Source organism: Prosopis cineraria, unplaced genomic scaffold (assembly GCF_029017545.1).
Source record: "Prosopis cineraria cultivar Desert tree isolate PC_DT_omini unplaced genomic scaffold, ASM2901754v1 PC2, whole genome shotgun sequence".
In the NCBI taxonomy this organism is placed as follows: Eukaryota; Viridiplantae; Streptophyta; class Magnoliopsida; order Fabales; family Fabaceae; genus Prosopis; species Prosopis cineraria.
The window spans coordinates 16243732-16315514 of NW_026555333.1; the positions used below are offsets into that span (position 1 = coordinate 16243732).

At 32.1% G+C, this 71783-nt stretch overlaps 6 protein-coding genes across 11 annotated transcripts; 4 read left to right on the plus strand and 2 right to left on the minus strand.

Moving 5' to 3' along the window:
* The first annotated feature begins 7744 nt into the window (after window positions 1-7744).
* On the plus strand, window positions 7745-11506 carry LOC129303890 (protein REVEILLE 1). Of its 2 annotated transcripts, none has more exons than XM_054943460.1 (6): window positions 7745-8516; window positions 9047-9181; window positions 9275-9386; window positions 9526-9587; window positions 9766-10179; window positions 10449-11506. In XM_054943460.1, the coding sequence occupies exons 1-6, from the start codon at window positions 8490-8492 to the stop codon at window positions 11025-11027; spliced, it is 1329 nt and encodes a 442-aa protein (XP_054799435.1). In that variant the 5' UTR covers window positions 7745-8489; the 3' UTR covers window positions 11028-11506. The 2 variants fall into 2 exon arrangements, with proteins under 2 accessions (XP_054799435.1, XP_054799433.1); XM_054943458.1 differs by having other exon boundaries at window positions 7747-8516; window positions 10431-11506.
* Window positions 11507-16090: 4584 nt separating this feature from the next.
* On the minus strand, window positions 16091-17098 carry LOC129302571 (uncharacterized). The gene is made up of 2 exons (XM_054941502.1): window positions 16647-17098; window positions 16091-16558 (listed from the first exon to the last, which is right to left on the minus strand). Exons 1-2 carry the CDS (start codon window positions 17064-17066, stop codon window positions 16091-16093), a joined length of 888 nt encoding a protein of 295 aa, XP_054797477.1. The 5' UTR covers window positions 17067-17098.
* Window positions 17099-19084: 1986 nt separating this feature from the next.
* Window positions 19085-22887, plus strand: LOC129298227 (expansin-A13). The gene is made up of 2 exons (XM_054936614.1): window positions 19085-19676; window positions 22362-22887. The coding sequence occupies exons 1-2, from the start codon at window positions 19168-19170 to the stop codon at window positions 22669-22671; spliced, it is 819 nt and encodes a 272-aa protein (XP_054792589.1). The 5' UTR covers window positions 19085-19167; the 3' UTR covers window positions 22672-22887.
* Window positions 22888-24840: 1953 nt separating this feature from the next.
* On the minus strand, window positions 24841-26762 carry LOC129302314 (protein ALTERED XYLOGLUCAN 9). The gene has a single exon (XM_054941091.1). It carries the CDS (start codon window positions 26255-26257, stop codon window positions 25163-25165), a length of 1095 nt encoding a protein of 364 aa, XP_054797066.1. The 5' UTR covers window positions 26258-26762; the 3' UTR covers window positions 24841-25162.
* Window positions 26763-33456: 6694 nt separating this feature from the next.
* Window positions 33457-41506, plus strand: LOC129302316 (autophagy protein 5). Of its 4 annotated transcripts, none has more exons than XM_054941095.1 (10): window positions 33457-33831; window positions 34678-34923; window positions 35630-35689; window positions 36322-36446; window positions 37452-37518; window positions 37860-37949; window positions 38903-38990; window positions 39475-39645; window positions 40278-40409; window positions 40971-41506. In XM_054941095.1, exons 4-10 carry the CDS (start codon window positions 36412-36414, stop codon window positions 41273-41275), a joined length of 888 nt encoding a protein of 295 aa, XP_054797070.1. In that variant the 5' UTR covers window positions 33457-33831; window positions 34678-34923; window positions 35630-35689; window positions 36322-36411; the 3' UTR covers window positions 41276-41506. The 4 variants fall into 4 exon arrangements, with proteins under 4 accessions (XP_054797070.1, XP_054797069.1, XP_054797067.1 ...); XM_054941094.1 differs by having other exon boundaries at window positions 35633-35689; XM_054941092.1 differs by lacking the exon at window positions 35630-35689.
* Window positions 41507-58898: 17392 nt separating this feature from the next.
* Window positions 58899-67254, plus strand: LOC129301174 (PH, RCC1 and FYVE domains-containing protein 1). 2 transcript variants are annotated; one of them, XM_054939751.1, is made up of 9 exons: window positions 58899-59398; window positions 60326-60412; window positions 61908-61997; window positions 62117-62203; window positions 62299-62493; window positions 63183-65252; window positions 65399-65545; window positions 65989-66356; window positions 66903-67254. In XM_054939751.1, exons 1-9 carry the CDS (start codon window positions 59333-59335, stop codon window positions 67021-67023), a joined length of 3231 nt encoding a protein of 1076 aa, XP_054795726.1. In that variant the 5' UTR covers window positions 58899-59332; the 3' UTR covers window positions 67024-67254. The 2 variants fall into 2 exon arrangements, with proteins under 2 accessions (XP_054795726.1, XP_054795734.1); XM_054939759.1 differs by having other exon boundaries at window positions 58900-59398; window positions 65998-66356.
* Window positions 67255-71783: the final 4529 nt, after the last annotated feature.

A 71783-nucleotide genomic window follows, 5' to 3' on the forward strand; every position in this document is an offset into this window, starting at 1 on the left:
TTTAGAGAGAAAATTTCATTTTTAATTTTACCCATCGATTTTCAAATTTTATATTTGTAGTATAATTATATTTTGATTATGAATTTTTATTAAACAAGTAGTATATTTCATTTTTAATTAACTAGACAAATACTAATTCTAAATTTTTAATTAAGTTCCTTATATTTGATTGTAGTTTTAAAATTTTAAAATTATTATATATTTAATAATTTAATAAATAAAACTATAAATTAGATAAAATAATTTATGGTCAGTATTGAATAAAATAATTTGTAATTATGTTTTCATTCAATCAATAATATATTATAGCAATGATCATATATGTAATATGTTAAAATATTTTATTATACGTAAATATTTTTATAAATAATAAGGTTATTATTGTTCATATAAAATTAATAGCTTTAATTTCTCTTCTTCCTGTTTTCTTTTGTTCAACCAAGCACAATAAAAAAAAAATTACATTCCTATACTTTTCTCTTCTCTTTATTTCTCTTATTCTTATTTTTTTCTTGAGAGTCAAGCACAACATAAAACTTATTAATTCTATATAAAAATTTAATAAATTTTTATCTTTATTTTTATTAAATATACATATATTAATAACACTTTCTATCTCCAACATTTAACATTTTAATGGGAAATAAAAAAGAAAATTTGTAACAAATAATTCATAAATAAGATCAATAAATTATTCTCTCTCTGGTATAAATAGGGCCGGTGAGAGTATTTTATCTTTATACTTATATTTTTTGAATATATATTATTTAAGGGCGGCAAAACAAATATTGGAGAAAAGAGAACAACACGGGGAACGGGGTGGCATGGTGAATGTGATTGTGCAAGCAAGGATGGTGACATTTACGAGTGCTTGGTAATCGGTGCTTGGGCAGGAAAAGGCATGCGAGTAGGATTATCATTTTAGGCGAAATCTTCATCCTTATTTGGAGGTTCCAAACAGTGTCCTAACTTTGCATTCAATTAGTCCATCTTGTTCGCTTCGAATATAGCAGTTGCACGTGCTACCGATGGTTGGTTGAATGTTCATTATTCCCAATTTCAGTGTGGCTCTCTATAAGCAACCACTCGATTTTTTTTCCTTACACGTGTGGTGTTAGGTTCTAAATCTATGTCGCAACATGATGGTGCTATTAGAATAAAAATAGAAAGACAGGCTAATGTGTTAATTTTAGTCGAACGTTTTTTTTTAAATAATAATAAAATCTTATCAAAATATATAAATAACATTAAATTCATCGAAATGTCATTATTTTTTAAATATTCAGGTATTTTTTGATATTAATAATTTTAAATTAAATAATTAAATTTTTATTTATTTTAAATAAAAATGATGAGTCTGGCTCCATACTTCCAATCATGACTATGTTTAAATAATTACAACTTTTATTTTATGAATCATAAAGATTAAACAAAAAATTACAACTTCTCATATATTTTTTTTATAATTGATAAATAAGTTTTGAAAATAATTAGTCCCAATTTTTTTATCATGTGAATAGTAAGGATTGAATAAAAAATCACAATTTTTTATATAAAACTATTTTTTTATTTTAAACAAGGGTCAATCAGTCATTCAATCTAAAATTATTAATGCTAGAAATATATTTAGAAATTTTAAAAGAATTATAATATTTTGAGAGATTTAATTATTATTTTTATATTTTAGTAAAATTTTATTATTATTTTTCTTTTTTTCTTCTTGTAACTACATTTTGAATTTAAGATCTCAACATCATGCTTGGAAGCGCGCCATTCATTGATAAAGCCAAGTATCAGCGTGTTTGGATAGTCTCCTTTTACTCCTCAAAATCAATCATTCATTCGAAATTATAAAGCCCAGCCCGATTTTTCACTCGTTGCTCTTGACCTCCAAAATTTGGAATATGAATATCACGAGAATAAAACAGAATATATGAAGATGAAAAAGACAAAGAGCAATATATAAAGAATTTATCACTGTTCAACCCAGTTTATTTAGCTTACGGCCAATTTTCAGGAATCTCATGAGGTTTTTTACTATAAACCATAAGTTCGATCTGAAAACTTATGAAGTAACAGTACAATCTCAAACTTAATGCCTATATCACTCTTCTTTATCAAAAAAAAAAAAACCCACAAATTTGATCTGAAAACTTGTGAAGCCATTTACAATTTTTTAAACACACAAGTCTATATTCATTTTCCTCATAGAGGTAATTTTAATATCCACTAAAGATATCTTGATTTTAAGTCTACTCAAATAAATAATAGAGAATTTTTTATCATAACATGACCCTGATATAAACTTACTTATTAAGTAGATGATAACATTGAAGTATAATAATATTAAAAATAAATATAAATAATAGTTAAAAGTATTGAATATCACAACTTGCATTACTCACTCCACTTATTGATTCTTTATAAATGAGTCATTTTATGGTTAAAGTTGAGAATATATCCATTCAACTTACGTAATTAGTAGTTGGAGTTTCCTTTTATATTTCTTTGAGAACGAGGTGATAAAAAAAAATGCTTTAAAGTGGAGTTGTGTGTCTTCAATCACTTAAAAAAGTAATAACTATGTGGGATGCTAGCTTTAATTGAAGTAATCAGAGGATAAAAGCTCAATTCAAAATCATGGTCAAATATTTGTTGTACTTTTTTAAGAAAGTGTGAAAAACCATAAATGCCCCTAACCTGTTTAATATTTATGGAGAGAAATGGAGGAGTCTCATCTTTGCTTCTCTAAAAAATTTCAATAACATCCCCAATTATTGTTCATAAGAGAGTTACTTTTTGAAATAAATTTCTAATATATATAGATTCTGGCAAAAAAAAAGTATCATTACGTAAATTTAATTTAAATTTTTGGTTATAATGTCATTCCTCCTAAAAATAAGTTGTATCTTTTCCTAAGGTATGGATAATGTGAATAGTCTCTTCCTGTAAAGTTGTAAACATATGTAACCTACTTTTAATTTGAGAATATTTGTATGCTTTGTCTATTTATATCGTGACCTGCCACGTTATGGTACACTTGGCGCTACGTAAAATGTCCATTTTTCTAAACCAAAGAAAAAGAAAATTCCACAAAAAATGTATGTGGCTAGAAAATTTAGCGGATTTTATTTTTCTTTTTTGGAAAAGGAAGGAAAACGAGTGGTCTGGAACTAGCCATAGCGTTGTTTCTCTCGTACACGTGGCGGCGTTATTATGGTGGGGGCGGCAAGTGGCGATGACGTGGCGAAAAGCGCAACAAGAAACTCTCGTTGTATTTTAGAGCCACCAGATATTTTATCCTTCTCTCCTCGTCACACATGGAGCTATTTTTAATTCTTTTTTTTTTTTTATCCGCCCATTTATCTAAAATATCTTGTATCTTTTTCCTCACTTGTTGGCTGTTGCTTTCCTGCGCTGCCTCTCTTCGTGGTTGTTTCACCACTCGCTCTCTGATGATGATGTAAACACTTGTCCTCCTGTACCTTTTTTTTTAAAAAAAAAAAATCTCTTGCACAAAATTTCAGCTTGATTTATGGGATATTGGCGTGGATAATTCTAATATTTTTCTTTGGATTGAGGAAAGAGGACAATTCAAATTCAAATACTTTTTTTTACCAGAAATTCAAACACTTGAAAACATCAAATCTTTGAGCTTTGCTTAAAATTCACAATACTTAAGAGATAAAATAAAAATTATTATTATTTTTTTATGTACAATACTCCTTTAATTTTATTTATAAGACCAAAAAATATTTGTTTTAATAAGAAAATATTTATTTTAATTTTATTCATAGGATATCTCAATGGTTATTGTGTTTATTTTTAGTCTTTTGCCCTATTAAATGATGAGAATATTATTAAATGTTAATGTATTTTATTTTAAATTATACATATTTTATAAGAATAAAGTTAAAAACTTATTAAATTTTTAAATAGAGTTATATAGTTTAAGGTTTTTTTTATTCTGATTAAACGTGTTAAAACTTGAAAATGATTTATAAATAGAATTTAAAGGAGTATAAGTTTGAAGCTTAAATTTTTATTTACATTCTACCTCGCTTATAAAAATTATTATTTATTAAAAAAATTATTCCAATTAATAAATATTTATCTAATAACTCATAAGGTTATGGGTTTAAAACCCATTATTAATATTAATATGATGATCTTATTAATAAGCAATCCATAATTTTTTGTAAGCATTTTTACTGTTTTTTATAAAAAAAAATTTGGAGCCATATTTTGGCCTTAATAAATTTCTAGGATCCAATTTACCTAAGCATTTTTTATTTATTTATAAGCATAATCAAATAATAAGGATTCAATTGTTCTTTTTTCGGAGGGATTTAATTCTTTTTAAATAAAGTAATGTGAGAACAATGTTAATGTATATTATGATTTCTTAATCTAGAAGTTTCAATCAAGACAGTGCATTGGTAAAAAAAAAAAAATCAAAATAGTGCGGATACAAAAATAATTTACCAATATCAAATGGTAAATGGATGGACAAAAAATTAGAAATGAGAGAACAAACTTTGAAAACGACGCGCGCATATAGTAAACGTTTATGTTATGCTCAGTAAGTGAGGACAATCCTCATCATTAGGTGTAACTCGATCTTGACGGTGAATTGATGATAATTTAGACCATAACAACATAATGCAATAGAATGAGACTTTCACAAATATAATCCATATTATAAAATAAAATTAAATAAATAACTTAATATTTATTATATTTTATATTATAATTAATTTATTATATTTATTAATGATAAATTGTTGTATATTAATGATAAGCCTTTTATAAATTTTTAAAATTTCAATGATAAAACTCTTATAAATATTTAAATTTTTAATAACAAACTCTTTATATATCAATGATAAACTTTTTTTATATCAATGTGAATCTTTTGTACTCTCAAATTTTTAAAAATTTGATCTATATTTTTTTAGATACAAGAGTATTTTTTGGTCAATGAACAAATTTATCCTAAAATATATATGTGATGTAATGACGTTTGGATTGGGCCCGAATTATTTATATATATACCATGGACATTTTATTGGCAGAATAAATGAAATTATAAAAATACACTTAGTATATCATGAAACTAATAAATATAAATAGTATTTTATACTTGGGATGATAAAACTTTATTCCACCACAAATTTGTCTGACATATGATCCCTTAGATTTAATTTTTATTGATTTAGCATTTAATTCAATTATCATTTTAATCTTTTTTGCTTAAAGAAAAGATAACACCATTAAAATTTGATGACTTGAATAATATAATATTGAAGGTAGTCATTCAATTAAGAGTTAATATGTAATTTAAATTTAAACTATAGGTCTAAAAATGATTTAAACTCTAAACTTTTAAAAAATATATTTTGAATCTTAAACAATTAAAGTTGGGGCAATTTTACCTCCACCATTAAATTTAAATAAATATCCATTAAAATGAAGTTTAATGTGTATTTTTTATCAAATGAGAATAGGAGAGAGAGGAAGAGTGAAATGTTGTAAAAATCACATATCAGGCCCCACTTTTTTAAAAAACTAATTGATGTTTGTTGAAATTTAATGATGGGGTGAAATTGCCCAAACTTTAATTACTCAAAGTTTATAATGTACTTTTTAAAAGTTTAAGATTTAAATCGTCCCTAAATCTATAGTTTAAAGTTTAAATTATATATTAACTTTTTAATTAATGAGGAGAAGTGTAATAATTTGGGTTAAAAAAACATACTCAAAATTTTTAAAAAAATAAAAGAATAAAACATCGCAAAAAGGGGTTAGATTGATAATTTTTATTTAGTTACATATAGCCAACAAGTTGTCACAAACTTTATACATTACATTATTAGATTGATAATTTTTATTTAGTTACATAAATCTAACAAGTTGTCGCAAACTTTATACATTACATTAATTTGAGTTAACTTATATTTTAAAATTAAAAAACTAGCATAATTATCTAAGAAAATGTGAGAGATTAAATTAATAAAAGTTATAAATTTAAAAGAACAACCTTTTTTTTGGACAACTTAAAAGGACATTTGATCGCTCTTGCAAATGTACAAAATCACATTAATAAATTATTCAGAGTATTTCAGGTGTCAAATCCACAGGGAAGTTATACTTTTACTAATTTAAATAATTAATAGTTCGAGAAAAATAGATAAAATGGATAATTTTGATAAAAATATATGGAATAAAAATAAATTAAAAAAATAATGATGATAAAAACGTAATCACTTGAAGTGTTGGGATTTAGGATTTACCTTATAGATTACTAGTTTCTATCCTTTGAGTTGACTCATATCAATTATAGTGACAACTATTCCTAAAGTGTTCTAATATTCTCTCGAATTATTAGTCCCTTTTTAATTAGTGTTGAATTCGTTCCCACGATACCCAAGCAACTAATTAAACCGTGAAGCTATAGTTTAAGTCACCATAAATTTTTAGAACTATCCCTAGTCTAGTTATTTATGTTTATTTTTCTAAATCTAGGTTCTCTCTTCACCTCCCAGTCCATCAAGACTACCCATTGACTTAATTAAATGGTGGCCAGTCATTAAATCAATATGAAGAACAAGAGAAATAAATATAATTAAAAAAAGCAAAAATATTCATAAATATAAATGTAAAGAGTCAAAACAAAGGAAATAAAAAACTAACTCTTCAATTGGGCTACATCCTTATCCCAATTGGGTAATTTAAAAACACATAATAAAATCAAATAAAACTGTTCTAAAATCTCCAATCATGAAAAATGATTACAGAGAAAATTAAGGAGTAGAAAAGAAATAATTATAATTTGTGAAACTCCTCAATGATTTCACTTTCAACTTTCAGAATGCTTCTACGAGCTTCAAATATCTCAAAGAGAATTTTTGAGGTATTTAGATAAGTGATTGGATGCATTCCCTCTTGATGGAGGGAGTATTTATAGTTAAAGTGGAGGCTTATTCTTTTATTCCTTGTCGATGTGGGACTTTAATATATATATATATATTTCTCTTTTCCTTCTTTCCTTCCATTTGATTTATTCTTTTTCTCTGTAAAATATAAAGATAAAAGGATATAGATGAAAAGATATGAGTGAATTTTGTATTAAAATTTTTTTTATCTTATAATTAAGTGATGAAAAAAAAATATAAATATTAATTAAATAAATATAAAATCTTAATAAATATAGTTAAATTTAAATTAAAATTTATATTTATTTAATTATAAAATATGTACTTATCGACATCGTTAAATTAAAAGCGCCAAAAGTTACATTATCTTGTACATTTGATGTATTTGTGCTCATGCATTTGGGAGTGGATAAAGATAGGGCAACGACTGAATTGGGAAATCATGGACGACACACGTGGCACATTCAGAAGCGAGTGTAGAGGTGAGACCACAGTTCTGCGAGTATGAATTGTGTCTGAATAATCCACAATGCGCTGGTATTTTATTTGCCCACCAAATTAAAAAAAAAAATCGCAGAGAGGGGAGAGGACAAAAATAAAATAAAATAAAATAAAAGCGCGAAGGGAAAGAGACGCTACGCTCAAATGCCACGTCTCGAGGCGCTCTTTCAACTTGAGCCACAAGATTCAATCGCGTTCTCGAGATTTCGACGGCGAAAGTTTTCTTCTCAAGACGAAAATAAAAAATACGAGAAATTCAAATCTGACGTGGCATCTCCTCCTCGCTTCCTTATTTTTTTCACCACGATCTCCGTTTCACTTGTCCATAGTCCTCCTCTTCTGTGTGCCTTCCCTCTGTTCTTCTTCTTCTTGCGCCTGTAATTCGAAGATTTGATCTCTCTGTCTTTCTATTTCTTCCTTATTCTGACCATTTGAGCTCGTTAGGGAGTTTAAAGGCTTGTTATTCTGGAGCGAATTACAGAGGTTGAAAGATTCAAGATCTCCGATCGTCAGAAGGATAGTGGCGGGTTCCTCTGTTGATTCTTATTTGGTTCATATGTTGTTAAATTTTTTCTCGCGAACTGTTCGAGCTGTTTTTTCGGTTGGTTTGGTGTGTTGATCGGGGTTTAATCCTTTCACTGGGTCATTGATGCCGTTGCTACGCTGTATCTGAATTCATAGCAGATTTTTCTTGCTTGTTTTTATTCTGGAAAGAAGATTTTGATGGATTTTTGGCGTTCTTGTGACAACATGCTTTCGATTTGTTTGGATGAAGCCATGGAATGTGTGCAGGGGATTCATCTGGCTGATTAGCAGTTCTGAGCTGGGAGCAGTTTAAAATTTGCACGATAATTTTCGAACAGTTAACGCGTCCACTTCCATATGGAATTATTGACTGTCCATTTCCCTTCGTAGTATTTTCATTTGGGTAATTGAAATTAAAAAGGTTGATTCCTATCGGGTCTTGTGATTCTGTGGATAAGGGAAGATAATAAAATATTACGGTGGAGTGGAGTGTTTGGCACTGTTTGACACGGGAAAACATCTTAACCGATGGTGTCTGCAGCTATCGCCATTCATGTATGTATTATATTTGTTCTGCTCTGCTTTATTTTGTCAGAGTCTCTATGTGGTTGTTATTTTTGTGTTTGTGGGATATGTAATATGATCACACCTTTTGGGCAGGACATAATTTCGTACTGTTTTTTTTGGAAGGGGAGGAAAAAGGAGGGAACGGTGAACTTAGCTAATATGACCAGCTTTACCTTTTTTAATGACAATATTTCAGAAATGGGGCAGTTTAAAAAAAGGGTTAGCTTCATTCATGGAGTTTGCTGGGGATTGTTGGCTCTTTCCTATTTTTTAATCTCTGCTGAAGTGAAAACTCCGTGTATACAGACTTTCCCATTATTGTTTCCTACGGGTTTTCAATGTAGGATTTGTGATTTTTCATAGGATTTTACTGCATATCTTGATGTGAAGTGAATGATTTACTTGAATTTTTTTTTATCTCTAATCATTATAAGGAAGCCTAAAAAGCTACTTCTAGATTAGGAATATCATTCGACCATAATTAAATTGCAAGTTTTTTCTCTTGAACTTGGATGCAGGATCAAAATGGAGTTACCAGATCTCGGGGTAGTATTCCAGTAGGAAATGGAGTATCTTTGAGCTCTGGACTACATTCTGTTGCACGGATTCATCTAAATAATCAGTTTTCTTGTGGGAATGACTGTGCTCCAAAGGTGAAACCCGGTGTCTTTGCGTAGCATATGCAAGTATTTGATTGCACATCTATGACGAATCTATCTAAAGAAATTTTATGCCTACCTCATCAGGTAAGGAAACCGTATACTATCAGGAAACAAAGAGAGAGATGGACAGATGAAGAGCATCTGAAGTTTCTTGAAGCTTTAAAGATGTATGGTCGGGCTTGGCGAAAGATTGAAGGTATCATTAGAATTATAGTTTTTACATCTTAAGGCAAGTATGTTATCTGGTTTTCCAGTGATATATAAACATAAATGAATGAATATTTGAAGTTTGTTGAGCTTGGTCTAAGTCTTGGAATCCTTTATTTTGACCTCAGAACATGTTGGCACAAAAACTACAGTTCAGATTCGAAGTCATGCTCAGAAGTTTTTTTCTAAGGTTTATTGCTCTATTTCAGTTCCCGTTCTTTAAATAATTTCTATATGCCTTAGGCCATATATTAATGTAACTAAAACTTTTGATGACCAAAGGGTGTGCGAAGTGCAAACTTCCTTGAAGTTGACGGGTTGATTAAACTTGTTCAGTCTCTGATACCCTAGTTTTGTCTTTGTGATAGGTTCTTCGTGATCCTTGTGGGAGCAGCACAAGCTCGATGGAGCCCATTGAAATTCCACCCCCACGACCAAAACGAAAGCCAATGCATCCTTACCCTCGTAAACTGGTGGAGCTCCCTAACAAAGAAGCTTCCAAACCAAAACAGCTGATTATGTCTAATCCTCTGAAATCATCAGATTTTAACCAGGAAAACCAATCCCCCAAGTCAGTGTTATCGGCAGTTGGTTCAGACACCCTTGGTTCCTCTGATTCAGACACACCAAATGGAAGCTCATCCCCAATTTCATCAATTAGTGCTGTTCATGCTAACAACTTTGTAGTTGCTGAACCTGAAATCCTACAATTAGAGGAGGATGGGTGTCCACCATCAGCTGGACTAAATGATGATTCAACTCTTGATGAGCTACCAAATAAGGTATAATTACTTGTTTATTTTGATTTGTGGAATACATATCATCACTTGTATAGTTTATAGCTTAATAAGAGTAAAATATCTAAGACGGACTCAGCTTAAAAGATTGGGGGACCAAGTATTTTAGGGCTTAGGCACATATATGTTTCTTTATGATTATTTCGGTCTATCTTTTGTAAGCTAGGTCTATTGATGCATTTCACATTAAAAATTCTGTATGACTTGATATTATTTTGCCTGATTTTAATGTCTAGAAACACGAACTTCTCCAGAAAGAAGGAATCTCTGCCAAAGAAGGTACAACAGAAGAATCATCTGCTCGGGTTCTGAAGCTTTTTGGGACAACTTTGTTAGTAACTGATAACCGCGGGACATCCTCTCAAACAATGGAAACATGCAAGTTGATTCACTCAAACTTCTTGCCAGTGAAATCTTCTGGCCCAGATGTGGAATGTGATATTAATACTTTACCTAATGGAACACATGGTGTTGTTTATAACATGCAGCTTCAGAGTGGAAATTCAGGGCTTGCAGAGTGTCCTTCTGCTTCTTTTGTTCCTTGTTGGAATCTTCCTCACATAAGGTTGCTGCACAAGAAGCAGCCTGAAGGAAAACAACTAGACTCCAATCTTACGGAAATGGAACGGGTAGAAGTTAAGAATGAAGGATCTTTGACTAACTCAAACACTAGCTCTTCTGTAAATGAGGGTAAACAATCAGATATGCAAGCCAAAAGAGATACTTCAGCTATATTTGATTTTGGTGGGAGACAGACGAACTGGGGGAAAGGGTTTGTGCCATATAAGAGGTGCATTGCAGAGAGGGAAAGCCAGGCCTCATCAGTGACATAAGAGGAGAGGAAAGAATAACGAATTCGCCTTTCCTTGTAATGAATTTCCAATAACGGATTATTCTTCGCAGTTGTTCCCATTTTCAGCTCTTTCAGCTGGTATGGATAAGGAAGTAAAGGGACCTAAGAATTGTGGAAATTATGGAACAAGAATCCTCTAAATTCACCTGTAACTTTAAGGAGGAAGAGGAGAGGTGGGGCTTGTCTATGTAATATGTTGGACTCACTAATATGTCATACGGGTTTCCCATGTCTTATTCTTCATTCCTTGTTTCTCTCTGAACTTAAGGAGTGACTTTGAGGATGTGTTTCAAAATTTTTACATTTTCCCATACGTGCTAAGTTTAGTTACTTTGCTTTTGTTTATTTACTTTCAGGTGTTTCAAGGAAAAATCCACAAAATATTTTCCTTTTCCTCCCTCTCATGCTCCCTCTGTGTGTTTGTGAACTTGATTTGATTTAGTGAGAGTTAAATGTGAATTCTAGAAACCAGTAGGTATTAGCTTAGTAAATATATTCATATTCATTGTGATGGGGGGATCAGGTGTTTGGGATTCTACGTGTTCTTTTCCCTTAGGCAAGTGTAAATTATATAGCTCTTTCTTTAGACTTTCACGCTAGTGAGATGTTCATTTAGTTTCATACTTCGCTTCCCTTTAAGACATGACATTTCTTCTTTTCGTGGCAGCATACGTACATGAAAAATGGGCAAGTAGGGACGTAGGTTGTGAGTGAGTGATAAAAATCTCATCTTTTAAGTGGTGGTTGAAAGTTTGAGAGAGAAATAAGTCTTGTTAGTCAACGAGCCTAAGCTTCCTTATATGCTAAGTTTATAACTTGCGCACTGACTGTTCTAATAAGAAAAATTGGGTGCTGATTGTTCTGTTATTCAAAAAGGTCTAGTTCGAGTTTTCATTACTACCACGAGGACCTCTTGTCCGTGGCGTAATCAATACTAGTGAGGCTTAAATTTTGGCACTACTTACAGATCAAAATGAGTGGATGTTTGTATATGTGTTTATAAATATACTCCCTCGTGTCATATTTAGTAAAGATATGGATTTTTTTTTTTAATCTCAGTTATAAAACATAACATGAATTTTTTATTATAATTTTTCTTCTTTTACCTTACTAAATGTTCGTGTATATTATTAAAATTTTCCTAAACTTCTTACTTATTTCTTTATAAATAGAGATGGAGTTAAAAAGTCTTGATTCTGATAAAATATATTAAAAATAACTTATCAATAACAATAAATGTTCTAAATATATATAGTACAAAGGTTTACTAGAGTCATGTTGTCCTTGAATCTAATCCTTCGCCCACATTATGAAATGTAGTAAAGTATTTACTATTTGCAATTAGCCAAATGCTATGAGGAACAGGGTATTGAGTATTTGAGCCCATGGGATTAATTATAAATTATAAATTAAAGCTAAAATATCTTACATTCTTTGTTTTATATATCAGATATTTTTATTTTTTAACTAAATTTCACATACTAATAAAAGTTTGTTTTAGTTGAAAACTCATAAATAATAACATTTTTTAGTTTTGTCCTAATAAATGTCACAATTAATATTGTGGTTGTGAGTAAAATACATAGTTAATATCTCTTTACCTTTTTAAGATAAGAGTAAAATTATTCAATTATTTAAAATTATTATAATATTTTTTATATTTGGGGATGAAATAAGCTTCTTTTTTTGCCATGACAAAATAAAATTTTAAAAAACACTTTACATGTATGGATGGAGGGAGTAAAATTAAAAAAAAATACAATCAAGTTCTAGATAAAAAATTATTTCTTCAAAATATTTACAAGCCAAATTCTATATTAACATGTTAAATTTTAACATTTATAAATGAACAAGACTTGTAAATAATTAGTTTTCGTATTTAAAATCTGTATGCAATTCTCCATAAAATTTAAATAAAAAACCTATGTTCTTTAACAATTTTTGAGTAATAAAAAATTATTATGAAATTTTGAGTCTGAGTGTTGTACATATAATAACATTAAATAAAAAAAAAATCCTCACACGAGATGTTTTAACTTTTAAGTGATGGAGTAAAAAAAATTTATTTAATTTTCAATTGATATTAATACCATTAACTACAGCCGGCAATTTGGGTTAAATCCGACGAATCAGTCGAAAAAAAGTTATAACCAAATTTAATTATGTGAGCTTTTTTAAAAAGGTAAAATACTTTGGCCCTGTTTGGTACGCATGTTTCAATTTTGAGGGATTGGGATTGAGATTGGGTATAAAGTTTTAAAATTATGTTTGGTACATAGGAATATTTTCAAGAAATACCTTATTTCATTTTATTTTTTAATTAAATATAAATTATAAAAAGACAAAAATACCCTTTAAAATAATAAAAATAGAAAATAAAAACCCAATAAAAACGTCATCGCCCCTTCATCTTGTCATTTTTTCTTCTCGCTGGTGAACTTCTGCAACGATGAACTCAGAGATCTCCGGCTTTTGTTTTCGATCGTTGAGCTCCATATTGCGAAAGGTTTCGTTCGTGCCGTTCTGATTTCTCTCAGCTCCATCAACTCGTAAGTGCCTCTAAGACAAAAATTTCAGGTATGCTTTGAAGCCTTCGAACGAAGCCTTTGATTTACTTTGCTTTCCCTTCGGAGCGTGTCAGGTATTGCCATTTTGTTTTTGCAAAAGAATTAAGCAATAACTCTGAATTTAGATGACTTTAACTCCCAGATTGCATCTTTCATTGATTCGGGAAAAAAATTGCAGAAAGGGGAAGTTTTCCCCAGCTAAGCTTAAAGGAAAACGTGTAATTGAACCTGGGGCTGGTTGTGGAGTTTCTGGATTTGGTGGGTTTTTAATATTATAATCAAGGAATTAAAAATTTGTTCTTGAATTAATTCAGGCTACCTACTTGCATCCCTTGGCTCAAATTATTCTGGCTGCCCTACTTTGGTTGAATGGTGATATCTGATATGATTCGATTCGTGCTTCTTTTGCACTTTGCAGGCATGGCTTTGCTGGGGTGTGATGTTATAGTGACAGACCAAAAAGAGGTCTTGCCAATACTTCAGAGAAATGTTGAGCGCAATATTTAAAGGGTCATGCAGAAAAATCCTGGTATGGTTTGAAACTGTTGAACCATCTACATTGCCATATGCGACGGGGATGTTTTTGTGAAACTTAGGAGTTGAATATCTTTTTGAACTTGTAAAACATGTTTCATTTTGAAAGGGGATGCTTTTCATGCATGTACATGGTCTTAGCAGTGCTTATGTTTATTATTATTGAAGAATAGTGCTTCAACTCTTATGATAGTTTTCCAGTTATCTTGCTCCATTTTCATCAGTCTTGTATCAAGATTTAGAATTGGATTAAAAGTAGAAATTGGAGTTTTTTTTCCTTATGATTGTTCTGAGAGCCCTAAATTAGTCCATACTATGCATATCCTTTGCCATTGCACTAGAAAGCAAAAGATGATATTTCTTCATTAAACATAATTGAGAGGTGAGGTTTTCTCCCAAAATTTACTTTATATATTATATTTTTTAGCATTGCATTCCTCGATCAATTTTGAAACTATTTCAGCTGGTGTTGCTTGTCATTCAATTGTTGTGGTCCTTGTAGGATGGTTAATGGACTTCTTAAAATTGCACAGGGTGTCCCACCTAGTGTAGCAACTTCACTTTTGCCCCCTCAAGAGGCAACGCTGAAATTTGAGGCCATGAAATGCTTGGTTGCTGTTTTAAAATCAATGGGAGACTGGATGAACAGACAATTGTGCATTCCAGATCCTCATTCAACCAAGAAGACTAAAGCCACTGATAGCAACCATGAAGCCGGAGGTCTTCTGTTGGTAATGGAGAAGAACTTGTTGATGGATTAGATTCTCATTTTGAAATCTCTAATAAAGGTTTTGATGCTTCAACCATTGAGCAACACCAGGCTTACAAGTTGTGAAGCTGCTACAGGCACAATCTCACTTTGATGCAGTTGGTGCCACAGCAGTAGCTGTTGCAGCTCACAGACATTCTGGTGCTGTTCAGTATGGATTGTTATAGGTTAAGGACTTGTGTGAAAAGTGCTATGATTTTTATGTCAGGAATTGGACTGTAGGAAGCTGATTAAATCAGTAAACAAGTTTAGTTTTTTCCTCCTCCTCTTCTTTTTCTTTTCCTTTTTGGTTCTTCAAGTTATAGTTCTTGTAAAAATGTACATGTACATTTAATTAATTAATAAGAAGTCTATTGTTCCTCTTCTTCTCAATCTTGACTTGATGATTTTCCATTATTTTGAGGACACCAACACAGACATAAATGCACATGCGTGTGCATGCATACACATACATATGATTGTGTAGATGGAACCCAAGATATCACCTTAGTTCAGTTTTATGGCTAGAAATTATCATTGTATTTCTGCTCATCTGCAACTCTGGACAAATTCAAATATTCAAAAGCCTGTTCTTGTATTTCTAGCAATTTATGAGCAATAAGCCTTGGTACGTTCTCATGAATACCCCTTTATTTATGCTCGTATTTTTGCTTTAGTTGCTACATTCTCCTCCATGGTAACTGTTATTTTTCTAATTTATTATAGTCCAATTTCTTTCTTTTGGTCTTCTTACTTATTTATTGTACAGCTAAGCAGTAGTGTTCTAGAACATTTCCTTTATGCAGCAGTGAAGGCAATCACAATAGATGTGTGAGCGCATTTGTCCTTTGGTAGCTTATATTTTTCTTATAAGTTGCCTTTACTTAAACTTCTAATTGTAATAGGCCTCTGCCTGTGAAAGTTGGTGCCTGTCGTGCACTTTGCCAGCTTATATTTTTTAGAAGCTATTATCTGTTGTGTTTTCTTATTGATGTTGGCATGTTATGTTAATTATTTTTTATGACTCATTTAAGCTCCATATATTCTGTATGGTCTAAGTTCACATTTTCAGACCTTGGCAACATCGTTTACCATGATTATAGATGGTTTTGAGATTCTCCTAACTATGGTCTAAGTTCACATTTTCAGACCTTGACGAATTAAGTTGTGGAGGAGGCAACAAGCAATTATAACTCAGTTTTGTGTTTGAATGGGATAAAATGATGCACTTCTTAGTATAGCCCACCTTAACTTCAAAATACCAAAGCACCGCTCAATTACATTTCGTGCAGAAGAGTGTCTCATATTAAAGCACTCTTGTGCACTTCTAGAATGTCGCCCTTCTCTCCATTCACTTAAATGGTATCTTTGCCCTCTATACGGTGCAAGAAATCCCTCACAGTTGGTGTACCCAGCATCAACCAAGTAATAGTGACCTTGTGGAACTCTTAAGCCATTCCTTCTACTTATGGCATCACGAAGAACCCGTCCATCTGCTGCAGACCCTTCCCACCTAGGCAAAACATATATAAAGAAACCATCTTGTGAGCAAACACCCAACACATTTGTAGTTATCTCTCCTTTCCTATTTCGGTATCTTGCCTTGTCGAGAGAAGGAACTCTTAACTTGATGTGAGTTCCATCCAAGGCGCCTAAACAACTCTATAAAATAGAAAAGTAGAAAAAAGTTAATATAAATTGTTCACACAACTTTCAAAAATAATGATAAATACATAACATGTATATTTACCTTAAACCACTTCCACCTTTCGTCGTTAGAGTCATCGGCCACTGGCTCTGGTTTCTTCAACAACATATCTCCAAGTCTCATCATATTAGTAAGTACTGAGTTGAAATGCCTACTAATAGTTTCTCCCGATCTACCAAAGTTATGTTGTATTACTCTATTCTTCACATGATGTGCTAGTATGTGTAAAAACATGGCAACTTGTTCATCTACAAGCATGTTCTTACTAGGTTTAAGACCACCCACATCCGTTAGCATAGAACACAACTTATCAAATGTTGATCTATGCATTCTAAGTAAGTTGTAACATGCTACATCACTGCTGGACATCATTCTCTTTAGGTAAGATCTCTTAGCAATAAAATCCATTTTGTAAGGTATATGTCTGATTCTTTGTCTCCTAAGCATGATAGTCATACACATACAAATACAAAACGCATACACTGCCTCAGTCATGCTCATCCAGAAGAGAAACAAACGTAATAGTATTCTCTTTTCCTCAGATAGTGCCATAACTGTGTACCAATTATACAGATACATAAAAGATTAATATTTAACATATATAATTAAATAAAAGTAATTAGTGGTTAACAATAAATCACAGTGATAACTTTCTTCAAAAAAATATAATAAATGTATTTTAGCTGCTGAAAATGAATAGTAAATAGTACTACATAACTACAAAATATATTACTGATGATATGATAGTGTTATCAAATGAGTATGTAATGGTTTAGATTATTTGCAGACCTTTTATTGACATCTCTTTCTTGCAATATCCTTATATTTTGTAGTTTTGTTGATATGCATATGTTTTGCAATGGTTGATCTGCATGTTTCCTTGTGGCAATGCTATTTTGCATTTTGGAGTTTGAGATATTATATCACTTTTTGCATTGAAAGACTTACCAAATCGATAGTAAAATACTGTCCTTTGGATATTCACATCATAATTGGCAAACAAGTCACTGATTTTGAGGCTTTCTGGTTTAATAAAAAAAAATATATGTTTTCAAATTCCACCTTTTTTTTGTTCTTTCAGTTTGACAGTTCTTTGTTTGGCTCTCTCTAATTTCCTTTTTGTCATTATATAGTTTTGATTTGGATAGTCAATTATCTAAGTATTGTTTAAATAACTTGCATCTGGAGCCATTTTAGGGCAGTTAAACAGAGCATATGTGATACAAGAGATTTAATTTTCAAACGAAGAAAACATTGTCACACTCTACTTAAAGCACAGAAGGAATATCGTGTTTCGACTCTTCCTAAAGGCTTCTATGACTCTTTACTGCCTTGTAAGTTAGAAAATGAAGATATCAATGTCCCTTGAAGCTACAAAAGCTCCTAGAAAGTTACAACTTACAATTACAAAGAAGGGAAAGGGCCAAAAATTAGTAAGTGCAGCGGTGGCTAATGGAGCAGAAAGTATTCGTCAGATTTAATCAAAGGAAAAGTAGCTACGAAGAAGATGGAAAAAGAAGATATCTCAAATAAAATGAAGAATAGCAAACAAAGACAAGCTGGAAAAACGGAAAATAAATAAAAAACAGAGACATCAATAGCTAACCGAGCAAAAAAGATGAAGAAACAAAATATGGAAAAGGAAAAGCCAGATACGAAGAAGATGGAAGAAGAAGATCGACGAAGGGGAAGGATGGAGCAACAGTACCTGAAGGCGCGGCAAAGGAGATGGCGACAGGGCAAATCAATGGACGAGTCTCTTGCGACGGCAATGGAGATGCATTCTGACTTGAGGTTTGCGATGCTGATGGCTTTTATCAGGGCAAAAACTCAACAGGGGCACTCTTGTCCAAAAAATATTATAACCATGGATAATATTGTCATAAAATATTGCAAACCTAGGTTTAATTTTTCAGTACCAGGTATGAGGTGGGTTTGTGTAATCCCATCTAAGTGGGTTTCAACAAACCCAAGTAAGAGCCAATGCTTTGCATCAAACACATTAAATTGAGCCTTATTCAATGCCAATGCCAAACCCAACCCTTTAATGTTGCATACCAAACATGGCCTTTAAGTTCAGCTCAAATTAGTCCAATTTGAATAAACTTGATTGCTAAAATTTTCAACTCTATATGTATATAGAGTTGACAATTTTAACCAAATATGACAGGTCATTCCAAATCTAATTAGAAAAAGTTAGGATCAAATTTAATTATATAAATTTTTTTAATAGAGTAAGATATTTTAAGCTTGATTTGGATAAATCTAATATGCGTGAAATACTGATTCTATCATCAACATTAATTAATGACAAAGTATTTTTTAAAAGAAATAAATGAAAATAAAAAATGTAAATAATAAAGTTTATTTCTACTTTCTAGTTTCAACCATAGAAAAGAGCGTGCACCACTTGTCGTCTTCCGTTAAAGAATTAGACAATCCATTATCATGCTCACAGCTTTCTCTTCTTTTAACTAGTTCGCTCCATCTCTCTTTTTCCTTTATTGCCTTCCCCTTCTCTCTCTCTCTCTCTCTCTCTCTCTCTCACGTCTCAGGGAAGTCCATGGAAATCTCACTTGCTCTGTTTTGCACACTAGCAATTCTACTCACACTCTCTTCAACAGCCACCTCACATTACTACTCCTCCTCTTCGCCGCCTTCTTCTGGTCAGCATTCTTCGTTTTCCTCCTCGCTCTCCGAATGGCGATCTGCGCACGCTACTTACTACGCCGCCGCAGATCCCAGGGACGCGGTAGGCGGTGCGTGCGGCTATGGTGACCTTGTCAAAGCTGGTTATGGCATGGGCACTGCGGGTCTCAGTGAGTCTCTCTTCGAACGGGGCCAGATCTGCGGTGCCTGCTTCGAGCTCCGGTGTGTCGAGGACCTTCGCTGGTGCATTCCCGGAACCTCCATAATCGTTACTGCTACGAATTTCTGTGCGCCCAATTATGGGTTCACCGCCGAGGGAGGTGGCCGCTGTAACCCTCCCAACAAGCATTTCGTACTCCCGATTGAAGCTTTCGAGAAGATCGCTATTTGGAAAGCTGGGAACATGCCAGTTCAGTATCGGAGGTAGTTTCGCACCTATTCTATCATTTTTCGCCATTGATTATGGTTTATTCTACCTGTTAGTGTGTTTGAAAGCAGTGTTCTTTGTGAGCTGCTGATTGCTGAACTCACGCGCTAACATGCGCTCGGTTTACTAACTTGCGCTTCCAATTCGGGGTTGGCGCCCTAGTTAGCGTCCCTGACTTACTTCAATGACAATTTTTTCCATGGCCCACTTAATACTTTTATTATGAAGACAACTTACGGTTGTTAATGTCGAGAAAATAGTTACTCCCTCCGTCCTATAGGATGTTTGTAACTAAATTCTATCAATTAAAGTTTGCTATTTAATTGTTGGTCCAAAAAGTTTGCTATTTAATTAAAAATTCATAAAATTATAATGATTTTTCAGTTTTGCCATTAATAAGTGTTACAACTGCTATCATGCTGGTGTGTAAAATATACAATTAATATCTTTTTTCCTTTTCAAAACAAAGGCAAAATTGGCCAATTAATCAATATTATTATAACACACCTTAGGGTTAATACATGCTTCTAGAAAACGCCTTATATATATATAAGGACGAAGGGAGTAACTTAGACATCTTAACGCATGTTAAATTTAAAGGACTCATTCCCTCTATCATTGCAACCACTGAGTTCACAGGTTTCAATGAAGACTGTGTTCATTGCCATCAGTGTGGACCTTAGAGCAATGGGAAATGTTATAGACTTTAAATCCAAATATATGACGGAAGAAACACCAATGCGATATGTCAAGTGTCAACTATGATGTGAGAGAGCATGTATCAAAATATAAGCACTCCTGATATTAGAAGTTGCACTCCAAGTTGTAGCCCCCACTGAAACTAACTGTAACCTCTAATAAAGCATAAATTTTTTTTCATGAATTTATAGTAAAAACCACTTACCAACAACATTAATTAGGTCCAGTTGTGAAAAGAAAGAACAATGGACATGCTCGTTCAGTTGAACTTGAGGAAGCCTGGGTTGGCTGTTCTCAGTAGGGCAGTGCTTGATGAAGCCATGACTGTTTATAGTGTTGGTATCATCTGGTTGTATTTCTAAGCATAATTTAAAGGAGGTGCAATGGATTCAAGAGATGGAGGTTGTGGAGGAGGGAGGGAACATGTGCAATAATGCAAAGTGAGTGACTGAGAGAGGATCTGCAAGATTTGGTCGTTTACAGAGAACTAAGGCAGTGCTCTCTGAACAATATCGATTCTATCTTCTGTCAAGACTATGGTTAAATTTAAAAGACCCTACAAATAGAGGATCAAATTATATGCTTTCATTGAACATCATTACAACCCTTGAATTCATAATGTCTAGGAAGGCTGTTTGTGTGTATAACTTTCATGCCCTCTGGGCTGTGAAATGATTTCCTAAAGGAATAAGAGCTATGGGTTCTCCAATGTCTGTGTTGGAGAAGCAACTGACCAAAGATGTGATATTTCAATGTTGGTGTGAGCAAAAGGAGAGAGAAATTTATGTCCTGCTTTTTTACACTACTTGTTTACAGAAAGTTTTCATTATTCTCTATCTAAGGTTACGTAAGATTACTAAGGTCTTGAAGAGGTATCTAAGGATGGATGAGTGCATTGGCCTTTTAAGGTGAACATAAAAAGTCTTAAATTAAAATTTAAGTGATTGCTGCAAATTTGAACTGACAAAGGTCTGGGAAGAGGATTGAGGAAAAGGGATCGTTGTTAAGATCCCTTGATTGTTCAGTTGAGCAATTTGGATTTTTCAATTTGAACAGTCCAGATTTCAACTATTCTCCCCCTACTCTAACAATGTTGTTTTCTGGTTTTTAAAGAAGGTAGATCACATAATGAACATGTTTTTCTAACTATAAATTTAATAAAAATTATTCAGACAAAAGAAAATGGAGAAAATATTGAAATCGAAACTGCTGTGATCAAATTTTGATTGTTTAGACTTTAGATTATTCAGTTGAATGAGTTCAAAAAACAAGGTGGGAAGACATGTTGAGAATAAGATTCATAAATTATGGTGGTGAAGCCAACAAGGTCATTTTGAGTATCTCAAGTTAAATTCAAGGAATTCTTTTATTGTCATTGGCCTCTTGACTTGTGCATAGGCTTTCTTTTTGCGTTGTTCAAGAGCTGCATTGTATAAAGGTTTTGTTTAGATAGAATATATTTAATCTGAATAAAGGATGAACAATGGTGTGATTCATCGAGAGGAAACAAGGATGAAGCTTTACAGTAAATTATGAACATGTTTCAGACAGGCTACTTGGTTAGGAACCTAAGATAGCATGCTGCAGTTCTCTCACCCTTTCTCTTGTGTTGGGTACATAGAATGCAGTTAGTAGATCATTGTGAAGGATCCTTATATGATTCCTTCCTTTAAAGGAAAGGAAAAGTTACTTACAGTTAATAAAGGGGTAAAAAGGAGGACAGGGGGGTTAACTTGAAGTAGTTGGAGGCTCGTGAGCAAAAAATATATAAATTTTATATCAAGTACCTAATAAAGGAACTTGTGATAAAAGAAAAGTTTTTTCCATTTCCCAATATAAGTTACATTCAGATGATAAAACATATTGTACAATTTTTTTGGGGGTATCAAAGTGTCAAACAACTTGTTCTTGGAAACTTGGTCATTTCATTATCGATTGACCAGACTTCATACTATCAATTTGATTGGGTATTGCCCCTGTAGGATAAAGTGCCGAAAGCAAGGAGGAATGCGGTTTACAATAACAGGTTCTGGCATTTATATCTCAGTGCTGATCCGCAATGTAGCAGGCGCTGGAGACATAGTGGCGGTGAAGGTGAAGGGATCAAGAACTGGTTGGCTTCCAATGGGTCGGAATTGGGGCCAAAACTGGCATGTAAATGCATTACTACAGAACCAACCTCTTTCATTTGAGGTCACTGGCAGTGATGGGCTAACAGTGACGTCTTATAATGTTGCTCCCAAGGATTGGAGCTTCGGACAAACCTTTGAAGGCAAGCAATTTGAGTCATGAAAGCATCACAACAAATACTGGACTCTGGAGGACCATGTCTCCTATCCCACAAACAAAGATCCCTCAAGAGAATAGGTATAGGTAGCTTTCTTGTACAATTTTTTATGTTTTGATTTTCTAACGTTTTGGAGAAGACGGTGTAAACCGCAGAAACTTTGTTGAAATTGTGGATTGGTGGCTCGCATGGTATAGGTGAATATGATCTCATTTCGTTCATACATTTTTGTTTTTATCTTTTACGTCTTAGGTCTTAGGTGAGTTAATGGTTGTTTCCTTCCTTCCAACGTGGAGGAATGAAGCTATTTATGTTCATTATTGAAGGAGCTATTGGATGAAGACATACCTGTCGGTGAATATTTTGGCTCAGCCATGTATGTAAGGAACTAGTCTTAAATATTTGAATCACTCCGAATGGTTCTTCTGCTCAAGAAGGGTATACTATTAAGTATTATCTTAGCCTGCGCTTAAAGAAAAGGTTATCCATTTTCACATTGTTCCGCTAAAATCAACCAACGTTCGGGATTAAAGCTGATGACAAGTATGATATAATCAATTTTTCAATAAAATGAAGGTATGATATTGATATCGATGTCATATACGTACTTCCATTTGAACAATCAATTTTTCCCCATCTTACAGAAGCCAAAACACAGAATATGTCATCAATCAAGCTTAAGTGACTGGAATGCGTGCTAACCTTGTATATATTCTTATTCAAAGAATGGAATATGTGATGTAATGTTAACAAAATATTGAAAATTTGATGATAAAAGTGTTAAAAAAAAATTGTGTAACCTTAATAATCAGATGCCTTCATTTTATGCCTTGAAAAAAAAGAGTGCTTGTAGAATAATCAGAAAAGCGTATTAGTAATCATAGTAATAAGACGAGAAACCAACATTTTCCCTTTGCCAACACAAGAAAGCAACATTGAATTCCATAATTTACACGGATATACGGATTCTCCTTTTTGGGTTCATCGCCAAAAAAGTACGAGCCGACACAGGGTTTAAGATTAACTATACTATGTACAATGCGACTCCCTAAATATTTATAATTGTATTGATGATGCTCAAATACAATTAGCTCTCAATTTTATTTTATTTTTTTTGGGGGGGGGGGGACTAACTAATTGGCTATTAAAAAAAAAATGGTAGTATCCTAAGTCTTAACTAATATATAGAGTATTTGTCAAAAACCACACATCACAGAAGTTGATCATAAACAAAATTGGTCCTAATTCCTTGCCTATAAACTCCACGGATACTTAGGGTGTGCTTGGCATGAAGATTTTTAACTACGAAATGGGCAAAAGAAAGGAAACTAAGATTTTCCTTGGTTTAATTTTAACCCTCCTACCTTTACTGTTTGAGCCTGGCCTAAATGTCACATGAAACTCCTGATAAACCAAAATGGCTCTTCCATCGAGTTCCACTCTTTGTCCCTTCTCAAGGGCTACAGAACAGAGTATACTATAATCTTTTAGCATATATTTCTACTTTATGTCTAACATTTTGGCTATTATCACTAACTCATCATCATACATGAATTTAGAAATTTCTAGTTGAGATAGAAGTGAAGACATGTTGAATTTATAGTTGTGTCAGAATCAAACTTCAACTCCACCGCTTGAGTGCGTTACATCCTTCGCCTAACAGAAGAGAATGGTTTACTAACAAACTAAGATTTGAATTCTCGTTGGGAGATATACCAACATTTAGTACCCAATAGTTCCCCAAATTGGATTACACTAGTACTCAATCAAAAAGAAGAGAATGGTTTAGACTAGTATTCCTAGAGAGTAATCATGGATTAAAAAAAAAAAAAAAAGCTCAAACAAATATATCTAGCCTAAAGGGATATAGAGGGGTCAAAAACTAAAGAAATGAAATGGTACCAAGCAGTGAAAGTGAGAACAGATACAGTGACTTGTGTAAAGCCAATCACCAACAAGTAAGGCACTAAGCATGGCACATGATCACACAGATAGCAAAATCTTCAAAATTTGAATCAAGAGATAGGAGAAGAGAACCTTTATGCGTCGTGAAAAGAACGCAATCATCTCAGGTTCTAGAAAATAGAGCACTATGACAAACGGCAACATTCTAGTTAGCCAAATGGATAAACCACAAGAAATGAATGCCTATTATACAGTAAAGCATATATCAATTGTTTATACAGAAATTTAAATTTTCTCTGACATGAGAATTTGATGTGAAATTATACCAGCTTATGACTACATGATCTGTTAACGTCCAGAGGAGCAAGACAAAGAAGGAACTAAAAGAATGTAACATGTGATTTGCAACAATAATAACTCTACCACCTAATTAAATCTATGGTCCCAGGAAAAAATTAGAAATATACAATAACATAAGACAAAGATCAAACTAGGAAAGAAAATTCAACCTACAATCAAAATTGTTATCCTACCAAGTATATCCCTTGAAGGGAGCCAGGTGCCTCTAGGAGAAAACCAATTCTACAAGCTTCAGAGCTTTTGATGAGATACAATTAGCAATGCATTTAACAAAATATGAACCGCTGCTTCATAGACAGCTCCATCATAATGCATCCCATCATCCGTGCATCGGATCCCACAATTCCAACTAAGTGATCCTATATCTAGTAGTTGAAAGGGACCACCAAATTGCTGTAAAATCTTGCTTTTTTTAAGTTCTCTCTCATACGAAACTCTCATAAGATCAGTCATCTTCTCCCTCTTCTCCTCTGTATTCAACATGGAGTTAATCAAAGTCGGCAACCCAAGCCAAAACAAGTTTGACGATCTAACCGACACAGAACCTGTCCCAGGTCCCTCCGTCCCAAATTCTGGTGAGATAGGCAAAAGTGATGTTATAGAACTCCTTAGTAATTGTAACGAGACGCGATAATCTGAAGCATTTGTGATGCGAAGCATATCCCATAGACCTGAACCCATCACCAAAACATCAGGGTAATTGCGACTTTCACTGAAACCCTTCACCAAATCAGTTAAATTGGTCGTATAAGGTGCCCATATGAAATCTAATTTCATCCCAATCTCATTAACGACGATTTGATAATCGCTATGTCTCCTAAACAACAATTTTCGAGCCGATTCCATTTGCTCCGAATCCAAAACCATACTTAGCAGCGAAAGTGCGAAGAACCGCGCTTGGGAATCCCCCGCCACCATTACCCACGACCCGTTAAGCAAATCCGCAACATCAGGCCGTTTCAACTTCTGAAACTCGCAAGAATCAACCGAACTAGTTTGCCTCCAATACCAAGACTTGTCGTAATTCAGAGAATTATTATTCAAAGGATCATAGTTGCTGCTGGCCCTCACTTCCCAATCAATCTCGTGCAGCGAAGAAAAGCAAGAATTGCGATCGTCCAAAACAACGATAGAAGACACAGAAGTAACGAAATCAGATACTGAAGGAAAGTAAGGAGTGAGGTGAACACCTACAGCGAGTGTGATGAAGAGGGCACCGCTGAAGAAGAGCATCTTGTTTCGGCTCAAATGCCAGCCCGCCATACCCATCGGCACAAAAAGCACCACACACGCCGCGAACAAACCTAACTGTATGGCCCCAAACATCGCCGTCTTCGCGTCCTTCGGGGTTCCCAGATCCCTCCCAAAGTCACATCTATCTATTGGGTTTACGAAGCATAGAATCAGAAAAAATGGTCCAAATTCTTCGCCGAACGATTATGCGAAAATTTACTAAGAAGGGAATTCAGAGACAGAGTGCAATTGCTAGGAAATACCATCGGAGATAGAAAATGAAGTGAGAATCAGAGATCTGAAGAGGGGGGAAAAAACTTCCATTAAATACTAGAGTTGGGGTCAAAGTTGGTGAGGAGAGTTAATGGCTTGGGAATGAAGGTAAAAAATTGCGAACGAGCTGATGGGAACGTGATAACAAAAGCAGCAGAAGGATATATTTGAGAATTAGAAGAAGAGTTGAAATGGATCGCGAGGCATTGAGACGCAAGAATCGTTTATGGCATCGGCTTCTTCAGAAGCTTGAATCGATGATTTGCACCCAGAGCTGCCGCGCACCGGCCGCGGGCCCAGATCGTCAAGTTTAGTTTCGCACGCTCAAGTTGGAAATGGAATGTTAAATCTTCCGTGGTGATTTCCATGAATGGTAATTTTTGGTCCTTTCCATTCATCCCAATTATCCATTTAATTTTTTTTATAATATTTAATTTTGACATAAAATAACTTTTAGTCCTTTAAGTTTGAGATTCTATCGATTTGATTCCTTAATTTTAATTTTTATCACTGTAATCCTCAATGTTTGCTTCAATTAACAAGTTACTCCTCTTAAATTTTGTAAGATAAAATAACCTTTAAGAAAAATGATATGAAAATTAGATTGCTAATATGAAACATATGAATGAAATAAAATATGTCAATCAAATTCAAATTACTTATCAAAATCTATAATAGCTCATTTGATAATATGGAATTAGGATCAAGAAAGTAGGAATGAAATTAAAACTCATTTTTATAGATGTTTGATACATAAAATCTTGATTAACTAAGTTCCACCAAAATTGATGGAACTTGATTCCATCATACCTCTTATAGAACTAGCTCCATCAGACCTCACTTCCATCTTTATCCTTGCCAACCTTTTCTCCTCTTCCATGACAATGACCCTTCCAACCTTCTCTCTTGACAATCACCCACCTCCTTCCTAAATGGCTTCTCTCGGTGGCAACGACAAAGCTACAGCAAAGGTTGAAGCTAGTGGTGAAATAAGCGAGAAGGTGGGCTATGGCTGTGCTCAACCACATACTAAAATGTCCTCCACCTGCATTATCTCTTCCACATCTTCTATGGCGTCCTTCAACTCTGTCATCACCATTGCAAGCAACTCTATTAACACCTCAAGTTTCTCTTCAATCTATATATCAAACATTAAATTCATTTTCTCTTTGATTTCTATCTCCACTGCATCTCAAATTCTCTTCAACATGAGTGATTACAATCATCTCAATCCTTTCTAAATCTACATCGTCAACATGAATGATTTCATTTTTCTTTGATTCATTTTTTTTTTTCATATGATTTTTTTATCCATCTCAATACTTTCTAGATATGTTGGTCTTGATTTTTTTTATTTTATTTAGATATTGTATTTGACTTTTGGATCTTTAGTTTGATTTTTTCCTCTTTGGTTTCTATGGCATTTGGTTCGATTTCTTTCCTCTGACTAATAGTTAGTTGTGTTGAGGTAGCAACAGCTGTTGCTGTTTAAGGTGGTTGGTAGGGTTTTTTTGATCAAGGGCATTTAAGTCTTTTCACACAATAAATGAATATCTTAATTAAAAATATATCTCACTTCCATCACTCTACCAAACATACTTTTAAACCAACTTTCACTTCCAACTCTACTTTCAATTTCACTTCTAATTCTACTCCTACTTTCATTATACCAAATAGATTAGTAATTAGGACTTGCTACATTTGGCTTATGTATTTTATTTTATCCACATGTAAATTCCACGCCAACAGTCTACTTTTCACACTAGATTTTTATAGGATATTTTGTCTTACAAAACTTAAAGAAACAATTTGATAATTGAAGTAAATATTAAGGATAGAAATGATGAAAATTAAAGTTAAGGAGACCAAATCGATAGAACACCTAAACAAGGAGGAGTAAAAGTTACTTTACCCCTTTAATTTTTATTGATTCAATTTCTTAAATTTATTTTAGTTATCAATTTAGTCCTTATTAATTATTATTTAAAAAGGAAATTACACTATTAAAGTTTATTAACATGGATAATAAAACATTGATCGCATCCATGTAGATTAATGAAAATAAATATCATTATTTAAAAATAAAAAATTTTAAATTTTAGAAAAAAATAATCAAATTCAGTGTAAGAGATTATATCAATAAAAAATTAAATTAATTTAAGGGTTAATTTATTCCTATTTAGTGATACATACATGTCAAGTCATTAATATACTTTGTACATTAAATTATTTTGTGAGTCAATTTGTATTTTAAAATTTAAAAGGATTCATATAATAATTTAAGAAAGTGTAGAAAATTAAATTGATAAAAATTAAATGCAAAGGACCAAATTGATAACTAAGGCAAGCTTAAAAGATTAAAAGTTTCACAATCTTATTATTTATTACAACTTTTTCTCTTTTGCACTTGTGAGGATGCATGAATATTTTAATAATAAATTTAAAAATTGATATGAATAAAGTAGACAATTTATTTAATTAATATGAGTTTTAATATTTTTTTGTTTTTGAAAAAATATATTGAAAGCTATGGAATTAAATGGCAATCTGAGTGCACAAAATGGAAGTGATCAATTTGATTCGATGCCAAAATGCACAAAACCAATTGATTGAATAACATTTAAAATTTGGACTAAATCAAACCAAACTAGTTGATCAAATTAAATTAGAATCAAATCAAATTTTAATGATGTAATTCAATTTTAGGATTTATATTGAGCTACCAGAACCTATATTACTAATTTTTTATCCATTGTATTTTTTGATAAAAAAAACTAATAAAGACATATATATATATATATATATATATAAATGAGATTTGGTCAATGCAGATCCTGAATGCCTTCCCTACTATGAATTATGGCCTGTCTTCTCAAATTAATAAAGGGGGAATGTCTACTCAAAGATGTGTGTGTGTGTGTGTATAATGGGCTTATAAACAAATTAGAGGGGAGTAAAAATATGAAAATACTTGGTAGACAAAAGTTTGATAAGGCTATCTAAATTATGCACCTTTTTTAGGGTTTTAGACATATATTTGTTATAGATCTACGTTTTAAAGTATAAAAATATAAAATAAAATAAAGTAATAAAGTGTATATATAATTTATAAGTTAATAATATATAATTGTATATGCATGTGATAAGTCATTTGATTTAGTCCATTCAATTTAAAAATTTTCAGACTAAATCAAATTGAATACTTGAATAAATTGAATCAAATAGATCAAAATTAATTTGATTCAATTTAATTTTTAATTTTGATTCAGTTTTGCTTACCCCTAACATAAAATCAAAATCCCTCATTCCCATATGGTTGTTTCAGGTGCTAAGACTAGTCTCATGCTTTGTAATATTTTTTTTTCAGTGAAAGGGAAAAATGTAGAGGACTCTTTCTCTTACTTCTTGCTCATTTTTTTTAATTACAAGGGCAAGCCAAGCTTGGAAAGAGTTTAACAAAACAAGGAAATTAGAGGCTAAACGAAACATTAATCCCCAAAATACATATCAAGACATTCGTTAGGAACTCAGGGTAGTAAAATCATCTTAGGAGGACCTACTTGGCCCATTTTGGCCATGAAATATGTGCATCTAATGATATCCCTGTGAGAATGCTATAATGTTATGCCCTCATTAGGAAGATGGAATGTCTAATATAGGCTATATTACCTTGCAATGGATTATTTAAGGCCTGATTGCATTTTAATATATTGATAGCTTTGATAAAGTCTAAGTATATTTTGATACTGCTGAAATTTGGCTTTTGACAAACTTCTAGTCCTACCTTGATCGCTAAGATTTTAGCATTGGTAATCTAACTAAGGGCCTAATTTTTTATAGAAGCCTAGTAGCCATTCACCTTTATTGTTCTTGATTACTCCCCCACAAGTTGCATACTATTAGTTTTGGACAGACCCATCAACATCAACACGAACATAATTGCTCGGGGGTAGGGTCCAGACGTCTTCCATGGACATTGTATCTTGGAATAAGTTATATACCAACTTGTTGTTGACCACTTGCTCTGACAAAAGATGGATGCATTTGTGAAATATCTTGTTTGGTATGGGACTTTAACCTTCAAAGACAAATTTGCAATGAGACATCTAAAGTCCCTAACAAACTATATTAAAAACATGCATCTAAGGCTATGATCTAAAAACACCATGCCTTGAGCTAGACTTGTAAATCACCAAAAAAAATTTAGGAATAGAGTTAGGTAATAAAATCCCTTACCAAATCTATTTTGCACATTCACAATCTCTCAATAAGTAGAGTATACTATCCTCACTGTGGCACTGAAAAGGGCATGCAAAATTATTAGAAAGACCTTTAAAGGCTTCAAGTGAGTTAGTAACAATTCTTTTATGGGACACTTTCCACACAAAGAGTTTGACTTTTTTTGGATCCTGCCAATGCCATATTTTTGCCTATAGATAATTTCTATTATTAGAAGAGGGTTAAGTGAGATAATCATAAGAATTGTTCATAGTAAATTGGTTGTTTTTAGCTAGCCTCCACCAGAAATCATCATTCCTGGTACCTACAGGGGTCTTGACAACTTTAATAATATTAATAACCCAAGGAGGTAGAAAATTATACCTAGAAGATAAGTTGCAAGCTCTATTAGGAAGAAGTTGGTCTTATACTTTGTCTTTTTAATTGAGAAAATCGACATTTCATTCAACATTCTAGATGAGTGATTTATAGAGGGGGGTCTAAAGGTCAAGCCAAAAAGAAATGTCAAAACCACTATTGATTTTCTTACTTGAGGCTTGTGTGAAGGTTTCACAAACATCACATTCTAATCTGTTAGTAAGGAATTCCTCCTTTTTTCATTGTTAAGAAGTCATTAGGATCACATTTGTATTTGGCTTTTAAGCAACAAACCCATAAAGTGTCAAGTTTTGTCCAAAATATCCAACAAAGTTTGGGGATAAAGGCTTTTTTTTTTTTCAAGGACCTAATGCCAATCTAGCCCCTTTTTTTCTTCTTTATTACAGTATTCCACACCACTATGTGCATGCATTTGAGATCTTCATCTTGGGACTAGAGGAAGTTTGTACTAATTTGCTCAATTTTAGCTAACATGCCTTTAGACATATTGCATTTAGTAGCTAGATATAATAGAAAGAATAGCTTTGATGAGGATGCATCGGCCTGCCATACTTAATAATTTGCTTTTCCAACCAAAGAGGTGTTTGTGAACTTTTTACACCAAGGGGTTGAAAGTAGCTTTGATAACTTTCTTGTGTATGAAAGGGACATTAAGGTATTTTCCTAGATATAAGATAATTCCAATCCACAGTGGTTGATTGAGTTCTGAAGCTTGGTTGAAGAGGACATTACAGGAAGCAAAAATCTTAGACTTATCCAAATTCTTTCATTTGGTCTATTGATGCCTCTGCAAACAGGATTAGGTCGTTTGCAAAGAAGAGATGTGAGATTGTAGGGCCATTCCACATAAATCTAAGAGGTTTTCATCTTTTTGCTTTGCATTTAGCTTTTATATATGGCTCGAGTCTTTTTGACATGATTATTACCATCCTTTTGCTTCTTACTTATTGAAACCATAGAAGATTGTTGTTCTCACTGCTCTTCTTAGTGATGCCACTACCCTTTATACTTGCCATTGCAATCCTTCACACTAGATATTGCACTTGTTGTAGCTTCACATGATTACTGCCCCCTCCCTCCTCTCTTGCTATCGATGTCTTGTAGTCACCTATTCCCTTGTTCTTCTTTCTCTCGTTGGTACCTTGACTTAGTTACAACTTAATGTCACTACTTCACACGATCGTTGTGCTCTCCCTCTTCAATAGTCAACACTTTGCTTTTGCAAGAGTAATTGACAGTCACGTAATACATGCATTTAAATTGGAATACTTGGTTCAATATTGTTGGAAGCTACAAGGACAAATCTTAGTGGTTTAATAGTTTAGAAATTATTTTCTATTTTATTTTTAGTCAAAAGAGGACTTAATGATTCATAATAGTCTGTGGTTTATACAAAGCTATTTTATCTCATTTTTTCGTTGGTTTCCTGGCTTTTAGGACAATTCATTGCTTTGAATACATGTTTAGAAATTTGTGTTTTGTGATTTCATAAAAAAAGCTGATCTATCTATCTATTAACTATTTTGATTAAAAAAATCTATCTATTAAGTATTTTAAATTTTAATTTTATATACTTAAAAAATAAAAATAAATTAATTTATACTTTATATAATTAACTCAAGGTTTTAAAAAATGTATTGGTCATTGAACTAGACTTACAATTGATTTACGGTTCATTGGTTCAATCGTGGTCGAACCATGACTAAACCGGTTGACATTAAATTAATATATTTTTAATTCATGTGTTATAATTAAACAAGAAATATAAGCAAATATTTATATTTTTCAAAAAAATAATAATAAATGCTTGATAAAATGATATATTACTGATAAATATATGGTTAATATTAATTATTCTTGACTGTTCTTTATTTCAATTAATTTTTTTAAATTTTAATTAATTCAGATTAATTTTTAAGAGAATTAGTCCGATTTTCAATTGGTTTTTTCAACTGTTGATTGATTTTTTTGATACTGATTTTGAAAGGTTTACCGAACTGAACCAACAAATGGTTTCCGGTTGAACTGATCGATGCAATTCACGATTCAATTCAGTTTTTAAAAAACTGAGTTTATCAAATAAAATAATAAATTGGGTGTGGTATTTATTTATTTGATATAAGAGTGGGCGAAGCCCGACAGTAATTTTTTAATAAAAGGTGTGTGTGATATTCATCTGTACCTGCATAAGTATGACATCATGTCTGGTGGAGTCTGTAGGCCCAAAAAAACTTGCAAAGGTTTTTCAAGTCCAAAATTCCTACAGCCGAACGTACGGAAGCCCAAAATAATAGCAATTTTTTTTTTAAATCAAGTTTTTAATTTCTTTCTGTCTTTTTTTCATTTTCCTTTTTTTTTTTCGAGATCACAAGGCAGAATAAAAAATGAAAAATGGAAGGCAAAGGTTCTGGGCCCTGGACTCACTGGAGGCATTTCGCAGCAAACAAACAACCGCAGATTCACCGTCTACTCCCAGAATTGTGAAGTGTGACCGAGTGAGGCGACGGCACTTTGTCTTTTCCATTTCCCCTGATCACTCCAAGTTCCAAGGTCGAAGCTTGCTCGTGCCCTACACCTTTTTCGCCTCGCCTTGGCTCAGCTCCAATTTTCCCGTTTTCGTCTCGGCGTGGGGTGAGAGCGCCGCTAGGAACAAGCAAAGCACCTAGAACCGAAGGAAGAGAGACAAAGGATCGAACGATACGCAAGTGATTAAACGCAAACGCAACATTCTTCGACTTCTGTCGTTTGTCAAGCTCTTAGGAGGCGATTGAAGACCGGTAAGTTCATGCTTGTATTTTGGTTTTCTTTGATTTTCACGCTTGTATTTCGGTTTGTCCTTTTTGACTTGGTTCGATGAGGAAGGGGTCTGAGTGGACTTTATGTGTTCTCTGCTATGGATCTTGCTATTGTTTCGTTATGGCTAAAGAAGATAAAGTGAATTCTGCTTGCGGTCTTTCGTCATTGCTGTAATTTGGTTTGCTGTAAGATATAATGAACTTGATATGACTCTGTTTGTTCGTATGTTGTGATTGTGGATAAAATACTATTATTGCGCATCCTATGTTGTCACTGCCTGAACGGATCTGAGATTAAATGTGTGCATGCCTGGATGTTTCCATGTCGTGGTTTATTGCTATTTCGCTGTTTTGGATCTGAAATTTGTGAGAACTCGTTAGGTTGTCTTGAAGTATTCACCAGATCCATAGCTTGAATTGCAGTCTACATAATCTTCCTAGCTTGTTCACTGTCTTAATGATTGTGAAGCATAGTTTTAAATTGATTCCTTGCCTGTAATTTTGGTGTAAATTCTTTCAGATTTTGCTTGCCGTCCTAGTCATTTTAAAACTTGATCATAATTTCTTTAGCTTGAAATTGAGTGCAAATCCTGTTCATTGCCTGCCTGCATGCTGTCTTAGAGATTTTAGCTAGGTATTGAGTACATATTCTGTTCAGAGCTTGCTCGTTGCCCTAGTGATGGTCAAGCATGGTTTTAACTTTTGTGATTGGTAGAGCTGTCAAAATGGGTTGAACTCATATTTTGGTCTATATAGCTCATCAACTCATATATCAACGGGGTTCTTTGACTCTTTTTAAATCTCTTACTAACTCAATACTCGTTTCAGGTTCAGATCTCCACCATCACAATTCACCCTTGTACAGCAGACAGTATATCTGCTTCTTCAACGCTTTGAACACATTTGAATTGTACCAACAACTGCATAGAGGGAGGGAGAGAGCGAGATAGCCCTGTTCTTGAAGAGGAATAGATGACGGATGCACAAAAGTATGTATGGGATGGGGCCATTCCGCTGCAAGTTCATCTCCATGAATCAGAAGTTACCACTCTCCCTCCTCCTCCACCTGCCCTGGTATTCTGCATTCTTTTCCCCAAAATGCCCTTTTTCTTTGTTATTGAAACGTTTCCTTCTCATGTTGAGCTTGTACTTTGAAGGCCTGATCTTGATTTTCGTATTATCAGTTTCTGGAAAACTTCTGTTCTGTCACTTATTTATGACAGACTATTTTTTATCTTCGTTTCTTGCTGCCTCGGCATCCCTTCTAACCTTAATTTTTTGTGCTAATTGACCAAACTTTATTGGAGATTTACTCATGCTAATCCATGGCTATATATCTTGGGGGACCCATGTCTTAGCTAAAGTGGTAGCTCTATGCATTTTTGGCTGGCATGTAATTTCATCTTTTCTTGCATTTAGTGCAAGGGTAAATTCTAGTTGTTTTTGTATTTGGTGAATTTTAATTGGTAGTAACTTTCCTTTCTTTCCTTATAAGACGAAGATTTTGATATGAGAACAACACAAGTAATTAAGTCATTGACTTTGCTCTAGTATGTCAAACCATGAAACCCTATGCAGCAATTTTTTCATCTTTTTTTTTTCTTTTTTCTTTTGAAGTCCTCATCAATAGCTACTTGCCTGGCTTCTTTGCAACCTATTTTCCATGAAGCTCAATGTTGTCAACTCTGTAAACTACGTGAACCATTCTCCAATACGTTAAAATTCCTTGATGCGTTGGTTAGTCATCAAAAGCCTGATCAATCTATGTTTTTCTTTCCAGCAGCCCTTTTCCTTTACTCCGAATTGATTTGATGTGATATCATCCAGCATTATTGCCCTTGTGAGTCTCTATTGGAATTGTTTTTTCTTCCGTATTATTGTAATGATGCCTGATTGTTATTGTTTCCTTATGTAATATGAGTCGAACTTGCATTTGATGAAGAGATCTCTGGGTCCACATTGAGGGATTTTCTTATCTTCTTTCTTGCTATCCTTGCTTCCTGAACTTTCTTTTTCCCATAATTGTATATTGATGTGATTTCCCATGACAAAGCATTACAGTCATTCAGTCTGATATTAAAGTAGGATCTATCCTGTAGAGAAGAACTGATTTAACTGTTTGATTGCTTTGTATTTGTTTGGCTGATGAAATGCAACTGCTTGTGATTACTTTTGATGTACTCCCCCCCCCCCAATTCTTTTAACAATTTGTGTTGTTTAGCAAAAAGGGTTTAATTTCCAGAGGCACACTTCACTTCTTTTATTTAGGGCATCTCCAAGTTATTTTGTTGAAAAACACAATAGTTTCTTAAACGAGAAAAATGTGAATACAAATGAATGACACGTTTTATGTAACATGATAAATCTTTGCTGCATAGGTGTTGATTTAACCACAGATTCGGTATAACATTTTCAGGATATGTATGAGTATATCTGAATGTAATCATAAATTTATATCTTTTGTGGGATCAGGTTTTAGCTCCTCGGATTGGATACTTGCCTTTGTTGATTTCTATCATAAAGCCTCATTTCAGCAGTACACTGCCCCCCGGGGTAGATACAATGTGGTTTGAATACAGGGGATTGCCTCTGAAATGGTATGCTGTAACTAATCTTTCATGAAATCATAAATTCAAGTGATAATTTGCCTAGCAGCAAAATTCTTTGCATCAAGTTTCACCAATCTTACTTGTTCCTATTTTTCCATGTTTTAAATTACTTCTTAGTGGATGGAAGGGGCCATTTGCCACATATTGCATGTTCAAATTGGTTAATAGCCAAAATTGAAACCATAGGGTATCATTTAGCAAGTCAAATTTAAATAAGTATTGGCGTTCTAGCCTTCTTCTTTTTTGATTACCCTAGTTGGACTTTACATTTTCCCTTTTTTAATATTTCTCTCCTCATAATGAAATCTATAAAGAAAAACCTGTAAATATGAGGAAATTGGACTCTGGATATCTGTTCATCAAGAGCATGTTTTATATCTCTATGTATTAATTATGCATGTCAGTTGACGGTAGCATTATGCATCATTGTTATAGTTTAATAGCTACCTATCCAATGATGCTTGTTAAAAGACATAATACGTTAAAAGAAATATTACTAGATGGACCTATCCTGAATGACAACTAAAGCAATAGAATAGTCAGATGGATTGCACTAGCCTAGGGACAGACAGAGTTTAGCCTCTGATAGACTGATATCATGTTGAAACGTTCAGGGAGATGGAGTCTTTATATATGCAAGTGTATATACTCCAACATATTCAAAATTAGATGGTTCTGTTTGATTTATTTCTCTTTAATCATGAGTTAACATTTTTGTACCTTCTCTTCATGGGAAATCCTATGTAATTTTAATTTGGAAACATGGTGGTTTGGAATTATGATCACCCCAATTTTTTTTGTAAGGTTCCAATTTTTACTACTTTGCCATCAATGCCTTTGTTGGCACTGTATGTTTGGTCATGGCTATCGAGCTACCATCTGTATTATCCATATCACACTATTTATTGTATTAATAAGAGGACTAGAGTGCTTTCGATCATAGAATGTTGAATTTGAAATCCTAAAATTGTTTATTTGTCATCTCTCATGCAGGTATATTCCAACTGGAGTCCTTTTTGATCTTTTATGTGTGGAGCCCGAAAGACCTTGGGATTTAACAGTAAGGATTTTCAAGATGTCTTCCAGACCTCGTTTCTTAAGGAGATTTATCAGCTTAGTCATGTTGTAGCTTGTTCATATAACTCTCTATATTCGGGCCAGTCAAATATAATGTACATGAAATGCCAATAAAATTTGTGATATATTGTTCCTACACATTCACATGGATGTTTGTTTCCAAATTTAATGGAAGTGCTTGAGTTGCATTGAAGGGGCAATAGAAAAGGTGGTAATGAATATAAAAATAGGTTGAGCATCCTGATGATGCTTGTGTTGAAGTTAGACTACTTACTCCAATGAGTTTGCTAAACAAACTGGTTCTCTCTACTCTCGTCTTTGCAGGTACACTTTAGAGGATATCCAAGCAATATATTGCTACCCTGTGAAAATGAAGATAGTGTAAAGTGGAGCTTTATCAACTCATTGAAAGAGGTTAGTGTTCTTTTTCCTCTTTGGGGGTTGGGGATTTGTGTGTGCAATCACTTGACATTGTGCCATTGAATTTTTTCAGTATATGAGGTCTATATGCTTCATTTTCCTTCAAGAAACTTCCAAAATTTAAATGGTTTATTTGTCTGAGATAATCAACTGCATGATTATATGGGTTGGTTGCTATTTTCTTTTTTTGCAGGGCAAGTCAGTTATTTCCTGTTCTGAATATAGTTTCTTGAATCTAAAGTTTGGGTTTCTTATCTGTGGTTAAAAAAAAAGTTTGGGTTTTGTATCCTTTTGGCTTAGTATTTTTTCAGTTCTGCTTATATAAAGGCACATAATCCATCTAAGGTTATTAACCTTTTATTATTGAATTTGGGTAAATATTTAGGATATTTTGAGGCTTTATAAAATCCTAATGGATCATTGTTCCATGTGCCATTGAGAATTTCTTTTTTTTTCAATAAGTTGACATCATCACCAGCAAGTTCCCTTATTCAACTTTTCATTCATAGTATTTGTGTCTGTGTTGAGGAGAAAATGGTAGAGAATTGTTTAAGATAGTTTGGACATGTGCAAAGAGCGTTGTTGGAGGCAATAGTGAAGAGGGGTAGGGGAAGTTGAAGAGAATAGTCAATGAAGGTTGAGCAAGACTTTTTGATTAACAATGTATTCAAAGATTTGGTTGTTGATAGAGTCCAATGGCATTGTGCAATCCAAGTAGCCAGCCCCACTTAGTAGAATAAAGTTTGTTGTTGTGCTGTGTCAATCTGCTTATTAGCGTGTAAAGGTCCCATGAGTGAAAAGAGCAAGCTAAGGGCGGCTAATGGGGAAGAAGAGCAACCTATTTTATGTCAGCTATCATTCTTGAAACCTCCTATCTGTTCCAGTTGAAAACAAGGGAAATTTTAACTACTCTTGTTTTCACTTTTCTAACTGAATTTTACCTGTAGGCTGCATATATTATAATTGGGAACTGCAAGAATGTCATGAACATGTCTCAAACTGATCAGGTGGAGCTCTGGCAGTCTGTTTTGAAGGGTATGTCAGCTAGCTAGATATTTGTTGTTAGTACTTTCTTCATAAGCCTTTTTTATTTCTTTTTCTGGGATGCCATTTAAATGTTTTTATATTCTATAAATGAAAAACCTTGTTCCAAAGGAATTTCTGTTGACTAGATTTAGTTCAGTTTTTTCTAGGACAAAGTAACTTCCCTGACACTTATAAGTCTAGTAAAATTTCCTTGCTATATTCCCAAAGGAATTTATGGTGGGATATGATTAACCTAATTCTCACCTTACCAAAACCAGTCTTGCAGGGAAGAAATTATGCTTCTTTTAGTGTTAAATTTACTCTATCGGGCAGAAGTTTATTCATGGATATGAAAGCAGCATGTTAGAATGCTGTTTAAAACAAATTGAGATATTTTTTGCTGTTTAATAATTTTGTTCCTTATCCTTGTATTATTACGTGTTTTAGCAGCGTTGGATGATTAGTTATCTGTCAACACTCGTTTTCATTGCAGGTAACTTGGATGCCTATCAACGGGTATCATCTAAGCTTAAGCTTGGAACTTTTGGAGATGAATTTGTGGCACATATTGATTCAAACGCAAAAAAATCTCAACAAAGTGGTGGGGAGACAGATGTGGCTGCGCAAATGAAGATAGGTGAGCAACATGGAGATGCTACTTTTGGTATGATCCTTAGTGACTTGTTGACTCTCAGTAAAGCCTGATTGAAAGGGAAGTTTAAGGAGATTGTTTTTATGGCCTTAGATGGGTTTCATGACATATTTCTGTTTGATGATGACGTTGGCTGCTACAAGATGATAGGATTCAATAGGTTTAAGGTTCCTTTATTAGAGGGAAATGTTGGGACTTTTTCTATGATTCCTTGACTTTCTAGTTTGCATTTTTGGTTTATTCTATTTCTATTTTGTGCATGTCTTCTTGATATGTATTGTCAAGTAGTGTTGCGTTTGTAAACCTCCAATGGCATGTGCTTTTGTTGTCAACTCAGTGCCTATACCTTGGCTTAATAGGATTTGAACTTCAATCTACCTAAACCACAATAGAATCTACATCTACTTTTCCGAAGAAACTGGGGAAGCATGTTGCATTATTCTTTTTCTTTTCTTCCGAGATCTTATGTACACATTGTCATGCGGTTTTCCCTTTTAAATTAGAATTTTAATCTATATCATCTTCTAGTGTAGAACTCTGATTTGGATTTTTTCTTCCCTTGATTGTTGACTTGGAGTGGTGCCATATTTGTACTTTTGATCATTCCGAAACTTTGTAGATTACAAACTATGACCCTTTTTTAGGTAGAATTCCTGTTCGACTCTATGTATGGACTGTCAGTGAGGATTTTGATGATTTTGAAGATGTACCTCCAATTGATAGTTGGGACAAAGTCTCTTATATAAATCGACCTGTTGAAGTTCGCAAGGAAGAAGGTAAGCCATATTTTATAGAGGATCTTTGTGTACCTTTAAAATTAAAACTGATTTTCTTCTATGTTTATTCTTTTTTTCCATTAAAAAAAAATCACGGGAAGTTGCATTTTGTTGAAAGGATTTTTGCCTGACAATTTTTGTTTCCTTTCTTTTGCTCAACTTTTTATTCGTTTGCTCCGTTTTCCTCATTTATTAGCTTTTATTACAGACTAATATTAGTTCAAATTCTGCTGATAGTTTGGGATTCATTAGGAGGTTTGGCTTCTTTCTTCCCCTATATATATATACACATACGTACACGCTGTCTCCAATGAAATTCAGATTAGAGTATTATTAACTCTTGAAATTTCACACTAATCATCACTCTGGTCACTATTAATCAAGAATGACGAGGCAACTTGGAGGTTATTCACTACACTGACTGTTAGAGATGCATTGTTTCCATTGCCACCCCTCATACGTCAACATTTTCTTGAAATTGTCACATTTCTTATCATTGTTATCATCTTGTGCTAATTATAACCAAGTTTTTATCTGGTGATATTTACTCTTGCGCTACAGGCAAGTACTTCAGCTTGCGAGATGCGGTTGAAAGCCTTCTACCGGAGTTTTTCCCGGGAAGGAACCTTATTGATGAGAGAGATCCAAGCACCAAGCAAAGTGCAGGAGAGGGAGAAAATTCATGTGATCCTGTATCACCTTGCTCCCACTTCGAGAATGCTAAAATCAAGCTTGTTCGCATTCAAGGGATAGAGCCAAAATTGGAGATACCCTTTTCTTGGGTGGTGAGCAACCTAATAAATCCTGAGCATTTTCTTCACATTTGTATATGCTTGAAAGTTTCAGAAGCCAGAACTGTGCAGTAGGTGATGAACTTTCCATTATTTGAGTGGCCTATATTTGTTAGGAACTCAAGATGCAATTCTTTTGTAAATACGATGTACAGAGCGACGTATAGTTACATTCTTTTCATAATTCATTTACTCTTTCTCACGATAGCAGACATTTGTTTAGGGGATGAATTTATCCCTTGTTGACTAATCCAGTGAAACGGTTTTGTTTCTCTATATGGAAATGTAGATCTATTCCATTTTTAATCGTGTTCCAACACTTACATTAGATATTGCTCAGCTTTTTGAATAGTGCTTCAAATTTTGGATTTTTCCTTGTTTCATTAAGCATAAGTGATATGGTTGGTGTTCAAGGTCAGGTCTTTGTAGAGTTTGTACTCGTTGGACATTGGGGCTGACCCTGTATATTTGAGTCTGAACCGCTTTTCAATGTCAAATTGCTGGCATGCTAGCTTTATATGTCAATGAATTCGGCATCATATTGGATGTCCCTGGGCAAGCCGCGTTTTTCATTAAGTCAAATCCCTTTTGCAAAAGAATTTGAGATGAACTTACTGTTGTGAGCAATGGTAGCAACAAGTTCTGTTCTAGTCAAACTGGTTATATGGGTTGCAAAATATTATTATTCTCTATCTAATCATTCACATGGACTTGCGGTCAAATTTAAAATTGTGGGGTCAGTACTTTGAGAAATTTTTACATACATTGCGTGCGTCACATTGTTAGTCTATCCAGCTATAATACTCCAATTCATCTCATTTTATTTTTGGCTAATAGTTGCCAAGACTTCTCCATTTGACGGCATTTGTGTATTGTGGGTATGAAAGATTATCGTGTTTTTTGGGGGAAAATCAATAGGGACAAAGCAAGGGCAGATTAGTGTATCCGACTTCATTCTTTCAAAATATAAGAATACTTGTCTTATTTTTTATTTTGGGGTTGGGGAAGAACAACCTCATACAACATTAAGTCGCTGAGGGCAATGAAGTCATTTAATCATCAAGAAATGATTATTTTGCATGGTTTCATATTCAACTACACACACACACACACTATACTAGGAAATAGTTCAATGATTACCATATAACAACATAACTGTTAAAGTTTTTGAGTTCAAGCTCTCATAAATCAGCAACCTTGGTATAGGCTTCCGTCAAAAATGATCTAGATTGATCTGAGTCGCATTAAAGTTCCATCAACTCGATGCGGGACAGACTCAGGATTCTTCACGCATAAAAAAAAAAAAAAAGTTTAGTTAGGAACAAAGTGGAAGCTTTCCTTCATGATGCGCAGAAGGATATAATAAAAACATAACAGTAAATTTGGATGCTTCAGGGAAGGACATTGCAACCCAAAATCTTATCATGTCTGGGTGGGTGTAGCAATAGCAGACAGGTCCATAAGCAAGGATCCCACACAAGATTGAGTTTACCGATGAGGGTATTATATTCATATACACCTTCATGCACCTGCATGCATGCCACATGTCACATGCCCCATGTTATGCAACTTTCTAGCATCTCTTCAATGTTCTGTCCACTGGGACAACATCATGTTTTGCAACATCTTTCATTGGCATGTGGTTCTACATCAGGATATGTTTATAAGCGAAAATCACAAATGTGCCTCACGTAAAAAATGTTAATTACAAATAAGTTCCCCAAATTTCAGTTATTATCAGGAGGCCCCAAGAAATCTAAATGTAATTTGAAAAATATGTGAAAAGGCATGTTAACCCTTTGACCAAGGTTGACCCCCTATTTTTGACCGGTTTGAATGCTAGATGGTCATTGGAAGGTTACTTGATATCAAACAATCGTTATTAATGGCGATCAGACAATCTATTATCTACTCCTTCAGTTTAAAAATATAAAATATTTTTGAGGAGTTAGATGTTAAAAAATATAAGGCTTTTTTAGTCTTTTGATTGTAATTATTAAAAAGTGTTCATATTGATAATGACTTTATATTTATTGTAGGGTGTTTAATAGGAGTAAATATAAAAAGATAGAGTTAGTTTGAAAATAAGTAACTACTTTATTAGGAGGTGAGATTCATTAAAAAATGTCTTATATTTTTAATTAAGAAAGTATTATTTATTAAATTTATAGTAATATTTTAACAATATTTTATTATAATATTATTATGATTATTAATTTTTTTAAATGTTATTTTTTGTTACAATTCCTCTTCCATATTTTAGACGTCAAGTTGTGAAATTTATAACTCTTGATGAGTATTTGTTGCATAGATTAATCAAATTTTACAAAATCCATTTAAACTTTTTCCTCTTCTGTTCACAATCTATTTCTTAAAATTATCTTTTGATACTTTTTACCTCAGAAATAAAGTACAGCTTTTTTTTTTTTCCCCATTTTGTCATGATCTACTAGTCCTTCTCCAATATTTGTGAGTCAAATTGAGAAATTTATAATTGGTCGATTCTATTTGTATTTTTGGACAAGTTATTCAAACTTGTGTAGGTTTTTTCTTTTGATTTTTTTATAAAGTATTTTTTAAACAAAATCATTATAAATATAATAAATATTGGCGCCTTTGCATTATTATTAGATGAAATTTTTTTAGAAGAACAGATGGGAAAAAAATAAAAAAGGGTGACTGTCCAGCAACCAACATGAACATTTATATAATTAATATTTGATAGGTAGAAAAATATTGTCTTGAAAAAAATGGAAAATACACTTATCACATTTTTCTTTTTAGATATATCATCTCCCTTTTTTACCCTAAAAAAACACTTTTCTATAAATCAAACATGTACCAATTTTTTTTTTTTTTGGCCTTTTAGTTGTTGGTCAATGTCAGTTTGGCAATCAACGTCAAAAAGTCAAACCAATCTATGCGGGAGGGGCAACTTTGATCAAAGGGTTACAATGTCTTTTCACATATTTTTAAAAATCACATCAAGGTGCCTTGAAACTTTATGGTAATAACTCAAATTCAAGAACTTATTTGTAATTCACATTTTTAAATGAGGCTTATTTGTTATTTTCTCTATTTTTAAAGTCACTTGGTTAAAGCTACATGACATTAACTCCAAACATTATATTTAGGTTTATCCATCTATCTATATATAAAATATAAAATGTATAAGAAATAGTATTGTTTGCTACTCATTAATACTATGCATGAAATGACAAACAATTTGAAAGCATACCCACATGCCCTAACATCTTAGATGTCCCATCCTTCTAACATATCACTTTCAACGTTCTAATGAGGCCAATCACATGCCATTCAACACTAGAAATCCAGGCAATTTATGCTTCTCACAAGCTCATTCTCTGCTATCAGTTTTTTTTTTTAAAAAGAAAAGGGACTTTCTTTCTTTTAACAATATTTATTACTTATTTCATTTCAAATAAAGATAATTAAATCATTAATTTTATTTAAAAATATATTTTTTATTTTACCTGTACGTAAACAGAATTTTTTTAAAATTTTATTATATTATCTCTCATAATTAATTATTTAAATTGAAAAAATATTGAAATAATTTAATTAATATCTTATCAAGTGACTTATAATAAAAATAATATTTTTTTAAAAAGTACCTTTTGATAAAGACCAAATATTGTATATATGTACATATTATTGTATTTACTTATTAATTTTTATCTGCTTTTTTGGGACCAAGAGTGTCCTCAATTTAAACCTTTGAGACTAGTTATAGCTCAAGTGACATAAGATAAAGGAAGAATCACATCTAAGGATTATTCAAGAAAATTATTGACAAATAAGAATTAATATAAAATAAATTGTTGTTAAAATGGAAAAGTAATTGGTTATTTCTGAAATGAAACTTATTGTTGGTCATTGTCTATGAATATTTTACTCAAGTGGTCTTTGAATATAATTCTCTCTAAGATAAATGGTAGACCTTTCGAATTAGATTTATTGTTACTTACTTTCTTCATCCTAATTTATAAGACAAATTCAAACAAAATTATGTATGATAATAAAGTCTATTAAATACACTTTACAACTTTTTTTAAAATAAAAATAAAAATTTTTAAAAAGATCCTTCATTTAATATAACTTTAAATTATTAGAGAGAGAGAGAGAGTAAGGAGGCAAGAATAATATTGGAAAAATACATTTAATAAAACCTTATTTTTGTTAAATTATCTTATATTTTATAACACTGAATTACTTTTAAAATTGTTTTATAATTTGATATGAAGGTAATATTTTTCAAAACTATAATATTGAACCATATTCAAATTAGTCATGATCAAATCGTGTTAGGATTGTAATTAGAATCCTCTAATGTGATTAGTTCCATTAACTTAATTCAAACTCGAGATCTTACTTATAAAGTGACACTTTCACTTAGCTTAACCACTAATGACATTTATATACCAAACGAGTCTTAGATTAATCTCTTTCAAAGTCTTTAGGTGGGTGTGGACCTATTTTCTTTGGTGAAAGCAACATCCACGATGCAAAATGAAGATTCCATTATTAGTGATTGTCATCAATAAGGCTCTTGTTGCATGTACATGAGTGTTATAAGGCTGTGTTTGGCAGATTTCTTTTGCACTTTATCATCAACGACACTAAAGAGATTCCAATCATTGTTGTGACTTTGTGCATGTTTGGTCCATGTCAAGGATAATATAAGTGGTCAAAACTATTTCCACAATCTCTAAATTCGTGCTTGATGTTGAGAGATCCATGGAAATCAAAAACTCTTTGATTAATTATTGCTTGATTGGAGCTCTCAAATAAATTGTATGTTCTTGTCATAGTTTTTTGTTGCGCTATTAGATCATGGATTGGATAAGACATTAGTTGATTGAATTTTTAATAATGAATTGGATAAGGATGAGAATTAGACCTTACATAGAGAAATTACAAAGGTAGATGAATCCAAACGAGTTAGTTAAGTTAATAAATAAAGCGAGGTTAATTTAATTCACCAACTATGATGGAACCAAGTCAAAAAAATTCAATTATCTTTTAAATAAGGTTAACAATTTTTAATAGGAAAAATAATGTTAAAAGATCATTGGACACTTGATTTTCTCAACTCAATATAAAACAGGCTCATGAGCATGTTACTGGATGCTCTAAACTAAAAATGACATTAAAAGGACTATTTTTAATTGAATCTAGCTTAGTAATATTGGATATCAAATAATTATAAAAAAATGTGATTGGATTATTTATAGAGAGTTTTATTAATAAAATTTAAAGCCCATCAAATACATGTAACATAATAAAGAATATTAGGTGTTTCAATCAATTAAGGTAGAGTGCAACATATAGATTATAACAATACAGTTATTATATGCTTTAATAAATTAAGATTAAAATGAAGAATAAATTAGATATAAGGTAATGCATCTTTCCTATGTAGAAAGATCAAAGACTTTTTGATGCAAAGAATAAAATAAAATAGTGATATGTTAGTTTTTTTTTAACTTTAAATAGAATGAATATTAGCGAATAATTAATTACAAAAATATCATAGACGTTGGGCAAAATGTTCAAAAAAAGAAAAGTCATTTTTTCTTCTAACTAAAGAACACAAAACTCTATCAACTTGTTGCACATCAAACACTATGGAAAACTATAATCAATATCTTTTATAGCAAAAACATACAATAATAGATAAATATATGTGAAATTATATTCCCTTGAATAAACAAGGAAGATTTAGAACAATAATTGGCAATAACTATTGGCTAATTAAAACAATTGGATGGTACACTCTTACAATATGATTGTCCTCATAGTACCATTCAAATATTGTATCACTTTCCTCTACCAAACCGATTTACATCCATTGGTTCCAAATTCTTCACCTTTTCTTGTGAGGAGCCATGTTCTTGTACCTACTTGATTTTCTTTCACATCTTTCATCTTGTTTTGTATTCATTATCATAAGACACTTAAATTTAAACCCAAATTAAACCCATCCTCATCTTTTTTTTTTTAAAAAAAAATTATGCTTTATTTAATATCTTGAAAATTAGACTCCCTCATATTGGATTGGTTTAGACCCCCTCCTCGCCTTATTTTTATTTTCTTTAAAAAAATTAGGTTAAAATGTATTTTTGCCCCAAACATATTTTCAAGAAAAAATGACAACTAAGGACCTTCTAAGAAGATTAATACTAAATTAAGATTTTTTATGCTAAAACATAGGAAGATGGGTGCTATAATCAAAACTTAAGTTATAATGAGATCCTAATTTGACATTAATTTTTCATGAGGAATTTAGTTGTCATTCTTTCTTTTCAAAAAACTTTGAGCCCTCTAAAGGAAGTTGCCAAAAACAAAGTAGCCCATAATTTTCCAAAATTGGTGCAATTATTTTTCATAATTGTGAAAAATAATGATTAGATATAAAAAATTTAAGAAAACATCAAAATTTATATGGTTTAAAATGGATTATTATAAGAACATAAATTGTTTTTGATTCCACAAAGAGACAAGTAAGCAACAAGTGACCGACACAATATCCCAAATAGGAAGATGCTGGAGATGAAGAAATTAGAAATGAAAGAAAGACAGAAAGAAAACCCTAATTTTGGTTAGATTCATATCTAAAAAGACGATGGGCAAGCAGACACCAAATTCTTAATTAATTGAATGCCCATTGTCATGTCAGCAAATTTCCATTGCCCATTCCTCCACGCCTTGTCAACACAATACATTTTTTTTCCCCTTGAGAATTAATTACATTTTTTTTCCAAAATTGATTTATAAAATTAATATCATACTTACCTTATGATTGCTCAAGTATGGGGTCTTGTATTCGGTCTCTATAAATATACTTAAAAAGGTTTTGAGTGAGAGATTCCTCAATTATACTTGATAATACTTAAATTTTATTTGGTGGTATTAGATATAAGATAGCTGTATTAACATAAAATTGCTATAAAAATTTTCTTTTTAAAAAATTAAGATTTTTTGTGTGTTGTAATTGTATGGGAACTTAACATTTAGTATATATTTTACAAATACATCAAGAAAAGTTTAGCTGAATTGCATATTGAAAATTCATTAGGACTAAAATAGGACTCACAGTTCAAATACATATATAAGTATTGTAGGAATTTTATTTTAGGTTAAATGAGTAAAAATACCCATTAAGTGATTAGTTATGGGCACCCAATATTTTAAAATAAAGAAAAGGATAAAAACACACATAATGTTACATCAATGGGTGCAAAAGTAACATAACTGTTAACTTTGACCTAGCGTCGTTAATTTTGACCATTAAATACTGATTGTGCATGTCATGTGTTAATCTTTACTGATGTGAATTTGTAAAGGGGCAAAAATACTCACGAAGACGCTGGTCAGGAGCAAAAATACATATAACATTATTAGAGCTGGTACAAAAGTAATTAATCTATCAAATCCCTTAAATGTTGACCATTTTGTTGACATTTAAGCAAAAATTAACCATTTTTTGCTGATGTAGATAAAAAATATTCATAGGTAAAATTCTCTAGAAGTTAATCGATCATTGTATAAATATCATGTGAGAAAATATCATTTTGACTGAATATCAAATTAAATCGCTTGTTGCTTTGCAACAGTAAAAAAAAATCATTTGACAAATTTTGAACCTTTTATGAATGCAATTACCTAAGGTTGTGACAATGTTTTTAAGTTAGATGTGCTTAGTTTTGATCTTCAACTTTGTACAACCTATCTCACTACGTTGAATCTCAAGTTTTGTAGATAAGAAAAATGATTGAAGAGGGAGAAAGGAAGAGGGCAAGATACGTGGCAATGGAAAGAAAACATGTGGTGTTGAGTTTGATGGATTGGTCACTATTGCACTTACTATAGTAACATTATAGGCACTCATAGATTGATTAACATCTATAAAAATTTATTTAAAATTTTTTTATCTACATTGGTAAAAAAATAGTCAACTTCTGTTTAGGTGTCAGCTAAACAGTCAATATTTAAAAAATTAGATGAATTGGTCACTTTTACACCAATACTGATAACATTATGAGTATTTTTGCTCCTGGCCGATGATTTTATGGGTATTTTTGCTCCTTTATTAGCTTATATCAGTAAAGACAGACACATGGCATGTATAGTCAACATTTAACGGTTACGTCAAAGTTAACGGTTTGGTTATTTTTACACTTATTCATGTAACGTTATATATATTTTTATCCTTTTTCTCACTTTAAGATAATGTGTGTCTGTGACTGACCACTTTATGAGTATTTTTGTCTCTTTACCTTTTATTTTATTACAAGCTTAAGAGAAATATACAATCAATAATCAAATTTTAATTCAAGAAAAGAAAATGTATTTATTTTCTATAATTTGATTGCACTCTCACACTCTTGATGAGTCCTATTCATTGTGGATGGCCGAGGATTAGAATTAGATAAGGTTGTTCTATCTAATACTTCTTCTATTCATAATATAAATCATTATTAATTAATTTATCTTTTTTAAATAATTAGTTAAATCTTGATTTTTTTTTTTTGAAAAAAAAATTTCACATCTTTACAGTCATGCTCTTGAATGTAATAAATATAACATTTATTCAAAACATCATAATTAATTACTCAACAAAGTAACATGTAATTAAAAATATATATAATGTCTAGCCAATGTCCTGTATATATTTTGTATCAAATAAAGCTTCTAAAAAATAATTTATACTGTGGTGGGAGGGAGTATATCTCTTTAGGTTTCAAACTTTTTGCCAATCACATATTGAGTTATCAACGCTTTTGGTGCTTCAAAACATTTTCAATTTATATTAAGATAAATCAGAGGATGTATTTCCTCTAGTTTCATACACCAAGCATGTTATGGGAGAAAAATTATATATAGTTCTTAATATAAGTCTCTTTTTTTTTTTTATTCATTTTACATCGCATAATGAGTTGGTTCAGAAGTGCTCTCCCAACGCCATTCCAATGTAATATTAAAATATCTAATGATACGGTTTGTGGACGCAAAAATGAAAGTAATTCAATTCAAAAACAATTTTATTATTTTAACTAGATTTTAGCGAGTTATTTAATTAGAAGTGATTTATATATAAAATTGAAGAAATTGCTAAATACAGAGTAAGAAATTATAAGACTATAATTAGTAGGACTGAAATAAGAGAGAAAATGTAATCTTGTTTAGTATGTATCAATCATTATCATTATCACTGGCAAATAACCCTCGCCCTGTTGAAAGGATAGAGGAGGCTCTTTCAAATCATTCACTCCTTCCCCCATTTTTCATTTATGTCAAATTCTATATTTTATGAGGATCATAATATTTAAGCTTTATATATATATATATATATATATAGTTATCTGGTTGAGTCAGAATCAAATATTGTTGGAGTGAATTAAGGATAGCTATCCAAAAGACTTTTTTCATATTCACACATACTCAAACATAAAATTTTATATTTAAATAGCCATAACACTTTTCACTAGAATCAATGCTTAGACCTTGATAATACTTGAATCTAATCTAATTAGATAATTATATATTAAAGAACCAATGCTTATTAGTAATATTCGATCATTTTTATAATAATAAAAAAAAATTAGACGTATAAAAGCGAATATAATCTGAATGTTTGATATTGTTTTAATGTTAATTATCACATAGAGACTTTCATTTGTTAAAAAGCAAAGTGACCCCCACCCTCATATTCTTATGCTCTCAATTAATTTGCTTCAATTGGATGATTACAACAAAAGCAAACTAACAAAATTATATGTATATACAACAATTAAGTACAATATTATCATATAGTGATTGAATTGATGTCTCACATATCTATAATTCAACACATTTTCTTTGTGAACAGAAATTGATAACTCGTGTGTAACGCCACTTCTTCTGCTATTTTAAAGTTAGTACTCTTGACTTTTAATAATTTGGTTCTTCTTAATCGTCTTGTAACCATGAAACATATTGTAAAACAACAAATATTTAACTTCCTTTTTTATTATTTTGGGTATCTACTCTGCACATGAGACTTATGTCATTGCAAATTTCTTTGTACAGGAAAATAAAATAATAATTCATAAATAAAATAAATATATTATTTTCAAAGACTAAAGTATTGTTATTATTTTTTTTTAAAAAAAATATTAGTCGATCACAAGTCGAGGCTTGTAATTGTGTTGTGACCCAATTGAGACACAGGGAGACAGTATGAGACCCTACGTTTGTTGTTGGATTTCTATCAATTGAAACACTTCACAACGAGACATCATTGTTTTGTTTCCACATTTCTAAGCCCATTCCTTCACGCCTCACCACAAATCATCTTATCTTTTATTTAAAAAAAAAATAGATATTGTGCCGTAAATGAAATATATTTGAAAAATGGCCACAGAAGAAGAATTTTTTTTTTTTTGCTTGTTTATAAGACATGTCATTGATTCTTTATTATAATTTTTTTCTTTATCCCCATTAAACATTGATAAGAGAAGCTAACTTAATTTGGCATAAGCAGTAAGGGCTCTTATCACTCAAGTTAGAAAGGATTTGTATTATGCTCTCAGAGTCTTAGCACTTTGGGCAATATTTTTTTTTTTTTACTATTGGTAAGGTTTACTCCTTGTGCTCACAAAAAAAAAAATATATTGGTGAGATAAAATATGTTATTAAAATGTGTATATTTAACAGTGACAAATTTAAAAATTTATTAAATATTTAAAGAGAGTTAATGTGTTTTAATTTTTTTTAATTCTGGCTAAACATATGGGAAGTATCTTATATATAGAACTAGGGAGAGCAGTATTCACGACTTATTAAAAAATAAGTTACACTACTCATAACCAGTAATAGCAAGCCCTTGCGAGAAATCTATTCCAATGTACAAAGCGTCTCAGTTTTATTTTATTTTTGAAGTCGAGTTGCAGAAAATTCATCAAAAATTAAAGTTGGAAAAATATATCTTTTGAAATTCAAGTAACGTTTGAAATTTAATTATCTATTGATATATCTGGTGGAAGTTAGTTTATGACAAATATATTTTGCTAAGAGTCCATTTTAAATATTAGAAAAAATGTTCACCATCATCTGCAAACAAAAGTCCGGGAGGAGAAAGGAAAAAAAAATTATTGTTGAAGGATGTTTTAGTCTTTTCAATTTTTCTATTATTAAATTAGAAGAAAATTTGACATTACATTATACTTCTTTGCATAGATTACACTGCCAGTGACAAGCAGCTCCCTCTTATAATTAAATTGAGCAATGCTATAAGTCTTCATTTTATTTCCACATGTAATTGTTTAAATAATGAAAAGTAATTATAAATACGTAACTTAAAAAAAAAAACTCTGAAATCCAACCAAATAAAAGAAAAGTAGAAGAGGACAAAAGTTGTGATATAATTTAAAGTAATTTAATAAGCCAAAGAGGAGGTAAGTTATCTTTGCTTTGATTTAATTTATTTTACCAATTTTAACATAATATTATGTATGACTATTAATATGTGTGTGTGTATCATATGAAATAAAATTTATTATAAGTTATATGGTTTTGGTAAATTGAATAAAAGTTATACTATTCAATAGTCATGAACATATGGTTTATTCTTGATGTGCATGAGACATTGTGCAAGTGCGGATACCTTTTCTTGATAAAATCTTAAAGATTGTAATATTTATTAATAAGAATTAAAATATTTATCATTTTTCAAATATGAATGCATTTTTAATTTAACATATAAAAATATATTAAAATACTTTTCCAATTAGAATTATATCAGAAGTCCTTCCACATGGTTTCAAATTTAAAGGGATCATACTTGTTATTATTTTTTTAAAATGCTTATCTTGTCAATGTTATTTTTTATTGACAAATTGTTGTAGAGTTTTATTTTATATATCAATGTTTTAAAAGAGAATATTTAAAAGAGATAATGGTATAAATTTTGAAATACTAGATTTAAGACTCTACAAACTTACATAATAATAATTTTGTTGTTGTACATTGATGATGATTGATATCAATTAATCTGTTTGACAATTATTCGTTGGCAAAAAAAAAAAAAATCTTTAGACCATTATTCATCTTCAATTAATATTCTTAAATTACCCATGTGAAATGTGATTTACATTTACTGTTGTTATAGGTAAAAGAGCATATGGCCAATATTGTAAATTGCAAATCACAGTAAAGTCAGTGAAGTTAAATCATTTTGTTCATGGCTCAACATATATAATATATTATTATATTATAGACACATATATATCACATTTCGAACTCCCCAACGCAATGAATGAAAACAAGAGAGTATGAAAATTTTTTGTTCTGTCTTTACTCTTTTCCCCTACTTTTTGCTCCCAATGCCTTTGTTGGTCTATAAGTGACAATCTTTAAAAAGTTACAATTGTTTGTTCAATTACGTAAAAAAGAAAGTAATCTTTTTTTCCTTTTTGAATAAAAGGTGTAAAAGAAAGTAATCTTTATTTACTGAGACACTTGTTCTTTCATGCTAAGACTGTCTTTAAAAATTAAACTTATAAAAAATCATCACATAGATCTAGACAAATTAAAATTTAAACAAGGCACTAAAATTTATAATTAGAAATTATACAATTCATTTTTCATATGCTAAATTTATTGGAAAATTATTTTTTTCGTTTTAAAGAGAATAATTGATATTTTAATTTAGATGAAATTACAAAGATCCCTCTTTAATTTTTTTAGAATTTATAAATAATTTTCTTAAAATTTTTAAAAAAATATGCTATCTACCCTTTGAATTTGTCCCAATTATGTGAACTTCTATTCTATTTTTAAAACATGGGTATATCTATCTCTCTATCACACACACATAAATTATAGATATCTACAACAAACTTTACTAACAATTTTATAGGAATGTGTATTTGAAAATATACACACACCACTTAAATAATAAAAAATTTTAAAAATTAGAATATATAATACTATTACACTAATTTTTTCTTTTTAAAATGATTGCTTGGAACCTATTAAATTTCACACAGGAATGAAAAACAATAAGATAAACAAAAGGTTCTCTTTTTTGTTGGTATTTAAGCTTTTGAGGGGGTGGGTAGCGCGAGCAAGATTCTCTCATTAGAGCTATCTTTTTGAAGAAAACAATTGTTAATTATTAATTAATTAAATTAATTAATTAAAGCCACTTTTGAAAAAAAATAATTTACTTTGGATATATTAACTCTTGTTCAAGCTCCAGTTCATTGGGGTGAGTAATGATGATTAGGGAAGTAAAACATGTGTGTTAGTCCAAAATGGTGAGCATAACTAAGAAGGGCACGAATAATTACACTTGTCAATAGTCAAAAGTCATTCACTTCAATCATTGTAAGTGAAAGCGTGTGCGTGCGCTGGTTGAAACAATTACATATTTAAAAGTTTATGCGTCTAAAATTAGGTCGCCTTTTTTTTTTTGGCCTTTTATGTTTTTTCTTCATTCTTACCCCTATTTTATTTTTTTATCAATATAGTTTTCAATTATATTTCCATGAAGCTATTATAGAAAAATGTTATAATCTCTTTTAGTTTATTATAAAACAGAGACAGAATTTTTTTTTATCTTGTTTATAAGTATATTTTTTATTTTTATTTATAATTTTTTCCTTAACTAAAAGTTGGAGAAAGAAAATGTTATTAAATTATGTATCTAAGAGGAATAAAGTCTGAAACTTATTAATTTTTAAATAAAATTAATAAAATTATAATTTTTTCTTAATTTAAAATATGTTGGAAGTTATTTTAAAATAGAAGCAATGAATAGTATATTACTTAAGTTCTACTTCCTCTATTGTTATTGTAGAAGAAACTATCACTTTTTACTTATTTTTTTATATAAACTAAAATTAACTATTTCAAGAAATATTTGATTACACATTTCTTAAATCCACTTCTCATAATTTATATTAATCAAAAAATAATTAATATATTTATATTGATTAACATAAAATATTTTAGTCTTTTTTTATCTTCAGACATAATTATTATAATTAATTAATTTTTTTTAAATTGTGTGATATAATTTTTTTATATATAAAAATAAAGGGAGTAGTTTATCATTGAATTCTTACTCAAACAAATTGTGTAATAATATTAAAGGAATCCCTCAAGACACGATAAAAAAAATTTTGAAAAGAACAAGAAAAAAACCCATTAGAGACTCCAATTTTGCAAAATTTATAGCAAATTTTCATAATATTTGCCAAAATTCTGTTTAGGGGTTTAAAATGAAATAAATGTAATTGTCAAAGGAACGGGTTAAGTGGAGGGACAAGTCGTTCGATTCTATCATTTGAGAGTATCATTAAGGAAAAGACAGTCTTATTTGTATTTTTTACAAATTATTATAATAAGATAAAATCAAATGAATTCTAACTATTTCCTTTAAATATTATTCTAAGTTATAATTTAAACAAAAAAAGAGTTAACTAAATTTTTATTACTTTGCCTATATACATTACTATTGAAATAAAAGACGTTAGTCACTCGTAAAATGGTGAAACTAATCTTCAAATTTTATTTAAAAAATATTATATTTAGTCCTTGATTCTATCTCAATAATATGTGCGGAGAAAAAAAATTATATATGGAGAAAAGTTCTGTCGACTTATAAATTGCATGATTTTTTTATATCAAATGTTGAATGTTTTAAAATATCAATATTCACTTCAAAACTCTACATAGAATCATATAATTTATAAAACATAAAAAAGCGGTTCAATCTACCCTCCAACTTGACTTAGGAATCACGTTTTAGTCAATGATCTCTATGCAACAAAGTGTTTTTTTTTTTTAACCAGTCTATGCAACAAAGTGTTTGATTTCAAAAAAAAAAAAAGGCTAAATTTGAAATTTCACTATGCAACAAAGTGTTTTTTTTTTTTAACCAGTCTATGCAACAAAGTGTTTGATTTAAAAAAAAAAAAAAGGCTAAATTTGAAATTTCAATAAATCCTTGTAAAAAAATTTAGAAATTTAATTTTTTTTTTTTTACAAAAAGAGATGAACTGTCAATGGGACCTACACAGAGGACAAAGTGTCAGGGTTAATGTAACTTTAGTAAACATTAACTTTTGGAAGCAAATGTAATTTTTCTGTTCACCATCGGACTTTGCCAACAAATGTAAATTACTAACTACCCAATTTGTTACCATTTACCAACCAATTCAGTTCTTGTTTTTTTTTTTTCCACCCATAGGCAAGTTGGGTTAGATTTCGGGGACTAATTAGGGCACGACATGTTTCCAAATTCAAATAGTGTTTGTATATGTATTTGCAAATCGTTCATAACCAAAATTCTCATGTTACTAGTGAGATTTGAATTCATTATTTTATGAGTTATGTGTCAAATTTTTTTAAGATTGTTTAACAGATAGACTTATAAATTTCTTACTAATAAGATTTTTTCGTTAATAATGAGATTAGAAACCTAAGATATACGTTAAATCCTTTTCAACTTAATAACTTTTATTTGCAATAAATTGAATTATTTAATTTCAATTCATACTACCCAATCATGTCTCACCTTTTCTTTTTTTTTATTAAAAAAATAATAATAATTTATTTTATATCTGACCTTTTGATATACGGAATGGAAGATTTGATGTTACTTTACTTTCTTGTTCACTTACTTTCTGATTGTGGAGCATTGAGCATCCTAAGTTCATTTCATCTTTGCAACCCCCAACGTCATTATTTTTTGTTTTTTCTCTTTAAATATATTTGTGACATGATTTGATAGAGTTCTTGTCAATTCACTTTTCTCAAAAGCGAAAAAAAAAAAATACATCTAAAATTTTATCTTAACTATTTTAAATTTAAAAAGATCTTCGAATTATAAAAGAAATAAACAAGAATTAAGTTATAAGTTTATGAAAATTATTGTCAAATTTAAACATTAAGTTTCTGAGCAACATTGCAATCTCTTTCTATATAAAAAACAAACTTGTAGTTTGTAATGTCTTTTTTGCCAAAAAATGATATCATTATTAATTTTAAAAAATTCAATAAATTTTAGATCCTTAAAAATAATTATATTTTTTTAAGATCCTTTAATATAATTTATCTAACATTAGTCTTATAAATGAAGTATCGGTCCTTTACTTTTCATTTCGACATAATAAAAAAATTTAAGAGATTTATTTTTTTTAAAAAAAATATTGCTGTCCTTATTTCAAAAATTGAAAAAAAATATTGCTGTCCTTATTTTCAAAAATTGACAAACATGGCATACTCTTTCCGTCTTTCATTTCAGTTCAGCACTCTGCACTTCTAGCTGCGAAAAGGAGAATTGAAAACAGCAATTGTCTAGGGCAGATCTAGGAGTTCCATTTTTTTTTTTAAAAAAATTCATTATAATTTTTTTTTTCAAGAAATTTATTCTATAACTTTGCAAATAATTGGTCCCGTAAGTCATATCCAATTAAATGACATTAAATTTGCTTCTTTAGTCTGAACTTTGAATTATTAATAACCTTTAAACGGCAAAAATGAAATCAAATCATTGAACAAAGAATATAATCAGTGAAATTAGTTGATTCTATCAATTTACATTTAATTTTTTTCCTTCAACATCTTCAGTAAACTAACCTAAATTATGGTATTGTTTGGCTAGTGATAGATGCTTAAGCTTAAAAAATTATGTTGAAAATTGAGCTAGAGAATTCTTAAACTTGATTAGATAATACCATGCACTCTTCATGTTTAGTATTATAAGACATTTCAAACTAATTCACAACTATAATAAATTAGTCAATGACATTTAAAATTATATATTTTTTTATGTTTACCCTTATTTAATTGGGTAACTCAATTAAAAAACCTTATTAATTATATCATTAACTAAAGTTATTTTTAGAAACCTTATTAAGTAAACGTTGAAAAACTGAAATACATTATATTTTTAAACATAATACTTTAGAAAAATATATTAACTCCCTCTGTCCTAATTTATAAGGTATTTTTAGATAAAATTATATATATCAATAGGTTTATTAAATATACTTTATAATCTTATTTTTTTTAAATAAAAATATAAATTTTTAAAAATATCTTTCACTTAATATTTTATTTATGAAAGAATATTAAAAAAAGATATATGTGAAAGATAATATTAAAGAAATATTATTAATAAAAGTTTATTTTTATTAAAATATATATATTTTTAGACGGCGAATATTTTTAAAAATATCTTATAATTTAGAATAAAGGTAATATAATACCAAACAAATGGAATATAATCAATATATAATATAGCTGTAACTCACAAATTTTTTAAAACTCCATTAGAATCATTATATTACAGTGTTATTACAAGCACACAAGGTTTAATTAGTTATTAAATTGATTAATACACTAGTTCAAAAGTTAATGATCAAATTATATTAAATCAAAATTAAATTGATTATAAATAAAACATTTCATTGAACTATAGTCACTAGTTTAATAATTTACTTGTTTAATTGAGTCTATCGACTATATTTTCAATACCAAGCAAGAGCATCAAAACAAATGGGAGAAAAAAAAATCTTTTATTCAAAAAAAAATTGAGAGGGGAAGGAAAGGGCAATATGAGCATGTGGTGGTTTATAGTATTAGGGCCATTTCTTTTTATAGTGACGAAAAGAGAAAGCAGAGAGAAGAGCATGTGATGTGGTGCACACGTGCATATGGACTTTGGTTGGTTCTGAATTTTCTCATAAACACGCTCTCTGTGAATTGCACGGCTTACGAAGTGAGAAGAGAACACAGACCCACACGGTGAAGGAAGAAAAGAAAGCAAGCAAACAACGACAGGTTCGCCAGCAGCAAGCAGCATTTCATTACTCGTCCAACCCCTAAAAGGAACGGACCCCAACTTCTTCTCTCTCATTCTGCCAAGTGCCAATCATGTTTAATAATGCTGTGTTTCAGTGTTTGCTTAGAGAGGGATGGGCATGAGTGAATGAAACTTGAAGAAGCCATCGATCTTCTGAGTTCTTCTGTTGGGAAACCCAAGGAAGGATTCTCACTGTTTTCTTTCGTTTTGTCGCTCTGCCATTAATTCCCTCTCTCTTTCCATGAAACTATAAGATGACAATGCGAGAAGACTCGTTCACAATATCAACAACAGTCCCATTTGACAGAGTAGTTGAACAGGTCACTCACATTTCTGGAACTTTGCTTCTCACTTGACACGATTTCAAATTTCGCAGTGTTCAGTTTCAATTCTTTCTTTCTGTGATTTTCAGCTGTTTGACAAAAGGATTGTGGGGTGTTTTTTTCTCTGCAATATGCCTAAACTACAAATGGGGGTCCCAATTTTGTAATGTAATCGCTGGGTTTCCATTCAAAATTCAAAATTCGTCTCTTCTCGGCTCTTTATGTTCCCGTTCAATTTTTTTTGCCGTTTTAACTGAGTTTCTCATTCTCTAGCTAATAACTATTTCATTTACAGTATTGTTTCATTTTCTTTTAAACACACATCGTTGAAATGATTTCATCATTTACTAACTTTCAGAACATGCATGGGATCGATCGGCGCCTTTTGTTTCTGTTTTGTTTTCCGGGAAAATATGTTTACTATTTTTGAATCACATATATAATTGATTTTATGTCAGTGATTAGTGATAAAGTCATTTTCTTTTCCTTACGTAAGAGCCATGAGAAAATCTTTAATCGTTCGTTATTCTGATTAATGTAATTTTCTCTGACTTATATTCTGTGAGAATTAGAGAATCTCAAAACATACATCGATGTATTGGCGATCTCAATTCTATTCAGTATTTCAGTCTAATTTTCTCCCTATTACATGCAGTCATACAGATACAGATACATACACATATCCGTACATGCTTATTGGTATGTCTGAGTCTGCGAATCTGTTTGTGTGACTGTCCATTCTATTATGGAAGCCAGAATTTTAGTATTTTTATGTAATGGAATCCAAGATCGTCAAAGTGACTAATATTTGGACTTTAGTTTTGTATTTCCCTGCCGGAATCTTTTCTACTGTTAATTTACCTTCGGAAGAAAATTGGTGTCCTTTTCCACTACTGAAAATTTGGCATGTAAAACTCTTTTCAGGCAATTGTATCTATAAAGAAAGGTGCACACTTACTGAAGTGTGGACGCAGAGGAAAGCCGAAGCTCTGCCCTTTCAGACTTTCTCAGGTGAGGAAATATGTGAGATGAGAGTTATTTAAAATTTCATTTTGCTCATTCCCTACCGGTGAGGTTTTTTTTTTTTTTAAAAAACACTAGCTCAGTACAAATGAACTGTTCTTTCATCAAAAAGTACCTTATCTGAGGATATATCTAAGTAAATGAGTTGGCTTGTTCATGTTATATTTGTTCTCTAGATCAGCCATATGAATGCTACTTTTGGAATTAGAAGCTAAAGCACCACATGATTGTCTGAAGCTGCTCTATGATATTTTTTCCTAAATGTTTCTCCCACAAAATCTTGCCACTAACTACATATTCTGTCATTGTATTTTTGTATGGTGTCTCTTCATTTGAATACTCATTCTATGTAAAATTTTACTACATTCATATGCTGATCTCAAAAGTGAAAACTTTTTCAACTGAGGTTGACATGTATAATACTACTTTTTTTTTTTTTCAATATTCCCTTTTCAGTCAGTTGCAATTGTGCATGATGCGGACTCCAGAATATGTGTTGTACAAGATAGCTCATTTAAAACGAAGAATTCAGTTGACACTGTCTGTTTCTTACATCCTCTTTTTTCTCCCTTCATAGAAAACAACAAATGCTTCAACTAGGATAGAGGTTTTTTTTTAGAACTCTGTGGACCTTTCATCATCCTTAAAAGGAAAAAGGAACAGGGAAAGAAGGCTTATTTCATCGTATAGGTCAATTTGTTCTTTCATAGAAATGGAATGCAGATAAGAATGTTCTCTTCTTTTCAAGCATGACAAAAGTTGGTAGTACAATAAATCATGAGTTATAGTAATAGCTTCCATAACATGAGTAATTTTAAGCCATTTCGCCATCTAAATTATCTTTTATATTGTATTATGTATTAAAATTTGGCCTTGCAAAGTAATCAGGGTAGTTTACTATCTTCTTAATGGAAGACATGAAAATATATTGCAAAATTGCAACATGCAAGATGGCTTATCTTAATTAACAAACAATTGTGCTATGTGCTTGACATGGAAAATGTGGTACTAAGAAATTGATAAATAACATGCTAATTTCAAAGATTTGTAGCAGGAACTTCTAAAGGTTGATTGCCTAGCAAGGTCTCAGCACTTCTCCTGCATTTGTGCCTAAACAGTGGACATGAGAAATGACCCAAATGTTGTTTCCATATGATTTGTAAACAAGGTTAGGTGGAGTGTAGGTAGCGTTCTGGATTTAAATCTTCCTTTTGTAACCAAAAAAAAAAAAATAATGAAAGAAGAGTGTTCAAATTTGGGGTGGAAGGTAATTAAGAAAATTAATGAGAAATTATATTTTTTCTCTGATTTTTGAGCTTGTTTGCTGTCAAATGTTACTTCGATGGTGCTTGACTGTATTGCCCTTGACAGTAAATGTTGCACAAGCACAAATATATACCTGTACATAATTCTATTTATTTCTGTTATTTCTTCTGTCTATTATGCTAAGGTTATTATAAAATGTCCTTTCCCCTAATTTCAGGATGAGAAAATTTTGATTTGGTACTCTGGACAGCAGGAAAAACACTTGCGGTTGAGTTCAGTCACAAAAGTTGTTCAAGGAGAGGGAAATGTATGAAACAAACATTAATACCTTCTCACTCATTGCACTGTCCACACAAGTCTAAAGCCTTGGAAGGTAAATAAAAAGAACGTACTTTTTTTTGTCTAATCAATTACTCTCCGCTTCAGATAAAGTCCCAAAAGCTAAATCAAAATGGGAAGGAGTGCCATTCATTTTCCCTAATTTATGCTAATGGTGAACGCTCACTTGATCTGGTAAGGTGCTTTTGCTTTGTACAGACACATTCATGCATTTTTAAAAAAATTCTAATTCTTGTTTCTTTCCTCTTCAAATTTATCTCTTCAACTAGATTTGCAAGGACAAAACACAGGCTACTTCTTGGTTTATGGGCTTGAAAGCTATAATTTCTCAGTCCCAATACCCAAGACCTTTTAGTAGTTTAAGAAGCTGCAAAGGTATACAGAGTTGTGTTAGTAGTCCAGCTGGAATCTTACGAAGAAAGAAAAACCTTGGTCTTCTAGAGGATACTGCTGAGTTCACAAAGGTTTCATAAATCTGCTCCATTACTTTTTCCCTAAAGTTCAAACTTCTTTCCTTTCATATCCTTTGGAAAAAGGTCAATTTTGTAAGTAACATCTTAGAAGTGTTTTTTTTTTTAATTAAAAAACATCATTGCCTTGATTTTGTTGCTTGCGTGCGTGCGTGCAGGCTCAGGTTTTTAAATGAGTCTGCTCTTTTATGCTTTAGTCAAGGTATTAAATGAAAAATCAAATTGACCTTTTCCTTGATATTATCATTATTACTCTTCAAATGATTGAATGTGGGTTCAGACCACAAGTTAAAGATATTAATGCTATATGCTAGTTATACTTGATGATAATAAAGGTTTTTCATTGTGTACGAATCTTTCTTTGTTTTTTTTTTCCTGCTGTATCATTCTTGGAATATTAAATGCATATGATTTTCTTATGGAAGAGACCAGAGAAATTTTGTCTTTCTAGAGTCTCTATTGTGTCTGAGTAGTAGGAATGCATACTGTACCAATCATATAAATATGTCAATGATGCATACCATGGAACAGGTAAGTTTCATGTATTTTTATCTCCTTTTCTTACTTTCATCATACGCTATCTTTTGAAATAAAAATGGCAGCAATAAATTAGGTCTTAGAAATGTGGTATGACTATGCAGTTTCCACCTTAATTTTGACTGCCAATTGTTGTCCTTTGGAAGGTACACAGCGTATGTGCAAGTCCTACTTTGTCACTTTCAGAGAGGTGCTTTTCTGATGGCTTATCATATACCTGTGATAGCTTTTATTCATCAGAGTCCTTCCCGTCTGATGCTCAGAGGGCAGTTGACAATTCAGTTCCAAATTCTCCATATATCAATCCAGATATTCTTAGCAAGAGTAGATCAACATGTGCTGACACAGAATATCAGAAGGATTTGCCCTATAGGTATCTTGTCCCTGCTACCTCTCCACGTGTAGCAAATAGAAATATATTGAAAGATGTCTTGATCTGGGGTGGGGGGATTGTCGGAATTGCTGGGAGTGGGAATGATCAGCTTGTCGAACAACAGGGAGCACATGTGCTATTGCCAAAGTTACTAGAATCTACCATGATGTTAGATGTAGAAAACATAGCATTAGGAGAAAAACATGCTGCACTTGTTACAAAACAAGGTGAAGTGTTAAGCTGGGGTGAGGGGAAAGGAGGAAGGCTGGGGCTCAAAATTGATATAGATATAACCTCACCCAAAATCGTTGATTCTCTTAATGGGGTCCATGTGAAAGATGTTTCCTGCGGGCAGTATCATACGTGTGCTTTAACAGATTCTGGAGAAGTATATGCATGGGGGAATGATGGTTGGGTTGCAGATCAGTTTGGTAAAGGGGAATTCAAAACTCAATGGATACCACAAAAACTCTCTGGTCCTTTAGATGGTATTATTATATCACATGTCACTTGTGGGGAATGGCATACAGCAATTGTCTCATCTTGTGGACGCCTATTTACATATGGGGATGGGACATTTGGAGCTCTTGGGCATGGGAACTCTAAGAGCATTTCCCAACCAAAAGAAGTTGAATCTCTCAAGGGTCTATGGGTGAGGTTTGTTGCTTGTGGATCATGGCACACAGCAGCAATTGTTGAAGTCATGGTTGACCGCTTTAGGTATAACACTGGTAAGCTGTTCACTTGGGGTGATGGAGAGAAAGGGATGCTTGGGCATGCTGACAATGGAAGAAAGCTCTTGCCAACCTGTGTTTCTCAACTTTTGGATTATGATTTTGTTCAAGTATCTTGTGGAAGAATGTTGACTGTAGCACTTACTAATATGGGTAAAGTTTTCACAATGGGAAGTGCAATGCATGGACAGCTAGGAAATCCACGTGCCAAGGATAAATCAGTGACAATTGTTGAAGGACTGCTTAAACAGGAGTTTGTTAAAGAGATATCATCAGGTTCACATCATGTTGCTGTCTTGACATCTTCCAGGAGTGTCTATACATGGGGAAAGGGTGCAAATGGACAGTTAGGGCTAGGTGACACTGAAGATAGATATTCACCATCTTTTGTTGTGGCTCTAGGAGACAGGCAGGTTGAGAGTATCACTTGTGGACCAAGCAGCACAGCTGCTATCTGTTTACACAAACCAATTTCTATTAGTGACCAGTCAGTTTGTAGTGGTTGTAAATTACCTTTTGGATTTACAAGGAAGAAGCATAACTGCTATAATTGTGGTCTCCTTTATTGTCATCCATGTAGTAGCAAAAGGATTACCAACGCAGCTCTAGCACCAAACAAGAGCAAAGCTTTTCGGGTTTGTGACCAATGCTTCAATAAACAGCTTGGAAGTACACCTTCTGTTGTGGCATCAAGTTCCAAAAACTACAGCACTCAGAAGCTTCTGAAGAATCAGAACAAGTTTCCTGATTTTACAGAAGATAGAGGAGAGACAACTGTGACACAGGGTCCACTGTTGTCTCTCAGTCAATCATGCTACAAAAGAAGCGTGCCAGGTGGAAGAAAGGACTGGAAAATCCAACAAGAAAGCCAGCATAATTTAGAAAATATTTCTTGTGTGTTTGGTGGAGTGCCAAAATGGGGGCAAGTTCCATGCCCTGCCCTGTTTAAAAATTGTACAGAAAATTCTGTTTCATCATTTAGAAATAAACTAGGTTCTCTTACTTCGGTGAATTTAGAGTCTACTTTATCCAACAACTTGTATGGAGAGAAAGATACTACAATCTCTGGTAACACATTGATCGAAGAAGTTCAGAGGCTGAGAGCTGAGGTAAGTGACTCCAAATTGTTTATTTTGGTATGTTTGCCAGTTCATCAAATTCCTTCCTTGTTATGCTTCATCTGTTACAGCTTTCTATCTGCGTATTTAAAAGCTGAGTTCATCCCCAAATGGTGCTAATTCACATCTTTTATTAGGCTAGAATCCTTGAAGAGCAATGTGAGATTGGAAACCGTAAGTTACAAGAATGTCATAAAAAAATTGAGGAGACTTGGCTCTTGGCGAAGGAGGAGGCTGCAAAGTGCAAGGCAGCGAAAGAGGTCATAAAAGCATTGGTACTAAGGGTAAGTTATTTCTCTACAGCGTTTTTATAGGTCTTGTTACTTTCATTATTATAGGTTCCTGATTATAATATCTGGAAATGGTAAAAAAATACATGATGGTTGAACCATATATTCATATTACTTAAGGTTCTAGCTTCATCACCAGGTCTTCATTTTCCAAAGTTATAATTTAGTTCAAATTGATCTTTTCAAAAAATACAAAGTAGGGAAATAAAATTATCAATCAACCTACTCGTATGGATATGTTGATGTTTTCATAGAAGTTCCTCCATTTGAACCTCTGTAGATAAAGTGATAAACAATTACTTTAACACAACATGGCCATTTATGATCAAGTGAGACCATTAAGATTTTCTTTTCTGCAGCAAACAATGTAATTTAGTTAGTTTGTCTTTGTGGTGTGACCTTGTTGTCCTTGTAATATGTAATTTATATAAATATAGCTTTTGCAGCTGCAAACGGTATCAGATAAAACCGTTCCTGGACAAGAAGGAAAGCTTGGGATACAGGAATATCTCTCGAATTTAACACCCATTCGTACAGATATCAATTCTCCGAAGGATCGTAATGTGGATAGTCTATCGAATTCCCCTATAGTATTCTCTGGCTCGTTAAAATCCAAACTTGCAAGAAGTATGATCCTTAAAAGTGATAGATCAAAGGAGGATTCTCAGTTAACTAAAGCAGAATCTCATGAAGATAGCTCTGAGGGATTGAAAGTTGAATGGGTAGAACAGTATGAGCCTGGTGTCTACATCACTTTAATTACCTTGCCATGCGGGCAGAAGGGCCTGAAGAGAGTGAGATTCAGGTAATTCTATTCTTGGTTATTTCATTCTAACAGGCACGTTAAGTGTAAGAAATTTAGTGGCATTTTGATACACACACATACGCAAACTGACACAAACACCCGTTAAAGTTGGAGGCAGATATTGATGATCTGTGCCTAAACTTCAGCAACAGCATATGAGGCTGTGGATTACAAAAACAAGTTTCAAAATGCTTACTTGACTGTTTACTATTGCTTTGGTCTACTTGGGTTTATCTAAGAACCTCAGAAATTGTCACCAAATGTCCACTTTTCTGGCTGCTTGTAATTTTGAACTTTTTATACTCCTGTGATTAAGGTTCTGCATGATTTTCGTGTCTTTCTCTTCGATCCTTCCTCATTGATCAGTTGATAGACCAACTGAGTTAATGAATAAACTTGTTAGCATGAGACAGATGAGTTACTATTAAAAGTGTTCTTGACATGCTTACACATATCTTTTTGATGAACTTATCATCAATATCTTTCTGGCTCCCTACCTAACACATCATGATCTGAAACTCCATTATTGGCATCTGTGCCATGCAGCCGAAAACAATTTTCTGAGAAGGAAGCCGAGCGATGGTGGGAGAAGAATCAAGCCCCAGTCTACCAGAAGTATGGGATTGAAGGATATATAAAGACAAGTCAAAACTGGGAGAAGGGCTAATATTCGCTTGGCTTGGCTTCCATCTCCAGCAGTAATTTGCCTCTTCAGCTTGAGTCTGGTAATTTCTGATGAAGCTCTAGCTGAGAGAGGCTTACTTCAAGAAGGACACAGTTTTCTTGTATCCAAGTATCCTGTAAGAGTATATTCTTGGGCATTATCCCATTCTATGTACAGTCATCAAGAACATTGTCTTTCTCTCATCTACAGTATAAAGCTTGTTCCCTTGAGTTAGTTTTCGTCTGAAATGGCAGCACACACACACACCACAGGCAATCCATTTAGAGTGATTCGCTTAAATTTGACCATCACTTTCTTGATGATTCTAAATTTATTCTTGTCATTTGCATCATTAGTAGTTCTGTTATGAAGCTTTATTTAAAACGAACTGAAAAGTCATACAAGGGAGAGTGCTAAAATAATTTAAGGTAATCCAAAAGTGATTGAAGTTATGTACTTGAAAGTTTTCTTTTGCATTTGTCAGTTAGGTGTGTATACAAGGGGCGTAATGCACGAAACAGGAGAGAAGACACTTGTGTTCTATATTTAATAAATGATAGAGTAAAATGATGTCGTACAATTTATATAACCAACTCCACCTAATGAGATAAGGCTTTTTATATTTGTTATTGTGTTCTGTATCTAGATAAAGAAATATGGAAATGGCTTATCTAAATTTTAATATTTTTAAAATTTTTGAATTTGCGTGTTTTATATAAAGAATGAAGTGTTATTGTTGGTGTTTAAAAAGTAAATAAGAAAATTACTCTCTAATGACTTCTAAAACTTCAGAGATTTGATTTAGAGAAATATTAATTTATAAATATTCCTCTTTAATTTAGAAATCAAGCTATTTTAGTGATAACTAAATAAAAGAAAAGAATCTTAAAGGAGGAAGAAAGAAGAAATTGCCTTCCTCATCTACCAAATATGCCAAATGGAACGATCTAAATTCTAGGATCATCAGATCATGTCATGACCAATCATAGTCAACAACTTATTATTATAGTTTTTCTATCCAAACAGACGATATCATCCTCCAATTCTATAATGACATTTGTCATGTTTCTTAACCTTAGCATTTCTATTAATGTGTGAATATAAGAGAACATCTCTCTAAAACAGAGGGACTTCTTAAACCACCATCTTTAAATTGATCATAAGCTGCGTTTTAAACTTGAAAGCTACTTTGTCTAACTTAAACATGTTTTTGACATTTTCTGTTCCAACAAAGGAAGTAAGATTGATTCTTCTGTTCCTGCAAAGTTAAATAAATTGTTCGTGCAAGTCAGGAGGCCTTTTTTTAAACCTAAGGTTGATTATTGAAACCAACAAAAAGAGAGAAGAGAAGAGAGAGAGAGAGAGAGAACGTTGCACTGATCTCGAAAGATTTTTGCTAAATTGCTCCACAATTTGTTTTAAGATACCCATAACTCAGTCTAAACAGTTTCTAAGTCAAAAATTGCACTAAAAGCCAATGGCAGACCCAAGACTTTGTGTCGTGGGAGCAAGAGTGAAACGGGTGAAGAAAGATAAAATTTACATGACTTAAAATGGTTTTTTTTTTTTTTTTTGAGGAAGAAAATGAGGAAATTGCGATCAACTAAAATTTCTATTAGCAAGGAAACTGCTCTCAGAAAAGCTCTCAAAGTCTTGATGAACTCTAAGCCTGGTCTTAACACCAACTTCATCTTCTCTGCCTCTTCATCTCAAGATGCTATCATGGATCCACCTGCATCCAAAGGAGAAGTTGATCTGATCAACTGGAATGCCTCCAAGGTGGATGACGAAATGATAGACAAAGGACCCGTATTCAAACAGAATGAGGTTCATCCTATGGACATACAATCTAAGACTATCCATGACAAAGTAGGCAACCCAAGCAAAGATAATCTGATTCAAGATATTAAAGCATTTAAAGCTCCCATTTCTTTCAAAGATTCCTTAATAGGCTATAATAGGTGTTATGGGATTAATGAGGGGAGTGACACTAAATACATCACTGACACATTAGCTAAGGAATTGGAACAAAAGTGGACTCCCTTAGAGTATACTAAGAAATTGATGGACCACTACCCTAGCACCTAGATTTCAGATGAGGAAAGGAAGAAAATATGCAAACCCTGGATGGATGCTCTGGTCATTAAAACATTGGGTATTCAGTTTAATCCTAAATCTCTCAAGCTCATATTAGCAAAGATATGGCAAATTAAAGATTTTGAACTCATCAATTTGGTTATTGGCTATTACATAATTAGAACCAAGGATTGTAATCTCCTTGAGGTTAAACTACAAATTACTTTAAAACATAGTTATCTGAGGTTTTAAAAGAAGAATTTCTCGAAATTAATTCAAAGGAATCCCAATTTGCCATTTTCAAAACCCATGCATAAATTTAAAGACTTAAAATTAGAGTTTTAAAAACAAAGCGGAAGTTTGAAAATCAATTAGGACTCAAATAAAATGAGTTTTAGAACTTAAATCATTTTTGTGCAGAGAGTGACACGTGCGCCGTGGTTTACGTCTCATGTGCCACAGCGTGTCTTCTCTGTGCCATGTGCCACGGCACATTGCACGAAATTTGACAGATCAGTGTTATCATTTGATAGCATAGGGAGCGAACTTTCGATGAGTCTCAAATCTCCGTCCGATGTCTGATTGAGGTGATTTCGGCATTTACACAGAGCTTTCTTCTAACTCTAGCTAATGGCACCAGTTTCACACTTAAATTCATTTTTTATCAAAAGTTAGATACTAAAACCCATTTTGACACATTTTCACAAAATTTTCCAAATGGGGTGCCCAACTCAACCACAAGTGCCAATAGCCTACACCAACCCTCCAACTACTCAATGGATTCTTGCGGATTTGTGCAACACACCACATGCAGTCAAATACACTTATTTCACAAATTCATTACTCAACCTTAATTTTCACAAAACATAGAGGGGGAGGAAAAGTTGCACAAAATCAACCATTTCATTCATATTTCTCAAAAATACATATGTTCATACTTGCACATGTATTTTAACCCTATCATCGGGTTCACAATAAAAACTCACTAACCCAAGACACAGAATACACTAGTTAATTACAAAATCATGTAAGTAGCACACTAAACATGACAATTAATTCTAGTTGGCAATTATATTAACAAATACGCATGAAAACAATTAAAGAGAGGCATAAAGAGGATTTACTCCATAAATCCTAAACCTCACTATGTTTTTCCCGACTTGGATCCAATGAGCTAGTCCTTGAAAATATTGAGAATTGAGGGGTGATTACAACCGCTCAGTAATCACGTTTCACTTAACCCTTATAGTTACATATTAATTGTAAAATAGATATAAATAGGCACATAAAAACATATTCCACATAGCATTAGGCCACGATTCACAAAACTAACAACCATGTGACTGAGTTTATCACAAAACACTATATCATGTTATTTTTAAAAACATAACTCAGGGTCACAAAAATAACAATCATGTGCCCTTCATACGTGCCAGACCACAAAACTAACAACCATGTGGTCGGATTTATATGCAAGATCAAATGCCAACCTTATATCCTCCTATTACCTCTGACATGAAATCGGTGGCTATCACATGACTACGTCCTTCACGGACTAACCCAGCCTTCCATTGTGAGGAGCTACCAGGCCAGGGTTAATTCACTCACTTATGTAATCTGGTTTCCCCCAATACTAATAACCATGAGGTGTCATACCCCTAATCTAATCTCATAAATCGGTAGACACTAGTTAGGTTCAAGTCCCTCATAAAACAAGTAGGACAATCCCGAATCAACCATGGGATAAGAGCTACCTCTCAATTCCAATGATTAGTGCTAAGGCTAGTTCTCAATTTCAATGGTTATTGCCAATACTACGTGAATTTCAACCAATCTACTCCTCTCCCTAGGCGAACTCCCGCCAATGATCATACTATGCATATTTCACACATAATATGCATTTTAACAATCATTTCTCAAACAATGAACTTACATAACACATATACTCATAATTAGCTCACATTTCATCACAATTCTCCACCCATAGTAGTAAATCACAAGTAATTTCATAAAACATCAAGGATGGTAGAATCAAAGTTTTATTTTATCTAAAACCATTTCACAATCATGTATTTGCCAACATGTATCATCAAATTAACGATAAAATACATTTCACAATACAATTAATATACAACTATAAAAATTAAGTTTCCCCTGGTTACCTTAAACCTTTGAGAGGTCAAAGGTTTACCCTTCACTATATCAACTTTTCAAAGCTTTAACAAGCTCGAAAGGTGTCAAGACGAACCTCTCTACAACCCAATTACAAGGATATCATCATCATCTAGCTCTTTAAGTTTTAACAACATAAAACTTCTCATACACTATTTTACCAACTCATAATCACTACCTATTCATACCCAATGTGCTCATTAGATTATATTAATGCTCCTTATCATTAACAACACCTTAAACCATCATTAATGTACATTAACCTCTCTCAACTACCTCATACCATCAATTTTTGGACATTCAATGCTCCCATAGACCAACCACTCCCAAAATCATCAATATGGTGTTCCACTACCTTAAACAACTCTCATTTAACTTACTTTAACCAATGGAATCGAACTCATACTCTTATAGACCGAAAATCCATCTCTCAACTCAAATCCTACCATAGATAATCATAAATGAGGGAGAGAAAGTAAGAAGAAGGCACTATGATCTTACCTTGGATGTTTAGG

What these genes read in the sequence shown, in the direction of transcription:
- LOC129302571 (XM_054941502.1), bottom strand. Translation starts at nt 17,066, where the DNA reads ATGTGTATGACTATCATGCTTAGGAGACAAAGAATCAGACATATACCT. An exon ending in AAAGGTGGAAGTGGTTTAAG is followed by an intron (nt 16,559 to 16,646) that starts GTAAATATACAT and finishes TCTATTTTATAG; the next exon opens with AGTTGTTTAGGCGCCTTGGA.
- LOC129302314 (XM_054941091.1), bottom strand. Translation starts at nt 26,257, where the DNA reads ATGTTTGGGGCCATACAGTTAGGTTTGTTCGCGGCGTGTGTGGTGCTT.
- LOC129298227 (XM_054936614.1), top strand. Translation starts at nt 19,168, where the DNA reads ATGGAAATCTCACTTGCTCTGTTTTGCACACTAGCAATTCTACTCACA. An exon ending in ATGCCAGTTCAGTATCGGAG is followed by an intron (nt 19,677 to 22,361) that starts GTAGTTTCGCAC and finishes TTGCCCCTGTAG; the next exon opens with GATAAAGTGCCGAAAGCAAG.
- LOC129301174 (XM_054939751.1), top strand. Translation starts at nt 59,333, where the DNA reads ATGACAATGCGAGAAGACTCGTTCACAATATCAACAACAGTCCCATTT. An exon ending in TTGACAGAGTAGTTGAACAG is followed by an intron (nt 59,399 to 60,325) that starts GTCACTCACATT and finishes AACTCTTTTCAG; the next exon opens with GCAATTGTATCTATAAAGAA. An exon ending in TTCAGAGGCTGAGAGCTGAG is followed by an intron (nt 65,253 to 65,398) that starts GTAAGTGACTCC and finishes ATCTTTTATTAG; the next exon opens with GCTAGAATCCTTGAAGAGCA.
- LOC129302316 (XM_054941092.1), top strand. Translation starts at nt 34,822, where the DNA reads ATGACGGATGCACAAAAGTATGTATGGGATGGGGCCATTCCGCTGCAA. An exon ending in CTCCTCCTCCACCTGCCCTG is followed by an intron (nt 34,924 to 36,321) that starts GTATTCTGCATT and finishes TTGTGGGATCAG; the next exon opens with GTTTTAGCTCCTCGGATTGG. An exon ending in TTATCAACTCATTGAAAGAG is followed by an intron (nt 37,950 to 38,902) that starts GTTAGTGTTCTT and finishes TTTTACCTGTAG; the next exon opens with GCTGCATATATTATAATTGG.
- LOC129303890 (XM_054943458.1), top strand. Translation starts at nt 8,490, where the DNA reads ATGGTGTCTGCAGCTATCGCCATTCAT. An exon ending in CTGCAGCTATCGCCATTCAT is followed by an intron (nt 8,517 to 9,046) that starts GTATGTATTATA and finishes ACTTGGATGCAG; the next exon opens with GATCAAAATGGAGTTACCAG. An exon ending in CTCAGAAGTTTTTTTCTAAG is followed by an intron (nt 9,588 to 9,765) that starts GTTTATTGCTCT and finishes TCTTTGTGATAG; the next exon opens with GTTCTTCGTGATCCTTGTGG.